Here is a 72,089-nt window from a genome sequence, read left to right on the forward strand (position 1 = left end):
CTTTCGTAGTTATATCCGTCAGAGGTTTGGCCACTACATTAAACTTTTTGATGAACTTAATGAAGTTGTTGGTGAAACCCAAAAACCTTTATAACGCCTTCAAATCCTCAGGATGATCCCAATACAGTACTGCCCGGATTTTAGCTGAATCCATGCGAAACCCGGTGGATTATAACACATATCCAAGAAAAGGGTTCTCCTCAACTGAGAACATGCATTTCTCTGGTTTGACAATTAATTTATTGTCTCTGAGTATCTGTAAGACCTGCCTGACATGTACCTGATGTGACTCAAGGTCAGGTCAATTAATTGATATGTCATCAAGATAGATTACAACAAATCTACCTAACAGGTGAAAAAAGAAGTCATATATAAAATGCTGAAAGATGTGAGGAGCATTCATCAAAACAAATGCCATCTGTTATGAAAGGTAATTCAGTACCACAATGGACATAGAGGTCAGCGCACATACAGTGACCTGGAAATAACCCAAAAAACAAGAACGAGCTCTGAGACGTGGGAACTCTGTTGACCGCAATCCCTAATCCTCTCAAACCACACTAAAGGCAGCCGTGGATTGCGCCTAACGCTCCCTATGCAACTCGGCACGGCCTGAGAAACTAGCTAGCCTTAAGATAGAAAAGAAGCCTACCTTGCCTCAGAGAAATACCCCCCAAAAAAAGGCAGCCCCCACATATAATGACTGTGAGTTAAGATGAAAAGACAAACGTAGAGATTAAATAGATTTAGCAAAGTGAGGCCCAACTTTCTGAACAGAGCGAGGATAGGAAAGGTAACTTTGCGGTCAACACAAAACCCTACAAAAACCACGCAAAGGGGGCAAAAAGACCCTCCGTACCGAACTAACGGCACGGAGGTACACCCTCTGCGTTCCAGAGCTTCCAGCAAGCAGTAAAAAACAAATTGACAAGCTGGACAGAAAAAAACAGCAAACAAATAGCAAAGAGGAACTTAGCTATGCAGAGCAGCAGGCCACAGGACCGATCCAGGAGGAAACAGGTCCAATACTAGAACATTGACTGGAAGCCAGGATCAAAGCACTAGGTGGAGTTAAATAAAGCAGCACCTAATGACTTCACCACATCACCTGAGGAAGGAAACTCAGAAGCCGCAGTACCACTTTCCTCCACCAACGGAAGCTCACAGAGAGAACCAGCCGAAGTACCACTTGTGACCACAGGAGGGAGCTCTGCCACAGAATTCACAACAGTACCCCCCCCTTGAGGAGGGGTCACCGAACCCTCACCAGATCTCCCAGGACGACCAGGATGAGCCATATGAAAGGCACGAACAAGATCGGGAGCATGGACATCAGAGGCAAAGACCCAGGAATTATCTTCCTGAGCATAACCCTTCCACTTAACCAGATACTGGAGTTTCCACCTTGAAACACGAGAATCCAAAATCTTCTCCACAATATACTCCAACTCCCCCTCCACCAAAACCGGGGCAGGAGGATCAACAGATGGAACCATAGGTGCCACGTATCTCCGCAACAATGACCTATGGAATACGTTATGTATGGAAAACGAATCTGGAAGGGTCAGACGAAAAGACACAGGATTAAGAACCTCAGAAATCCTATACGGACCAATAAAACGAGGTTTAAACTTAGGAGAGGAAACCTTCATAGGAATATGACGAGAAGATAACCAAACCAAGTCCCCAACCCGAAGTCGGGGACCCACACAGCGTCTGCGATTAGCGAAACGTTGAGCCTTCTCCTGGGACAAAGTCAAATTGTCCACTACATGAGTCCAAATCTGCTGCAACCTGTCCACCACAGTATCCACACCAGGACAGTCCGAAGACTCAACCTGCCCTGAAGAGAAACGAGGATGGAACCCAGAGTTGCAGAAAAACGGTGAAACCAAGGTAGCCGAGCTGGCCCGATTATTAAGGGTGAACTCAGCCAAAGGCAAAAAGGACACCCAGTCATCCTGATCAGCAGAAACAAAGCATCTCAGATATGTTTCCAAGGTCTGATTGGTTCGTTCGGTCTGGCCATTAGTCTGAGGATGGAAAGCCGAGGAAAAAGACAAGTCAATGCCCATCCTACCACAAAAGGCTCACAAAACCTCGAAACAAACTGGGAACCTCTGTCAGAAACGATATTCTCTGGAATGCCATGTAAACGAACCACATGCTGGAAAAACAATGGCACCAAATCAGAGGAGCAAGGCAATTTAGACAAGGGTACCAAATAGACCATCTTAGAGAAGCGATCACAGACCACCCAAATGACTGACATCTTTTGAGAGACGGGAAGATCTGAAATAAAATCCATAGAGATATGTGTCCAAGGCCTCTTCGGGACCGGCAAGGGCAAAAGCAACCCACTGGCACGAGAGCAGCAGGGCTTAGCCCGAGCACAAATCCCACAGGACTGCACAAAAGTATGCACATCCCGCGACAGAGATGGCCACCAAAAGGATCTAGCCACTAACTCTCTGGTACCAAAGATTCCAGGATGACCAGCCAACACCGAACAATGAACCTCAGAGATAACTTTATTCGTCCACCTATCAGGGACAAACAGTTTCTCCGCTGGGCAACGATCAGGTTTATTAGCCTGAAATTTTTGCAGCACCCGCCGCAAATCAGGGGAGATGGCAGACACAATTACTCCCTCTTTGAGGATACCCGCCGGCTCAGATACACCCAGGAAGTCGGGAACAAAACTCCTAGACAGAGCATCCGCCTTCACATTTTCAGAGCCCGGAAGGTATGAAATCACAAAGTCAAAACGGGCAAAAAACAACGACCAACGAGCTTGTCTAGGATTCAACCGCTTGGCGGACTCGAGATAAGTCAAGTTCTTATGATCAGTCAAGACCACCACGCGATGCTTAGCTCCTTCAAGCCAATGACGCCACTCCTCGAATGCCCACTTCATGGCCAGCAACTCTCGATTGCCCACATCATAATTTCGCTCAGCAGGCGAAAACTTCCTGGAAAAGAAGGCGCATGGTTTCATCACCGAGCAATCAAAACTTCTCTGCGACAAAACAGCCCCTGCTCCAATCTCACAAGCATCAACCTCGACCTGGAACGGAAGCGAAACATCTGGTTGACACAACACAGGGGCAGAAGAAAAACGACGCTTCAACTCTTGAAAAGCTTCCACCGCAGCAGAAGACCAATTGACCAAATCAGCACCTTTCTTGGTCAAATCGGTCAATGGTTTAGCAATACTAGAAAAATTGCAGATGAAGCAACGATAAAAATTAGCAAAGCCCAGGAACTTTTGCAGACTTTTCAGAGATGTCGGCTGAGTCCAATTATGGATGGCTTGGACCTTAACAGGGTCCATCTCGATAGTAGAAGGGGAAAAGATGAACCCCAAAAATGAAACCTTCTGAACACCAAAGAGACACTTTGATCCCTTCACAAACAAAGAATTAGCACGCAGGACCTGAAACACCGTTCTGACCTGCTTCACATGAGACTCCCAATCATCCGAGAAGATCAAAATGTCATCTAAGTACACAATCAGAAATTTATCCAGGTACTCTCGGAAGATGTCATGCATAAAGGACTGAAACACTGATGGAGCATTGGCAAGTCCGAATGGCATTACTAGATACTCAAAATGGCCCTCGGGCGTATTAAATGCAGTTTTCCACTCATCGCCTCGCTTCATACGCACAAGATTATACGCACCACGAAGATCAATCTTGGTGAACCAACTAGCCCCCTTAATCTGAGCAAACAAATCAGATAACAATTGCAAGGGGTACTGAAATGTAACCGTGATCTTATTTAGAAGGCGGTAATCTATACAAGGTCTCAGTGAACCATCCTTCTTGGCTACAAAAAAGAACCCTGCTCCTAATGGCGACGATGACGGGCGAATGTGCCCCTTCTCCAAAGACTCCTTCACATAACTCCGCATAGCGGCGTGCTCAGGCACAGATAAATTAAACAGTCGACCTTTTGGGAATTTACTACCAGGAATCAAATCGATAGCACAATCACAATCCCTATGCGGAGGTAGGGTATCGGACTTGGGCTCATCAAATAAATCCCGGTAATCAGACAAGAACTCAGGAACCTCAGAAGGGGTGGATGACGAAATAGTCAGAAATGGGACATCACCATGTACCCCCTGACAACCTCAGCTGGACACAGACATGGATTTCCAATCTAATACTGGATTATGGACTTGTAGCCATGGCAACCCCAACACGACCACATCATGCAGATTATGCAACACCAGAAAGCGAATAACCTCCTGATGTGCAGGAGCCATGCACATGGTCAGCTGGGTCCAGTACTGAGGCTTATTCATGGCCAAAGGCGTAGCATCAATTCCTCTCAATGGAATAGGACACTGCAAGGGCTCCAAGAAAAACCCACAACGCCTAGCATACTCCAAGTCCATCAAATTCAGAGCAGCACCTGAGTCCACAAATGCCATGACAGAATACGATGACAAAGAGCAGATCAAGGTAACAGACAGAAGAAATTTTGACTGTACCGTACCAATGGTGGCAGAACTAGCGAACCGCTTAGTGCGCTTAGGACAATCAGAGATAGCATGAGTGGAATCACCACAGTAGAAACACAGCCCATTCAGACGTCTATGTTCTTGCCGTTCAACTCTGGTCAAAGTCCTATCGCACTGCATAGGCTCAGGTTTAATCTCTGGTAATACCGCCAAATGGTGCACAGATTTACGCTCGCGCAAGCGTCGACCGATCTGAATGGCCAAAGACATAGACTCATTCAGACCAGCAGGCATAGGAAATCCCACCATGACATCCTTAAGGGCTTCAGAGACCTTTTCTGAAAATAGCTGCGAGCGCACCTTCATTCCACTGAGTGAGTACGGACCACTTTCTAAATTTCTGACAATATACCTCTATTTCATCCTGACCCTGACACAGAGCCAGCAAATTCCTCTCTGCCTGATCCACAGAATTAGGCTCATCGTACAGCAATTTGAGCGCCAGGAAAAATGCATCGATATTACTTAATGCAGGATCTCCTGACGCAAGAGAAAATGCCCAGTCCTGAGGGTCGCCACGCAAAAAAGAAATAACGATCCTAACTTGTTGAACTGGGTCACCAGAGGAGCGAGGTTTCAAAGCCAGAAATAGTTTACAATTATTTTTGAAACTCAGAAATTTAGTTCTATCTCCAAAAAACAAATCAGGAATAGGAATTCTCGGTTCTAACATAGAATTCTGAACCACAAAGTCTTGAATATTTTGTACTCTTGCCGTGAGCTGATCCACACATGAAGACAGACATTTAATGTCCATTGCTACACCTGTGTCCTGAACCACCCAAATGTCTAGGGGAAAAAAAAGGCAAAACACAGTGCAAAGAAAAAAAAATGGTCTCAGAACTTCTTTTTTCCCTCTATTGGGAATCATTAGTACTTTAGGCTTCCAGTACGGTTATGAAAGGTAATTCAGTACCACAATGGACATAGAGGTCAGCGCACATACAGTGACCTGGAAATAACCCAAAAAACAAGAACGAGCTCTGAGACGTGGGAACTCTGTTGACCGCAATCCCTAATCCTCTCAAACCACACTAAAGGCAGCCGTGGATGGCGCCTAACGCTCCCTATGCAACTCGGCACGGCCTGAGAAACTAGCTAGCCTTAAGATAGAAAATAAGCCTACCTTGCCTCAGAGAAATACCCCAAAGGAAAAGGCAGCCCCCACATATAATGACTGTGAGTTAAGATGAAAAGACAAACGTAGAGATGAAATAGATTTAGCAAAGTGAGGCCCAACTTTCTGAACAGAGCGAGGATAGGAAAGGTAACTTTGCGGTCAACACAAAACCCTACAAAAACCACGCAAAGGGGGCAAAAAGACCCTCCGTACCGAACTAACGGCACGGAGGTACACCCTCTGCGTCCCCGAGCTTCCAGCAAGCAGTAAAAAACAAATTGACAAGCTGGACAGAAAAAAACAGCAAACAAATAGCAAAGAGGAACTTAGCTATGCAGAGCAGCAGGCCACAGGAACGATCCAGGAGGAAACAGGTCCAATACTAGAACATTGACTGGAAGCCAGGATCAAAGCACTAGGTGGAGTTAAATAAAGCAGCACCTAACGACTTCACCACATCACCTGAGGAAGGAAACTCAGAAGCCGCAGTACCACTTTCCTCCACCAACGGAAGCTCACAGAGAGAACCAGCCGAAGTACCACTTGTGACCACAGGAGGGAGCTCTGCCACAGAATTCACAACAGCCATCACAAGGTTCTTATAGTGTCCCTCAGGCATATTAAAAGCTGCTTTCCACTCATTTCCCTTTTTAATACAAATGAGATTATACGCCCCCTGAGATACAGTTTAGAAAGTCATTTTCTCCTACAATCTGATTAAAGAGGTTCAGGAAGAGAGACAGCAGATATGGTCCTGGCCCGTGATGTGATTGAGTTAGAGGAAGTCTAGGCAGGGGTGAAACCCCCTGTCTTTCTTTTTTACAACCAGGCAACCCCCACATATATTTATGCTGGCTAACAGATGTAAATCATTCAGCTGCAGCAAGAAAAACTAAATCCCCGAGCATTAAAAAATACTTGGAGGACCCCCGAGCATGCTCGAGAAATCTCGAGTAGCGAGTATATTCGCTCATCACTAATGTCCACCCTTGCAAACCGGGTGCCCGAGCAGTGTCCTTGACAATATTTACCACAGGGTTGTGCAGGCAGAGCCAAGAAAATCCAAGAACCACAGGAGAGGGCAGACTTTATAGCACATATCAAGCAATACCTTCTGAGTGCATGGCCCCCTACCTGTAGATGTAACTCTTGGATGACTTGTGTAAAATACCCCTGAATCAAGGGTGCAGAGTCAATTGAGATTATGAGTATAGGTCTGGACATTGTATGAGGTTTGAGGCTCTGGACTTGGAAGAACCTAGCGTTGATCAAGTTTAACCCCGCCCCACTGTCCAGAAAGGCAGAAATAACAATCTTAATTTTGCCCAGATGGATTTCTGCAGGCAGAAAAAATTGTGTCCTACTCACAGAGGAGATACGTACACTCAGGTTGCTAAACTCACTGCAACACGGGCTCCTTAGTTTTCTTGCGCCTGTTTACAATAAGATAGGGAAATATATACGTGTCCACAAAATGGCGCTTTCTACCACAGTAAAAACATACTCCCTCTTTTCCCTGAACAACAGACTGCATCTCAGATCGGGTTGCCCCACCCAGCTGCATGGGTTCCTCAGAAGATTCAGACCAGGTTTCCCTTGCTCCGACCTCCTGCACTTTGGGATGTCTCTTTATGTCACTGGAGAAAATGGCAATCCACAAGGATAGCCACAGACATGGCCGTCTCAAGGGAAAATGGAGTCATCCTTCACGCTTACTGATAGCTATACATACAACTGATAATGTCATTCCACTTAGTGTCAGTGGGCCACCTCTGAAAATCAAAGCAATATTCCACTGGTCAGTCTCCCTGCTGATGCTGATGTAGTCTGGACACAGCCAGGGAGACATGGTCGGGGTTGTCATATATATGACCCAGCACCAGAAAAAATTCCTCCACCCTCTGGAGCGACTGTGAGTTAGACAGAAGAGAGAATGCCCATGCTTAGGGGTACCTGAAAGAGCGAGATTATTATCCCCACCTGTTGATCATTAGTTCCCAAGGAACAAGGTATAATTTACAGGCCTTCCTGAAAACAACAAACTTGTTATGCCCCTCAGAGAACCTGTCAAGCAACGTGATCTTGGCTCCACTAAGGGATGCCTGGGAGTCATAGTCCACAGACCTGATGTGTTAGGGTGCTGCAAAACATCAGTAAGTAGATCTGCCACCTCCAGGCTGAGCTGCTTCAGTTGACCTGTCAGAGCAGTCATAGGATTCCTTATGGATTGGGTCAGAGATAATTTCATGACTCTGTTGTTGGGTGTCCTGACACCAGGGGCTCCTTCATTGTCCCTAACGCAATGTGACGCCCTAGCTCACACTGCTCCCTGGATTACTTTTTAATGGTGGGGCCACAAACCTTGTCTAAGCTCCTGAATCTGCCCTCAGTCTGCACCCTTCTCCCACCCAAGGAAGGAGAGGAGTAGTAGTCTACCATAATACACCAACCAGACTAACAAGGTAATACAAACATGGGTAGTGAAAAATACCAAATATACAAATACACTCACACATACAACAGAGGAATGCACCGGGAAGTGGAGGATGGGGTTAAACCAAAGCAGCAGAAGAAAGGGATTTATCACAGACTCAAAACCTAGCAACAATCACAGATAAATCCACCAATCACCTTCTCCAATAATAACCAACAACAGCCTCCAGCCATGCAGCATAAGCTACCTCTGACAATGAGTGTTAGCCAGTGCCCAAACTATATAGTAGATGGGAATGGCTAACTCTCAAATGAGCAGAGTAACCCCTGCACTGCCAAAATAAATTTACACCATTAAATAAGAAGGTAATGTGCTTCTAATCCGTGCAGTGAGAAATCCTATGACAACTGTTGTATGGACTTTTGAATTATGTTTCACTTTGTGCTGGAAAAGGGCTGTATTTGAGTTTTCCTTTGATGTTGTTCATGCACTGAAATGAACCAGCCAGATTTCTAAATGGAAACAGTTCTTGTGATACCTCACTCGCTCCCAAGTGAGTACTATTGTTATAAAATATATTGGATATATTGTTGAGATTCACTCTCTCAAGTAGGCATTAGGTTGCATTTACAGATGCAATGTGGTTTGGTCCAACAAGTGCTGTTTTACTGTTTTCATAAAACTCCAAGGAATTGAAAACCAAAAACAGCTTCTTCTGTGCACAAAGGTATGAAAGCAAAAAAACAGTTCATTCAGCAGGCACAGATATAATATTTCAGTGTGTGCTCACCCAATCAGATTAGTCCTTTCAGTCAGGGCCGGCGTCAGCACCCAGCACACCCGAGCAAGTGCCGGGGCCCTGAGCAGGCAGGGGCCCACTCGCCGTCGGGGACACTGGTGCGCTCTAGTGCCGGCTCCCGTGAGTGGACCCCCGCCTGCTCCAGGCGCCGGCACTTGTGATACTTACCTCTCCCAGTTCCAGCGCTGCAGCGTCTTCCATCCTCTGACTGTGATGTTCAGGTCAGAGGGCGCAATGAGGTCACCAGTGCGCTCCCTCTGCTCGAGCTGTCGCAACACAGAGTGCAGGAAGACGCCGACGGTGAGGAGTCCAGAGCAGAGCAGCGTCAAGCAACGAGAGGGGAGTATTTCATTTTTTTATATATTTGGAGCAATATATGGGGACCATCAGAAGGGGCCCATATATAGAGGATTATGTAGGGCTAATTCTATATGGAGCATCTTATGGGGCCAATAATATAGGGAGCATCTTATGAAGCCAATTCTATAGGGAGCATTATATGGGGCCAACGTAATATGGAGCATCCTTTGAGGCCAATTCAATATGGAGCAGTGTATGGGGACAATAATATATGAAGCATCTTATGAGACTAATTATATATGGAGCATTTTATATGGCCAATTATATATGGAGCATTATATGGGGCCCATTATACATGGAGCATCTTATGGGGCCAATTATTTTTGGAGCATTATATGGTACCCATTCTGTACGGAGTATTGTATGGGCCCATTCTGTATGGAGCATCACATGGGGCCCATTCTGTATGGAGCAATATATGGGACTCAGTATACTGTTTGGGGCCAATCATATACTGTATTGAGCATTATATGAGGCCCATTATATCTGGAGCAATAGATGGGGCCCATCATATACTGTATGGAGAATTATATGTGGCTCACTATACTGTATGGAGCATTATATGAGGGCAATTCCGTATGGAGCAATATATGCAGCTCATTCTGTATGGAGCACTCTGTGGTGCCCATTATACTGTATGAAGTATTATATGAGGCTCATTATTCCGTTTGGAGCAATATATGAGGCTCATTATTCTGTATAGAGGACTATACTGTCCAGTTTCTGAGCTAATGTGGAATGTACAATAGATATCACTCATGTAATGTAAGAAGTAAGTGAAATCTTTTGGCATTGTACTATACCTTTATTTCTCAGCCGATTCGGTGCATTATAAATTGGGGTATGTGTTAAAGGGGCCCACTGGGATTCTTTCGCCCAAGGCCCATGAAAACCTGGAGCCAGCCCTGTTATTTCTTTTCTAGCAAACTTCATACACAGAACAGGCACAATTCCACCAGACTCAGCATCTCCTTCAGATCGAGCTTCAGATGCTTTCAGTGTCAAATATAAGTATTCAACTCCAGGCACAGTTCACACTGAACAAGCTGCAGCTTCCACACATTTCTCTGCAGCACTAACACTCAGACTGATCAGCTTTCCTAGCTGACCCATGTGGTCTTGACTCAGAGAGAGAGAGACCCCAGCATGTCTCTCTCATCTACAGCTCAAATCTGAGCTTGTTTGGTAAATGTTTAGAATTTTTTCTGGCTACTTTGTTTCCTTTTTTTATACCATTTACAGTAGAAAAAAATAACAGACACCTGTACTATAAAGTGTTATGATTATAATAATGATTATAATAATAATAATTTTATTTCTATAGAGCTAGAATATTCCACAGTACTTTACATTTTGGAGATTGTGTTTATTGAACTGTTACTAATAGCAAACAGCAAAAAGCACACAAGACTACAATATTGTGTTTTCATCTAGATTTATCAAAATTCCAAATCTAGGTGTAGCAGGCAGGTATGTGTAGAGCTAGAACTTGATACACTGGAGACTATAGGAAAACAATAGCAGCTGAAAGGAGACATGGCATGTACAAAGTCCAAAGCAAAAGCAAAACAGCACCAAAGAAACGGTGATAAACCACTGAAAAAGTGCACCAACAAATATACAAAATGAACAGAGTACAACCACGGAATATGGTGTACTGGAACAAAGAAGTAAATCCAGGATGGGTATTATTATACAAGGCTAACCAGCAAGGCAGATGGTATATAAAGTCACAAAGATAGATGCAAACTAGGAGCACCCTAAACTAGGAGTCTTAATACCAAGACACAGGCATGTGTCTTAGAAGGCCTTTAATAGGCCTAGGCAGATAATGCCATGGAGTGTTAAAGAAATGGTTAATCTTCATCTTTTTAATATCAGAAAAAAAACAGAAAAACAAGTATTGTGCAATGTTATCATCTGTCTCTCCTTGTGGACAATTTCCCGGGCATTCCACATAGTAGTGGTCAGAATATCTCAGAATCGCCGATTCTATGTCTTTTTTTGTCTTTATCCTCCCAAAAATCCTGAATGTTCAGCCAAAATCTCAGAACCAGAGCACGCTCACATTTTCTTATGTAATTTATCTTGTATACTAGGATGTGTCTGACAACCCATTGCCAATTTATTATGTAACTCTATATTTCCTTTTGATCTTGGGGCTTTAAAAGCTCAGCCCTGAAAATAAAGAGCAGGAGACTACTTGGACAGACGAGTGTGTGTCTCTCTGATTATTGCTTCATCGCTTAGGTACCTAAAAGACAAAACATCTGAGCAGGTCGGAAATCCTTTCTCTGACAGGAGGCATGCATGTCCACCTGTAAAACCCAACATGGAGCACAGCCATAGGTGAAGGTCGTAAAGGCCTGCCAAGCTGAGGCAGATAAGCCACACTGGTCATGAATATGTCCTGCTCATACAGATGCACAGTTTGCTGTAATGAGACAAAGATTTTGTAGGCACCATTATAGGTTGAACACCATCAGGTCCAAATTTCTCCCCCTGAAAGTAGATTGATCTCCTGTTCTGCTGACTGCACACAACATGCTGTAAACTACTCTGTCTTCAAAGTATTTTAAAAGTTATTGACCTTGTTTCTGATATCGCACACATGGAGAACCTGATAGCGGTAACTTATTAGATATCCTGTAGCAGCCGGCGAGTCTGGGGAGCTCAGAAAGCTCATACATCAGTCTTTCACTTTTCATGCCATTAATTCTATTGTTCTTTCTCTTTTGGGAGCGCTTTTGATTGCTATATGAATTTCAGATCTGTCAAAATTTGGAGGCTCTCTTACAACATTTCACCTAAATCTGCACTTCATGATTCCAAACTTATTAAATCACCTTAATCCTAGTGAATTATTCTCAGAGATGACCTGGATGTGATAGATTTTGTATTTTCCAAATCTACAGTGATTGAAGCAGAGGAAAACATTATAAGGACTGGAGCCAGGATTACCAGATGGCAACGGAGACAAGGATTGGTGCCTTAGCAAAAAATGAGTGATATAAAAGGGTCAAGATTTTTCTAGTCTAATATTTTATCTAATATTTTCTGATCACTTGTTCAATGTATGGGTTATACGATGTATGCTGTTAAAAGGATAAAAACTAGTTGTTATGGGAGCCAACTCCTGAAACGGAATATGGGGGAATGGGTTGAATCTCCCATGGAAACTTGGCATGGAGTGTCACTTTGTCTGTAAATGGTATAAGGCCCCTGCTCACTCTCTCAATAAAGAGCTGTATTGCCCACCAGCTGTGTGAATCTATGTTCTTCAAGCTAGTCTATAGCTATGCTTACCTTCCTGATTTAGACCTCCCTTGTAGTGATGAGCGAGTATACTCGTTGCTCGGGTTTTCCCGAACACTCTAGGGTGGTCTCCGAGTATTTGTTAGTGCTCGGACATTTAGTTTTCCTTGCCCACAGCTGCGTGATTTACGGCTGCTAGACAGGCTGAATACATTTGAGGAATGCCTGTTTGTTAGGGAATTCCCACATGTATTCAGGCTGTCCAGCAGCTATAAATCATGCAGCTGAGGTGATGAAAACTAAATTGAGCGCTAACAAATACTTGGAGATCACCCGAGCGTGCTCTGGAAAACCCGAGCAATGAGTATACTCGCTCATCACTACTTCCTTGTGATTCCATAGCCTGACATTTTTGTTCAGGACTAGTGTTGAGTGATACTTTTTGATATTGGGAAATATCGGGATGGGATTGGATCGGCCGATATCCAAAAAATATCGGATATCGCCGATACCGATACCAGAAACAAATGCAAGTCAATGGGACACAAATAACGGAATGAAAATAAACCCTTTCTGTCCTTGTACATTCTGTTCCGGAGGGGGAAGAGTGTGGGCGGTGCGTGGGCTGAGACTGCGTGTCTGTGTGAGACTGTGGGGGGTCTGTGTGGGCCTGCCAGGGGTCTGTACGGGCCTCTCAGGGGTCTGTGTGAGCCTGCCGGGGGTCTGTATGGGCCTCTCGGGGGTCTGTGTGGGCTGCCGGGGGTCTGTGCATTCACATGGACGTTTTTTCGTGCCGACGGTCCGCCAAAACATGACGGATCCGTTGCACGACGGACGCGACGTGTGGCCATCCGTCGCAATCCATCGCTAATACAAGTCTATGGGTAAAAAACGCATCCTGCGAGCACATTTGCAGGATCCGTTTTTTTCCCAAAGCGATGGACTGCGACGGATTGCGAAAAACGCAAGTGTGAAAGTAGCCTTAGAAATATCGGACTTTCTATTATATATCTATGGATATATCTATCTATAGATATATTTATAGATACATAGATGTACAGTATCTATCTATATATCTGGCTGCTTTCACACATCAGGTTTTTGCCATCAGGCACAATCCGGCGAGTTTTGAAAAAAAATGGAACCGTTTTTTTCCACCAGAACCGTTTGTTTCTCATAGAGTTGTATTAGCGCTGGATTGCGCCTGATGGCCACACGTTTCATCCGTTTTTTGCCGGATCCGTCAAAAAAGCTGTTTCCGCCAGGCAGAAAACACATACAGAGGAACGTTTTTTCTGTTCGACGAAAAAACTCACAGCGACGGATCTGGCAAAAAACGGATGAAATGTGTGGCCATCAGGCGCAATCTGGCGCTAATACAACTCTATGAGAAAAAAAACGGATCTGGTGGAAAAAACGGATCCTGCAAATGTGCTTGCAGGATGCGTTTTTTACCCATAGACTTGTATTAGCGATGGAAGGCCACACGTCGCATCCGTCATGCAATGGATTCGTCATGTTTTGGCAGACCGTCGGCACGAAAAAACATTCAAGTGAATGTTTTTTTGTCCGTCACTTTCACCATTTTCTACTGTGCATGCGCGGCCAAAGTCCCCTCCTCCCCGGACTTCAGAATGGGCAGCGGATGCGTTGAAAAACTGCATCCGCTGCCCGCATCGTGCACATATTTCACAACGTGCATCGGTACGTCGGCCCGACGCATAGCAACTGACCCATACCGACAGAAGTGTGAAAGAGGCCTTAATTTGCGTTTTATTTAAAAAAAAAAAAAAAAAACGGTGTGGGCTCCCGCACAATTTTCTGCACCAGAGGGGGAAAGCCGATGGCCGGGGGCCAATATTTGTAGCCTGCTATGAAGATTAGCCCGCAGCTATCTGCGTAGCCTTTACTGGCTATTAAAATAGGGGGACCCCCCAAAAAATGACTTGGGGTCCCCCTATATTTTATAGCCAGAAAGGCTACGCAGACAGCTGCGGGCTGATATTGATAGCCTAGAGAGTGGCCATGGATATTGGCCCCCCTGCTACAAATACCAGTCCGCAGCGGCCCCAGAAATGGTGCATCTGTAAGATGCGCCAATTCCGGCACTTAGCCCCTCTCTTCCCACTCCCGTGTAGTGGTGGGATATGGGGTAATAAGGGGTTAATGTCACCTTGCTATTGTAAGGTGACATTAAGCCAGGTTAATAATGGAGAGGCGTCAATAAGACGCCTATCCATTATTAATCCAATTCTAGTAAATGGTTCATAAAGCACACACATTAGGAAAAAAGTATTTTAATATTCTTCATTTAACCATACTTACCATACTTCAGCGCCTGCAAATAACGTAAAATCATAAACCGTATAATACCTGTCCGCCGTAGTCCAATTAATAACGAGTGTCTCACGACGATCTCCCCTATAGAACTGTGACATCGGGTGATGCCACTGCTCTATAGGACAATGGCTCCTGCAGTGCATCACTGAAAGGTTACTATAGTTCAGAGTCTCACTTTATGGCAATTGCTGCGTGGTAAAATTTCTCACACAGCAATGCCAAAAGTGAGACTAGGGACTATTTTTTACAGCGGCGGAGGAATACAGTGCGGAAAGATACCTTCCTCCCATCATTGTATTCCTGGAGCCCCTAGAGAGCGGTCGCATCAGCTGATGCTGCCGTTCTCCACCGGAGATCGTCGTGGGACACTCGTGGATTTCTGCGGATCAGGGAGTATATTGTTTGTTTGTTTGTTAATTTAATATTTTTTATAGGTGACACTGGCTTTGGGGAACAAAGTGACGGTGAGTATGTACTCTATGTTATATGCACTGTACGTCTGTATGTATTGTATGAAATGTATGAATATATTGTATGTAGCATAGTATGTATGTATGCAGTATGTTGTACTGTATGTATGTGGTATGTATGTAGTTTGTTGTATGTATGTAGTACGTGCGTTGTATGTATGCAGAATGTATGTATGTAGTATGTATGAATGTAGTATGTATGTAGTATGTATGTACTATGTATGTTGTATGTATGTAGTATAGTATGTATGTAGTATGTATGTAGTTTGCATGTATGTTAGGTCTCGAGTTCCCGCTTCTGCACAGGGGGAATCTCGAGCCATCTCCGCTGCGGTCTCCCATTCTCCTCCAGCCGCAGTGGAGTCTGCTCAGCAGGGACGTCGGTCCCAGCGTCTTGCTCAGTCTCACTCTGTACAGAGATTTACTGCTGCTTCTTCAGCTTCTGCCATTAAAGCCAGTGCTGGTCAGCAGCGAGCGGACTTCTCTGGGACTAAGTCCTTGTCTGCACACACTGAGCATGCCCAGGGCAAGATCTCCCATTGGAGATCGAGGGTCATGTGCACAGGCTCTGCAGCACATTCCATTGGTCCTCTTGGAAGGGCAAAGTTTCTGTGGCCATTTCCTGTGCTGCAACTATATAAACTGCGCATGACCGCACGGCCGTGTACAATTGTTAATGTGTGTATGTTGTGAGTGCAAGTCGTCCTTGGATACCCCTACCCTATTGAATGTCTGTTCGCGGAAGGTGTATGGTTGCTATCTAGCGCCCGACTTATCCTACAGCACGAATCACACATTACAGCGTCCAGTTGCTGTGACCGCCAGTACGGCGCCGTGCACTTCCTCTGTGCTTTCCTTACCCAAGCCTGGGTGGTTAGTGGCGTTCGTCAGTGCGGCACCGCATGCACTCTTGTGCCTTAATATTGTTATTTAGTTTCCTTACACACCCAGTTGCGGTGTTGTGCCAGCAAGGGTCTAATCGGACTTCAATCCTAGTTGGGGTTGAGTTCGCTGACTACTTGCTCACGCTCTATGTGCGGTACCGCGATCCTGTGACGCAACAGGATCGCTTCCTTCACGCTGGGTGAAGTTTAACCCACGTGTGTATACTTATGAGTACCGCCATATAGTCCGTCTTTACTTGGCAGCAGCTTCCATCTCTGCACGGTGGACCCCGGGCTGCGAACGCACAATACTCTATCTGTCTTATTATTTGGTGCGTTCCGCTAGCCCTAACATTGTATGTATGAACTATGTAGTATGTTGTATGTATGTAGTATGCATATTGTATGTATGTAGTATGTATGTAGTATGTATGTTGTATGTATGTAGTATGTATGTATTATGTATGTAGTATAACTGTAGCATGTATGTTGTATGTATTATGTATGTAGTATGTATGTAGCATGTATGTAGTATGTTGTATGCATGTATGTTGTATGTATGTAGTATTTATGCTGTATGTTATATGCATGTAGTATGTTTGTATGTAGTATATATGTAGTATGTATGTAGTATGTATGTATGTATGTAGTATGTATGTATGTAGTATGTATGCAGTATGTATGTATGTAGTATGTATGTATGTAGTATGTATGTATGTATGTATGTATGTAGTATGTTTATAGTATGTATGTAGCATGTATGTAGTATGTATGTAGTATGTTGTATGTATGTAGTATGTATGTTGTATGTATGTAGTATGTAGTATGTATGTAGTATGTATGTAGTATGTATGTTTGTGTTTTTTTTACAGTCAACACATTAGCCGGATGATGGGACTACTACTGTCCCATTATAGGCTAATGTGTCAATCACTGTCATTGTAGCAGGCATAGCCCGATGGGACTTGTAGTCCCAACGGATGATGCCTGCACACACACACAACCCCCAGCAGGCCTGTACAGACCCCCAGCAGGCCCACACAGACCCCTGGCAGCCCAAACAGACCCCCGTCAGGCCCGTTCAGACCCCCGGCAGGCCCGCACAGACCCCCGGCAGGCCGCACAGACCCCCAGCAGGCCCGCACAGACCCCCGGCAGGCCCGCACAGACCCATGGCTGGCCGCACAGACTCTCGGCAGGTCGCACAGACCCCCAGCAGGCCCGCACAGACCCCTGGCAGCCCGCACAGATCCACGACAGGCCCGCACAGACCCCAGGCAGGCCCGTACAGACCCCCAGCAGGCCCGTACAGACCGCCGGCAGGCTCACACAGACCCCCTACGGTCACGCACAGACCCTGCCCGCACACACAAACACGCAGTCTCTGCCCACGCACCGCCCACACTCCATTATAGTTCATCATTACACTATAAGAACATCCGATTCCAGTATCCAATATCTTAAAAGTATCAGAACTCAGTATTGGAAATCCGATACAGCGAATATCGGCTGATACCTGATATTTTCAGTATCGGAATGCTCAACACTATTCAGGACTCAAATGCTACAACATGGGTGACAGAAAATAGTATTCATCAGTTGGACTACCTGAACACACGCACAGAGTAAAGTAGGGATTCTATAGAAATTTGGGGAATTTTTTTAAAACCATTAAACACATTTTTTTTAAAGTTTCGTGTTGCCGTAATTGTACTTATTTGAAGAAGCATGAACCTTAAGATTGCCAGGAAAAAAGCCTCTAGAGTGAGGCTGAAGCATGTTCAAGAAGAAAGTTAACTTCAGAACTAGTTTGTACTGCCAATTAAGGCATGGTATCTGTAGGTCAAGGTATGGGTGAAATCGAGAGATGGCAGATGTAAGAATCTAGATGAAATACTTCAGGTATTAGCAAAGAAATCCTAGAGTGGGGCAATGAGAAACAGAAACAGAGTCCCGAAACAGAGCTAAGTCATACTCATGCAATCCGTTAGGATTATATCTGGATAAAGGCATAAACTGAACAGTCACTCAGGCACTTACAGAGTGGGATTGGTAAGTAATGTACCAAACGTTGATGACACAAACCCAAAAGAAGCCAATGGAAGGCATAGGTCTTCCCATAAGGAATGAATTACTTTGAAAGTAGAGATGCCTGAAATTTCAAAGGGTGTCCTATCAGCAGTGCCAGTTTTGCACAAAGTGGGGCCCTGGGCAAAAGTTTAAACTGGGGCCTCAAATGCCCACATATTGCACCATCACATAGAAACATTTTGGTTGCATTTACATGCGCTGAGTTCAGGCTATTAAACAACCGTGATCGACAATATAGAAGTCATTCAACACTTGTTTCCCGTACTCTTCACACTGGCTGAGTAAGAATGATGGGGACAGAACCATCACTAATAGATCAATCTGTCCTCATGCAGTATCATGTTAACAGCAGCATATCTGCAGTTTTTACCATGCTTTGTGCTGCTGAGAACAATGATTTTTGTTTCGGCATAAACAATCCAATCACTAGATGAATAGGCAGCATTTTGCTTTCTGAGTGTAAAGCACCCATTAGTCCTCCACATAGTAAAAAGCAGACCCCATAGTCCTCTATATAGTGTAATGCACTCCCCATAGTCCTCCATGTAGTATAATGCACTCCTCATAATACTCCATATAGTATAACACACTCTCCATAGTCTTCTATATCGTACAATGCACTCCCCATTCTATAATGCACACCATAGTCCTCCATATAGTATAATGTACACCCCAGAGTCATCCATGTAGTATAATGCACTCCCCATAATACTCCATATAGTAAAACACACTCCCCATAGTCTTCCATATAGTACAATGCACTCCCCAAACTATAATGCACCCCATAGTCCTCCATATACTATAATACATTCACATAGTCTTCCATTTAGTATAATGCATTCCACATAGTCGTCAATACAGTAAAAATACATTCACCATAATCCCCCAAAAAGTATAATGCAGCACCCAAATAGTACATGTACTATAATGCACTCCCCTATAGTCCTGGATAGAGTATAATGCAGCCCCAATATAGTACATATAGTGTAATACACTCTCCAAAGTCCTCAATAGAGTATAATGCAGACCCCATAAAGTAATTATAGTATAATGCACTCTCCATAGTCATCGATAGAGTACAATGCAGTCCCTATAGCATACAATGCAGCCCCCATAGAGAACATTGCCGCTCTCATATAATGAGAGTATAATGCAGCTCCATATCAAATACAATGCAGCCCCATATCGAGTATAATGCAGCCCCATAGAGTACAATACAGCCCTGATAGAGTACAATTCAGCCTCACTGAGTATAATGCAGCCCCATAGAGTATAATGCAGTCCCTAGAGTATAACACAGCTACATAGAGTATAATGCAGCCCCATATCAATTGTAATGCAGTCCCCATAGAGTACAATGCAGTCTCCTAGTCCTCTAATATTATGGCCACCACATGCTCACTGATTAAAAAAAAGTACAATACTCACCTCTCCCCATTCCGATGCTGATCTGATTTCTGCAGCACTTCTCCTCAGTAGCTCCACTGCCCGACACAGTGTGGAGAGCGATGCAGTGACGACATTGCGCCAGCCAGCTGTGTCAGACCCAGAGGGGAAATGATGGGAGAGAGAGAATCACCTGATTGGCATCTATGATGCTGATACAGTTGAATGTGCGATGTGGGGCCGGATGCAATGAATAAGGATTAAATTCCGAAACGTGTATGCTAGATTTGCACATTTTTTCTGCCCATGTACACTGGTGCAACTTTTTAATTCTTCAACAAAAACGTCTAAATTTTATTCAACACGCTTGATATTTTTCTTTTTCTCTATATAAATAGGGTTGCAAGACATATTAGTTAATAAATACCCATATACCACATAACTATTTTTAATAAATGTAAGCAAATTGCAATTACATCCTATCACTTTTTTTGACACTTTTGAACACACTTTACAGGAAGTACACATTATATTTGATAAAAACAAGCCTTGATACCTTGAATATAAAGTCCAAATAGAACTCAATGTTCTTTGGCAGTTTCCCCCACGGCATATTGCAACACCAGCTGCTTCATGTCAGTGGATGGGAAAGGATCAAAATGAGGATAATAGTGAAAAAGTAGCCAAGAGGTAATGGCAGCTTAGAATAGACTCGTCTCTTACAACCACTCCTAAATCAGTGTCAATTATCAGACCACAAATTCTGCAGAATTCCTACAATTCTTCAGACAGGTAGGGTTACCAGGCGCTGCACATGAAAGGTCTGAGTGCTGCAATTATTCCGAAATTTAAACTAAAATCTTTAAATCCATTAGTCCTGAGCCATCAGGATTCTGTTGGATTTATTTAAACTTTTTAAGACTTTCAGTTTTGCATTTATGTCGAAATTTTAATTACAGCAGTCGTGCCTCTTTGTTAACTCCTTAACTGCTTAAATTTCATCAGGCTCTACCAGATATGTAATTTTCGTGTTCATTTTTAAGTCACTGCCTTATTCTCTATTTCTTGTGGACATCTGGCGATATTAGTAAGAAAATAAGAAGAAATTATCCGTTTTTCCCATTTTTTATGACCCCAAAGTACCACTAAAATAAATTTAGAGAATTTGCTCCTTAGTCTGTAAAAAATATTTTTATATATATTCAGAATATGTTTTTCTTAGAGGGGCAGGGATAGTAACTGTGATTTAGATTGCTGGTGGCATTTTTATTTTCATAATTACATTTATTTTTATCTGCTATATTTATTTATTAATTTTATTTTTCATTTATTTTACAAACGGTGACTCCAATATTGTCATAAAGTAGCTTTGGGGGTATTTCAGTATTTACATTTTTTTTCATCATTCACTGCTCAAAAAAATAAAAGGAGCACTAAAATAAAACATCCTAGATATCACTAAATTAAATATTCCAGTTGCAAATCTTTATTTATTACATATTGGAATGTGTTGAGAACAATAACATATAAAAATGCTCAATGTAAACCAAAATGAATATCCCGTGGAGGTCTGGATTGGGAATGATACTCAAAATCAAAGTTGAAAATCAAATTACTGGCTGATCCAACTTCAGTGGAAATGCCTCAAGACAAGGAAATGAAGATCAGTAGTGTGTGCGGCCTCCACCTGTTTTTATGACCTCACTACAATGCCTCGGCATGTTCCTTATGAGTCAGTGAATGTTCTCCTGTGGGATCTCCTTCCACACCTGGATTAAAGCATCAGTCAACTCCTGAACAGTCTGTGGTTCAATGTGGCGTTAGTGGATGGAATGAGACATGATGTTCCAGATGTGCTCGATTGGATTCATGTCTGGGGAAAAGACAGGCCAGTCCATAACATCAATGCCTTCAACATGCAGGAACTGCTGGCACACTTCAGCCACATGAGGCCTAGCATTGTCACGCATCAGAAGGAACCCAGGGCCCTCTGCATCTCTATATGGTCTCACAATGGGTCTAAGCAGAAGATTGATGCAATCATAGAAAGCTTTGGCCCACAACCCCTAATGCCCTCTTAGCTGCTCAGCAGTGTTCCTCCAAAACCAGCTTCTCCACCATGACAGAAGATCAGCTCTCCAACCTCCTGTCAAGATCACATCTCACCACTTGCACGCTTGACCTACTCCAGGCCCACTTCATCCCTAACCTCGCCACAGTCTTCATCCCAACTCCAACACACCTCTTCAACCTCTCACTTACAAATGGTGTCTTCCCCTTGTGGCACCCCTAGGGGTATTTGCCACAAAAACAGTTACTGACACTGAATACAAATACTAAAATAGCAAGACTGCACTACCACCTCCGGCCAGAAGGGGGAGCTCCAGAGACTCCCCTTGATCCATTCTGGTCTGAGCGAAGAACTGGCAGTTGGGCTAAGGAGCTGAAAGTGAGAGGTCATACAACTGAATTTCTAACAGTCCTATGACGGTTTCTAGGCCCAAATCACCGGCCTGAGGAGAAAAGGGACGGAGAAAAAGGACATTGTGAGAACCGGGTAGCATTAATCACTACCCAGAACAGGCGCAAAGACGGATACCGGATCCGTGGCTGTATTCATTATATATAATACAGCAACCGGAAAAACGTGAGGTGATATCAGCTTCACTAGGGCCGGACGCAGCAACAGACACAGAGTTCAGCGGTACTCCTGGAGGGGGTAAGCCGATAAAAGGACTCGGGTTGCCCGTCGAACCAGGACCCGGAGGGGACAGATTGGGCCGGCAGCCAGTTCACATACAGCAGCAGGGCCACACAAAAACTGCGTACAATAAGAGGCAGGGTCAAAGTAACTCAGAGTTCCCATACAGACTCCGGTGACAGGACTGGTTGTAAATCCCTTTATGTTTAAGTAAACTGGTTAAACGTTTCAGTGCCTCAGACTTTCATTTGGACAATAGCTATCTATCCAGGATCAGGATCATCACCGCTGGGAGAACCTGTTGCGGATCAAGAAAGTGCCTGTTCCCTCGCGATACCCCTTACACTGTGCATTGCCTGAGGCCACAGCATCAGGTCAAGCCAACCGTGACATCTCCCTCAAGAGACAGACCCCATTGGTCCGGTGCTGGGTACCCCGGTCTCCTGGGCGTCACACCCTCATCCTTCAATCATGCCTCGATCACACCAATCCTCAAAAAGCCCTCCCTCAACCCATCCTCTGGGTCTAGCTATCGCCCAATATCTCTTCTCCCTTATGCATCAAAACTACTAGAACAGCATGTCCATCTTGAACTGTCCTCCCACCTCTACTCCTTCTCCCTCTTTGATTGGTTACAATCTGGCTTCCGACCGCATCACTCAACTGAAACTGACCTAACTAAAGACAACAGCGACCTACTAACCGCCAAGAGCAAGCAACACTACTCTGTACTCCTTCTCCTTGACCTGTCTTCTGCCTTCAACACTGTCGATCATTCCCTCCTGCTACAGATTCTCTCATCTCTTGGCATCACAGACTTGGCCCTATCCTGGATCTCATTATATCTAACAGACAGAACATTCAATGTCTCCTTCTCCCACACCACCTCCTCACCTCGCCCCTTGTCTGTCGGTGTTCCCCAAGGCTCAGTCCTAGGGCCCCTGCTCTTCTCCATCTACACCTTTGGCCTGGGACAGCTCATAGAAACCCAAGGTTTGCAGTATCATCTCTACTCCGATGACACACAGATCTATCTCTCTGGACCTGACCTCACATCCTTACTGAACAAAATCCCACAATGTCTGTCTTCTATTTCAGCTTTCTTTCCTGCTTGAATTCTAAAACTGAACATGGACAAAACTGAATTCATCAGCTTTCCCCATCTCCCTCTACCCCTCCACGAGACCTATCCATCAATGTCAATGGCTGTTCACTTTCCCCAGTCCCACACGCTTGGTGCCTCGGGATGATCCTTGATTCGTCCCTCTCTTTGAAGCCACATATCCAACCCTTGCCTCCTCCTGCCGACTGAAACGCAAAAATATTTTCCTGGATCTGTGCATTCTTTGACCATGAAACCACAAAAATGCTACTGCACGCCCTTATCATTTCCCGCATCGACTACTGCAACCTCCTACTCTCTGGGATCCCCTCTAGCACTCTGGCACCACTCCAATCCATCCTACACTCTGCTGCCTGACTAATCCACCTGTCTCCCCATTATTCCCCAGCCTCTCCTCTCTGCCAAGCCCTTCACTGGCTTCCTATTGTCCAGAGGCTCCAGTTCAAAGCCCTAACTATGACATACAAAGCCATCCACAACCTGTCTCCTCCATACATCTGTGACATGGTCTCCTGGTACTTACCCACACGCAACCTTTGATCTTCTCAAGATCTTCTTCTCTTCTACCCTCTTATCTCTTCTTCCCACAACCGCATCCAAGACTTCTCCTGTGCTTCCCCCATTCTCTGGAGCTCTCTACCCCAATACACCAATACATAAGACTCACGCCTACCACAGAAACCTTCAAAAAGAACCTGGAGACCCACCTCTTCCAACAAGCCTACAACCTGCAGTGATCCTTAGTCTGCTGAAATGCCCCCACGACCAGCTCTACCCTCTCCTAGTGTATCCTCACACATCTCCTGTAGGCTGTGAGCCCTCGCGGGCAGGGCCATCTCTCCTTCTGTACTTGTGTGTGCCTTGTTTTGCACATATTTATTTTACTTGTTTATATTTGCCCCTTTCACATGTAAAGCACCAAGGAATAAATGTAGCTAGAAAAATGTATAATAATAATAATAATATGGTCTCACAATGGGTATGAGGATCTCATTTTGGTACCCAATGGCAGTCAGGATACCTCTGGTTATCATGTGGAGGGCTATGTGGCCCTCCAAAGTAATGCCTCTCCACACCATTACCGATCCACTACCAAACTGGTCATGCAGGAGGAACAACTCTGTCACATTTGACACATGTGGTCAGTGTGAACCTGCTGTCATCCATGAAGAGCTCAGGGTGCCAATGTCAAATCTGCTAACCTTGGTGTTCTCTGAAAATACCAATTGCCCTGCACGTTGTTAGGCCATAAGCGTAGGGGTAAATTGACACCGCCCCCATCACCACTCTGTGTAGAGGAAACAGTGGCTGTAACCACTCCCTGGCACAGACTGACAGCTGATCAGCAACTTCTGCCACCAAGTAGCTATGCTACTGGTGCCCCTATAAACAATATGCTTCTTATGTGCCAACTTAACATTTAATAATGTCTCATGAGTTCCTCTTGTACAGTAATTACGGCTCCTGCATCTCTGATGTGGGCAGGCGGTCATGTGTTGACTAGACTCTTTCGGCTTCACTCAATTGTCTTCTATTAAAATAAATCAAACTTATCTAGTCAGGCATATGCCAATACATACATGGCGTCTCATGACCAGGAGCACCCAGTCAGGACTTGTTAGTCTGCAGCTACACAGAAAGACTGCAGACATTTATCCCAAGTCTTTAATGATTATCAAATAAAAATAATAATAATATAGTGGGTATTATGAAATTATTAAATACAACACAGCTCATGCCATGGTTACTGTTTGGAAGCTTGCTATACTAATGCTTATAAAAGACCCAGACCAAGAAAAGCCTCCTACATACCCATTTCTAGCCTCCTCACACGGCAAATAATACATGTGACGGAGAGCATATAGCCTCATAACATTTAACAGTGTAATCAGACCCCCAGTGCCCTGCCTTCCCCTCAGCAACCCACACTTCAGCTCCCACAATACCCCTATCCTCTCACATTCACTCCACAGTGACAATGACATTCCTAAATTTAAATTAAGAAATTCCATTCCCCCTTACAGATGAAGTTTGCAGGCAGTGAATCAGGACCAAGAAGTGCCTGAGTTAAATCCAAGATGGGGGCCACTGTGCTAGCCTGTGTGGAGGGTCTCAGTCAGATAGGAGTGCAGGCATTTTGCTGCCCTCTCTCTGACACCTCAGAGTGCCACCTTTTGCCTCATGACAGAAGTGGCCGTGGCTTCTGGTGGGCCATGCGCCCCTTCATGTGATGGGGTCCGTGACAAAGACCGCCTCTGCTCTATCGGTATCTATACTACTGGCTCTTGGCTATCAGTCCCTGCTGGGTACGCTATGAAATAAGTAGTAAATATCCAGAAGCATTTTTAGAAATGATCCAAATAATACACAGCTCTCATGTTCAGTTATTCCAGATTTACTGGTTTGAGAAAAAGCATTTTCCCCTGGATTACTATTCAATATTTGTCCCTATTAAAGGTTTGTGTTCTAACTAAAATTCTGCGATTTATAAGTTAACCAAAGACCAAGGCCTTCTACTGACTGACATCTAATAAATGCACCAATGTAATTTATATCTGCCTTTCCTTTATAGTGCTTTAACTATTTGAAGTAGAACCTACTGTAAGTGGCATTGTATTATATGTTTTAGATCACACATTCCAAGGCTGCAGTCACTGATTTTAAAGCCTTACTCCATATTGATATCTTTCAGAATTATCCCATTCATGATCGGAGGTATTTTCGGGTTGAGTTTTCATTTTTTCGCTCCCCTTCTTCCCAGAGCAATAACTTTTTTTATTTTTCGGTCAATATGGCCATGTGAGGGCTTGTTTTTTGAAGGACGAGTTTTACTTTTGAACAACACCATTGGTTTTAACATATGGTATACTGGAAATGAGGAAAAAAATTCCAAGTGCTGTGAAACTGAAAAAAAAAAAGCGCAATCTCACAGTTGTTTTTTTGTTTTGCTTTTTTACTAGGTTCAATAAATGCTAAAACTGACCTGCGATTATGATTCTCCAGGTCATTATGAGTTCATAGACACCAACCATGTCTAGATTCATTTTTACCTCAGTGGTGAAAAAAAATTCCAACCTTTGTAAAAAAACAAAAATTGCGCCATTTTCCGATACCCGTAGATCCTCCATTTTTTGTGATCTCAGGTTGAGTGACAACTTATTTTTTGAGTGCTGAGCTGATGTTTTTAATGATACAATTTTGGTGTGTATACAATCTTTTGATCTCCCGTTACTACATTTTAACCCCTTACCGGCATCGGACGTACTATACCGTCCGATGCCGGCTCCCCTGCTTTGATGCAGGGCTCCGCGGTGAGCCCGCACCAAAGCCGGGACATGTCAGCTGTTTTGAACAGCTGACATGTGCCCGTAATAGGCGCAGGCAGAATCGCGATCTGCCCGCACCTATTAACTAGTTAAATGCCGCTGTCAAACGCAGACAGCGGCATTTAACTACCGCTTCCGGCCGGGCGGCCGGAAATGACGTCATCGCCGACCCCCGTCACATGTCCGGGGGTCGGCGATGCGTCTCCATTGTAGCCATAGAGGTCCTTGAGACCTCTATGGTTACTGATTGCCCGTCGCTGTGAGCGCCACCATGTGGTCGGCGCTCACAGCACACGTGCAATTCTGCTACATAGCTGCGATCAGCAGATCGCTGCTATGTAGCAGAGCCGATCGTGCTGTCCCTGCTTCTAGCCTCCCATGGAGGCTATTGAAGCATGGCAAAAGTTAAAAAAAAAAGTTTAAAAAAATGTGAAAAAAATAAAAAAAACATAAAAGTTTAAATCACCCCCCTTTCGCCCCAATCAAAATAAATCAATAAAAAAAATATCAAATCTACGCATATTTGGTATCGCCGCGCTCAGAATTGCCCGATCTATCAAATAAAAAAAAGTATTAACCTGATCGCTAAACAGCGTAGCGGGAAAAAAACTCGAAACGCCAGAATTACGTTTTTTTGGTCGCCGCGACATTGCATTAAAATGCAATAACGGGCGATCAAAAGAACGTATCTGCACCGAAATGCTATCATTAAAAACGTCATCTCGGCATGCAAAAAATAAGCCCTCAACCGACCCCAGATCACGAAAAATGGAGACGCTACGAGTATCGGAAAATGGCGCAATTTTTTTTTTTTTTTTTTAGCAAAGTTTGGAATTTTTTTTCACCACTTAGATAAAAAATAACCTAGTCATGTTTGGTGTCTATGAACTCGTAATGACCTGGAGAATCATAATGGCAGGTCATTTTTAGCATTTAGTGAACCTAGCAAAAAAGCCAAACAAAAAACCAATGTGGGATTGCACTTTTTTTGCAATTTCACCGCACTTGGAATTTTTTTCCCGTTTTCTAGTACACGACATGCTAAAACCAATGATGTCGTTCAAAAGTACAACTCGTCCCGCAAAAAATAAGCCCTCACATGGCCAAATTGACGGAAAAATAAAAAAGTTATGGCTCTGGGAAGGAGGGGAGCGAAAAACGAACACGGAAAAACGAAAAATCCCCTGGTCATGAAGGGGTTAATGCATTGTCGGGAGACCAAAAAAAACATAATTCTGGCGTTTTGACTTATTTTCTCTCTACGTCGTTTAGCAATCAGGTTAATCCTTTTTTTATTGATAGATCGGGCGATTCTGAATGTGAGGATACCAAGTATGTGTATGATTTTTTTTATTGCTTTATAATGCGGCGAAAGCGGAGTGATTTGAACTTTTATATTTTTTCATTTTTAATATTTTTTTTATTTTTTTTTTCACTTTTGGCATGCTTCAATAGCCTATATGGGAGACAAGAAGCTGCCATAACCCAATCGGCTCTGCTACATACAGGTGATGATCAGATTGCCTGTATGTAACAGAATACCTCACTTGCTATGAGCGCTGACCACCGCTTTTTAATATTTGCAGCAGATATCACTAGATATCATGGCACAAATTGCATATAATATTAAATAGACCTTTTAGACCAGTCAGGCTAGATGTGTGGGGAGACTGAGCTTTTTACTTTAAAGGGAATCTGTCAGCAGGTTTTTGCTATGTAATCTCCAGACAGCATGCTGTGTGGATTAAAACTCAGATTTAAGCGATATCTCTTGAGGTTTTGTTTATTTGCGCTGCACCTAATACTCCAAGTGATACATCGCTGAAATCAGGGTCTCTGTTCTGACATCGTTCTGCTCTCAGATGAAGCAGAAAAAACCTGCTCATAGATTCCCTTTGAATGGGTTGTCTGTTTTTCTCCAAGGGTGACCTCAATATAGTAAAACCGCAATAGCTCCTTTCTCAGCTCATTCCTCCAGCTCCAAACCAGGTAGTTGCAAGCTATAACTGGCAACAACTGAAGCTTAGACAAGAGTATTTAAACCAGAATGAAAAAAGGAGTCAGCCCTCTTGTCTGCAGGTGATGCCAAATGATATTGCAGTTTTGCTATATTGAGGTCACCCATGCAGATAATGGTTAATGTACAGTCATTACCGAAAGTGTTGGCACCTTTGAAATTGTTCCAGAACATGAAGAATTTCTCCCAGAAAAATTATTGCAATTATGCATGTTTTGTTATACACATGTTTATTTCCTTTGTGTGTGTTGGGACAAGACAAAAAATAGAGAAATAAGGCAAATTGGAAAAAAATTCACACAAAACCCCCAAAATAGTAACAGGTGTGGCCAATATGAAAACCACACAAGAAACAAGTTAAAAATGGGAGAAGCTGACTCAATCTTTGCATTGTGTGCCTTTGTTTACCACACTAAACATGGAGAGCAGAAAGAGGAAAAGAGAACTGTAAGGACTCGAGAAACAATATTGCTGAAAATTATCAACAATCTCAAGGTTAGAAATCCATCTATAGAGATCTTGATATTCCTTTGTCCACGGTGCACAACATAATCATGAAGTTTACAAACCATGGCACTGTAGAGAATCTCCCTGGATCTGAACAGCAGAGAAAAATAGTTGAAAGGGTGCAACACAGGAGAGTCTGGATGGTAAATAAGCTGCCCCAATCAAGTTCCAAAGAAATTCAAGCTGTCCTACAGGCACAGGGTGCGTAAGTGTCAGTGCAAACTGTCCGTCAACATTTGAATGAAATGAAACGCTATGGTAAAAAGGCTATACTGCAGTTTTTACATGACTCATTACAAGTACATGAGTAAACAAAAATCTTTCTGGGAAAACGTAATGTGGATAGATGAGACCAAAATTAGAGCTTTTTGGTAAAGCAAATAATTCTAACGTTTACCGAAAACAGAAAACAGAATGAGGCCTACAAAGAAAAGTACACTACCAACACTTACATATGGTGGAAGTTCAAAGATGTTTTGTTTCTGCTGCTTCTGTCACTGGATGCCTTGACTGTGTGCAAATCTGAAGATAACCATAGGATTTTGGTCTCATTGTAGTGCCCAGTGTCAAAAAGCTGAGTTTATGTCCTAGGTCATGGGTCTTTCAGCAGGACAATGACCCCAAACATACTTCAAGAAGCACCCAGTAATGGATAGAAACAAAGCCCTGGAGAGTCTGAAGTGGTCAGCAATGAGCCAGGATCTGAATCTCATTAAACACCTGTAGAGAAACCTTGAAATTGCTGTTGGGAGAAGGCACCTTCAAATATGAGAGACCTGGAGCTGTTTGCCAAAGGAGAGGGATCCAAGATTGCAGTTAAGAGGTGTAAGAAGCTTGCTGATGGTTATGGGAAGCAATTGATTTCCATTATTTATTCCAAAGGGTGGGCAACCAAATTTTAAGTTGAGGGTGCCAACAATTTTGTCCTGACCATTTTGGGGGTTTTGAGTGAATTTATGTCCAAGTGGCCTTTTTTCAGGGTTTTTTTTTGTGTTGTTCAAATGCGCACAAAGGAAATAAACATTTATATAACAAAACATGTGTAATTGCAATAATTTTCTGGGAGAAATACTTTATTTTCTGGAACAATTGCAAGGGTGCTAATACTTTCGACAATGACTGCATACCATATTTTGTGGATTATAAGACGCACAGGTTTATAAGACGCACCCAAAATTTTGGGGAGCAAAATAGGAAAACATTTTTTTTTAAATAAAAAGGTGTGTGTTATAATCCGGTTATATGGTAGCTCAACTGGGGTGATGGAGGGAGGTCCCGGGTGGCAAGGTCACTTACACAGGAAGCTGGCAGAGAGAGGAGATGCTGCGGGCCCTTGGCTGGTAGAATGGGGTGTTCAGCGGTGGAGGGACTGGAGGTGACTGATATCTTAGGAGCCAAGATTTCAAACTGCGCATGCACCACCAGCCATTTTCCCGAAGTCCACAGCATTGAAGAGTATAGAAAGTGCAGGGCTCCAAACTTTCACAAAATGTCGGTGGAGCCCCTGCACCGTCGAACATCTTGTCCTACCAGCCAGGGGCTTGTGGCATAGCGTCACTCCTTCCTCGAATGTTGACAGAAGATTCCAGCAGCAGCGATCTTGGGGCCCCGCTCCACCGGCGCTACAATTCGGATTATAAAACGCAACCCTATTTCAACTAAAAATTTGTGGGAAAAAAGCGTGTCTTATATTCCGAAAAATATGACATACACATGTTTTTACCAAACATATACTGTAAGTAAGTACTTACTTTGCTATGAGACAAAGGGAAAAAAAGTGTGATAAATTCAAGTTTCCTTGTATCTAATCAGGTAGGATTTCAGAATATGATTAGGCTGCTTTAAAAGTAAAATGTCTATCATCAGTGTGTTATAGAGCAAGAGAACATGAGCAGATTAATGTATAGTTCAATGGGTAAAGATTCAGCATAATGTGACATGTTTTGGTCTAAATCTTTAAAATTTCTATGGATAGGAGTCCAGTACATTGTGATTGACAGCATGGGTGTGCATACAGAAATTGCTATCAGTCATTTATTGAGTTTGTTCTCTGCACTAGAAAACTAAGCCTTAACAGAGTTTAACCCCATTTTATAGGGTTAGGTGCATTTTGATGTATATCATCAAGGTTGATATGTTTTTGTGTATTTTAATACTTTAATTATTTGTACTATGCTCCGGAATCTACCATGTTATTTGGAATTACTGTAGCTGCTGAAATGAGAGTGATGCATGATGTACATCTGATAAAAGCAAAAACCCACTTCTTTTAGAAAACCAATGAATTCATATGGTAATATTACAGGTGCAATGAAAATTATTCAACCCCTATTACTAAATAGGATTATTAGCAACATTTACAAGCTTTCTGATGTTTGCAATAAACTAATCAAACAAGAACGTTGTAAAAAAGCTCAACATAAGTAATATAGCAAGTTGTTTCTCCAAATTGTATATTTTTACTCAGTACTACAGTTTTGAAATTATTTAACCCCCTGAATATAATCACTCATCGGTGTAATCTCATTGACAGAGCAGCTTCTTCTCTACTGCTCTGCTCTGTCAACAAGGCGTCACTGCCGATGTCATGCTGTTTGACAAATGCCCGGTCTTTGTCTAACTGCAGGACGTCGTCAATAAAGCCCTGTCGAACAGTCCAGAAGAGAAAGAGCTTGAAGGACGCAAGAAATTTGCCACCTGAGTTGGAACAGATTGTGTATTGCAGAACAGGCAGGTAAATATCAACTACTTGACGGTAAGTCCTTAGCCCCATAGCAAAAAAAAACCTCTCAGATATCCTCTATAACAAAAGTGATCACTGCCTAGCAAAAACATGGAAAAGAATGCAAAATATATCAAAGGCACTGAATGTTTCTAAATATACAGAACTTTGGGGATTCTTCTCTGTGTTGTGATGAATTGAAACTGGATTAGCGTTACGTCTGGAAGAGAAAGAATAACATGTAGAAAAGAACACATACTTGGCAGTGGATTTGTGATGTTTTGTGTTTTCTTTTTTTCCTTGGCAAGGGATACCCCGCAGCAGATAGCTTAAGTCAAGTATGACGAAATTTCAGAAGAAAACTAGTGTTGAGCGATACCTTCCGATATCGGAAAGTATCGGTATCGGATAGGATCGGCCGATATTCAAAAAATATCGGATATCGCCGATACCAATACCCGATCCCAATGCAAGTCAATGGGACCAAAATATCGGAATTAAAATAAACCCTTTCTTTCCTTGTAGGTTCATTCTACTTGAAGGAAAACAACTAAGAATAATGCAGGATGTATTTGGGGAGGTGGCGGAGACATTAAAGTCATAGAGGTTTAGCCCAATCAAATAGAATAGCATGTTTTTTTTTTTTTTTAAAGACGTTCGGAGTGACAAAGATATTGACTATGTAAATTTTTTTTTTATTTTGTCAGATATTGATGTTTCACTATTCCACGCCCTTCCCCTTCTTTTTTTTTTAACTTTTCCCACACTTTCATCTTCATCATCATCAGCATCTTTGACATCAACTTCTTCTTCATCTTATTCATCTTCTTCTTCATCCTTTACCGTTTTTTTTTTTATTACATTCTTCATATTGATTTTATTCAACTATTATTATTCTTCCTATTCTACATATTCATTTTATTCAACTGTTATTATTCTTCCTATTCAACTTCTTTATCATATTCTCATTTGTGACAGGCATTCCCGTGGTTGTTATCTATAAAAGTTGGAAGATTACACCTTCCGTTCTGCCAGTCACAAAAGTTACATTTGTCCGCGTTCAGTTTGGCCTGCAGCATCAGGCTTTATCCAGGGGCACCACGAGGAGGAACGGACTCACCCCCATACACTGCTTAGTCTTCTTCTGCATATAATTTAGATAATATCTTTTGCTCTGATATTAAGTGCTATGCTTAATGTTCTTCTGCTCTTTGTTCTGCAGCCTCTTGTTCTTCTGCTTCTCGGTCTTCCATGTCGTCGTCTCCAGGGTCGTCGTCTCCAGTGTCGTCGTCTCCGCCGTCGTCGTCGTCGTCATCGGGGTGGTCTTTCTGGTCGTCGACGTTAGGGTCTTCAACTTGGAAATGTAGCAGAAGGTACAAGAAGGCTGAGAAAATGCCAAGAACCAGCTGATGGAACTGGAACTCGGATGGCTACCCGAAGGTTCAAGAGCCTATGGAACTACCGAGGACCAGCTGACGTTACTGGAACCCGGTTACTAAGCAGGAGGTACCCGTGCTAAAAAGCACTACCAAGGACCGCCTGACGTTGGCGGAACTCGGATACCCAGAAGGAGGCACCTAAGCCAAAGGCTCTGCCCGGAACCAGCTGACGGTACTGGAACCAGGATGGGGAGCAGAAGGTACAAGAGCAAAAGACACTGCCGAGAACCAGCTGACGGCACTGGAACCCGGATGGGTAGCCGAAGGTCCAAGAGCCAATGGAACTACCGAGGACCAGCTGACGTTACTGGAACCCGGTTACTAAGCAGGAGGTACCCGTGCCTGAAAGCACTACCAAGGACCACCTGACGTTGGTGGAACTTGGATACCCAGAAGGAGGCACCTAAGCCAAAGGCTCTGCCCGGAACCAGCTGACGGTACTGGAACCAGGATGGGGAGCAGAAGGTACAAGAGCAAAAGACACTGCCGAGAACCAGCTGACGGTGCTGTAACCAGGTGGTGGACCCGAAGGCCCACAGGAGAGGAGAGAACAGCTAGGCCGCGAGGCAGCCGCAGTTACCGAACCCCAACAGTCCTACAGGGGGAGCTGGGCCTACTGGCACTACAGAACCAGCCTTGACTACCAATTCATGCAGCCCACATAGGAAGCTCCTAAACTGGAGGCACCCTGGAGTTGGCTAACCCGACCGCAACACGACGGGGCAAGCATAGGTGTATCAGCGAGTTTGACACAACCCGGAAACAGCTGACGGTGCTGAAACCAGGTTTGGCACGAGGGAGTGCCTGTGACAAAAACACTGCCGAGAACCAGCTGGCGGTGCTGGAACCCGGATGCGTTGCCTCAGTGTGCAAGAGCCAATGGCACGACCGAGGACCAGCTGACGGTGCTGGAACCCGGTTACTAAGCTGTAGGTGCCCGCGCTTAAAAGCACTACCGAGGATCGCCAGGCGTTGGCGGAACTCGGATACCCAGGAGGAGGCACCTAAGCCAAAGGCTCGGCCCGGAACCAGCTGACGGTGCTGGAACCAGGTGGTGGACCCGAAGGCCCACAGGAGAGGAGAGAACAGCTAGGCCGCGAGGCAGCCGCAGTTACCGAACCCCAACAGTCCTACAGGGGGAGCTGGGCCTACTGGCACTACAGAACCAGCCTTTACTACCATTTCATGCAGCCCACATAGGAAGCTCCTAAACTGGAGGCACCCTGGAGTTGGCTAACCCGACCGCAACACGACGGGGCAAGCATAGGCGTCTCAGCGAGTTTGACACAACCCGGAAACAGCTGACGGTGCTGAAACCAGGTTTGGCACGAGGGAGTACCTGTGACAAAAACACTGCCGAGAACCAGCTGGCGGTGCTGGAACCCGGATGCGTTGCCCCAGTGTGCAAGAGCCAATGGCACGACCGAGGACCAGCTGACGGTGCTGGAACCCGGTTACTAAGCTGTAGGTGCCCGCGCTTAAAAGCACTACCGAGGACCGCCAGGCGTTGGCGGAACTCGGAAACCCAGGAGGAGGCACCTAAGCCAAAGGCTCGGCCCGGAACCAGCTGACGGTGCTGGAACCAGGTGGTGGACCCGAAGGCCCACAGGAGAGGAGAGAACAGCTAGGCCGCGAGGCAGCCGCAGTTACCGAACCCCAACAGTCCTACAGGGGGAGCTGGGCCTACTGGCACTACAGAACCAGCCTTTACTACCAATTCATGCAGCCCATATAGGAAGCTCCTAAACTGGAGGCACCCTGGAGTTGGCTAACCCGACCGCAACACGACCGGGCAAGCATAGGCGTCTCAGCGAGTTTGACACAACCCGGAAACAGCTGACGGTGCTGGAACCAGGCTGGGCACGAGGGAGTATCCGTGACAAAAACACTGCCGAGAACCAGCTGGCGGTGCTGGAACCCAGATGCGTTGCCTATTAAAGATTGTCTTCCTAGAGCCCCAACTAGCGGTGCTGGAGCAAAGGGTAAGCAGGGGGAGCAGAGTGTAGGCCGAAGCCTGCACTGGAGGCAGCTTTGTGTCTGCGTTGCGTTTGCAGGACACTTTGCCGGCTACACAGTGGGGGAACAGCTGGCGTTGCTGAACCCCACTAACACAATGGCGGGTGTTTTTCTCTGTGCAGCTAGCACTTGCGGGCAAAAACTAGCGATGTTAGAGCCCGTGGTGAAGCAGGAGGAGGAGGAGAGGAGCAGAGTGTAGGCCGAAGCCTAGTTGAACCAATTTCAAAGGAAACCTTTAACCCCCCCTCAGGTGTTACAAAGTACAAGAGACACACCTTGTGCAGTATTAATGCTGCACAAGTGAAAGGTTGCCCTATTAATTTGTCTACTTGCACACGCTGAATGAAAGACGTACACAATTTAGCCCATTCTACAGTCAAACTGTAGTGGATGCGTGACTTGGCTTTTTAAGGAGACGCAGCACAGGTGTCCCAAATAACGCCTTGGTGCTTGGCGCAGCTTCCTGAGCGTTGTTATTTGCTGTACAGGAGTCTGCGCTCTTGTGTTATCCCTTGGCAATGCCCTGTTAGCGCTGCCCGTCTTATGACCTCATTTCATGTTGGCCGATGCGGTTAACGATGGCCATAAATCCCAGACCCACAGTGCCTTTTCATAAAGTCACACTGCGGTGCTGGGATTCGTGGCCTTGAGCAGTAAATATTTTGGCCGCTCACACACGTCCTTACACCTGCTTCAGACTGGGCGGCCTCTGCTGATCCCTTCTCACATGCCGCGGCCATGAGGCTGCACAGTCTGAAGAAGGCGGAAGGAGATGAGTGACGACAGGCGAACATATGCACTGCTCGTGCCCATAAACCACACCCTCGCTGACAAAATAAATAAGAAACCGAGGGGCGTTGTTTGGAGCAGGGCAGACGCACAGGCGCAGCCAGCTAACCAATGATGTCAAAAGACGGGAAGCGCTACCAAGGGTGGTGCTGCGTATCATTAGAAAGGAAAGTCACACCTCAGGGACAGTGGAATGGTCTCAATGAGACACATTTTGTACGTGTTGAGTTCCACGTGGGCAAGTAGAAAAAGTCAGCCACCTTGTACAAATGCAGCAGTACTGCTGTACAAGGTGGCTGTTATACATAGAAACACCTGGGGGTGGGGGGCAGGCTCCCTTCAATTTCAGTTCATGTGCCTGTGTGGCGTTTGCAGGTCACGTTGCCGGCTACACAGCAGGGGAACAGCTGGCGGTGCTGAACCCCACTAACACATTGGCTGGTGTTTTTCTCTGTGCAGCTAGCACTTCCGGGCAAAAACTAGAGGTGTTTGAGCCCAGGGGCAGCAGGAGGAGGAGAGGAGCAGAGTGTAGGCCGAAGCCTGCACTGGTGTCAGCTTTTGGTCAGTTGTGCCAGCATGGCTTGTGCTGGACACGATGCCGGCTACACAGCAGGGGAACAGCTGGCGGTGCTGAACCCAACTAACACATTGGCGGGTGTTTTTCTCTGTGCAGCTAGCACTTCCAGGCTACAATTGGCGGTGTTATAGCCCAGGGTCAGCAGGAGGAGGAGAGGAGCAGAGTGTAGGCCGAAGCCTAGTTGAACCAATTTCAAAGGTAACCTTTAACCCCCCCCTCAGGTGTTGCAAGGTACAAGAGCCACACCTTGTGCAGCATATATGCTGCACAAGTCAAAGGTTGCTCTCTTAATTTTGCTCATTGCACACGCTGAATAAAACACGTACACTATTTAGCCCATTATACTGTCAAACAGTAGTGGAGGCGTGACTTGTCTTTTTAAGGAGACGCAGCACAGGTGTCAAAATTTACAACTAGGTGCTGGGCACAGATTCCTGAGCGTTGTTATTTGCTGTACAGGAGTCTGCGCTATTGTGATCCCTTGGCCATGCGCTGTGAGTGCTCCCTGTCTTCTCACCTCATTTCATGTTGGCCGATGCGGTTAGCAATGGATATGAATCCCAGGCCCGCAGTGTGCTTTCAAAAAATCACACTGCATGGCTGGGATTCGTGGCCTTGTGCAGTAAATATGTTTGCCGCTCACACATGTCCTTACACCTGCTTCAGACTGGGCGGCCTCAGCTGATCCCTTATCGCCTACCACGGCCATGAGGCCGCACAGTCTGAAGAAGGCAGAAGGAGATGAGTTAAGACAGGCGAACATATGCACTGCACATGCCCAACAATCACACCCTCGCAGCCAAAATATATGAGACAACGAGGGGGGTTGTGTCGGGCAGGGCGGACGCACAGGCACAGGCAGCCAACCAATGATGTCAGAAGACGGGCAGCGCTACCAAGGGGGGTGGTGCGTGTCATTAAAAAGGAAAGTCACACCTCAAGGACATTGTAATGGTCTGTAATGAGACACATATTTTACGTGTTTAATTCAACGTGGGCAAGGAGAAAAAATCAGCCACCTTGTACAAATGCAGCAGTACTGCTGTACTAGGTGGCTGTTATACATAGAAACACCTGGGGGGGGTGGGGCCAGGTTCCCTTTAATTTCAGTTCATGTGCCTGCGTGGCGTTTGCAGGTCACGTTGCCGGCTAAACAGCAGGGGAACAGCTGGCGGTGCTGAACCCCACTAACACATTGGCTGGTGTTTTTTTCTGTGCAGCTAGCACTTCCGGGCAAAAACTAGCGGTGTTTGAGCCCAGGGTCAGCAGGAGGAGAGGAGCAGAGTGTTGGCCGAAGCCTCCACTGGTGGCAGCTTTTGGTCGGTTGTGCCAGCGTGGCTTGTGCTGGACACGATGCCGGCTACACAGCAGGGGAACAGCTGGCGGTGCTGAACCCCACTAACACATTGGCGGGTGTTTTTCTCTGTGCAGCTAGCACTTCCAGGCTACAACTGGCGGTGTTATAGCCCAGGGTCAGCAGGAGGAGGAGAGGAGCAGAGTGTAGGCCGAAGCCTGCACTGGTGGCAGCTTTTGGTCTGTTGTGCCAGCATGGCTTGTGCTGGACACGATGCCGGCTACACAGCAGGGGAACAGCTGGCGGTGCTGAACCCCACTGACACAATGGTGGGTGTTTTTCTCTGTGCAGCCAGCACTTCCGGGCCCCAACTGGCGTAGTTAGAGCCCAGGATCTGCAGGAGGAGCAGAGTGTAGGCCGAAGCCTAATTGAACCAATTTCAAAGGTAACCTTTAACCCACCCTCAGGTGTTACAATGTTGAAGAGCCACACCTTGTGCAGCAGTAAAACTACACAAGTTAAAGGTTGCTCTTTAAGTTTTGCTCATTGCACACGCAGAATGAAAGACGTACACAATTTAGCCCATTGAACAGTAGAACTGTATTGGAGGCGTGACTTGTATTTTTAAGGAGACGCAGCAAAGGTGCACATAAATAACGCCTTGGTGCTGGGCGCAGCCTCCTGAGCGTTGTTATTTGCTGTACAGGAGTCTGCGCTATTGTGATCCCTTGGCCATGCGCTGTGAGCGCTGCCTATCTTCTCACCTCATTTCATGTTGGCCGGTGCGGTTAGCAATGGCCATGAATCCCAGACCCGCAGTGTGTTTTCAAAAAACCACACTGCGTGGCTGAGATTTGTGCCCTTGTGCAGTAAATATGTTTGCCACTCACACATGTCCTTACACCTGCTTCAGACTGGGCGGCCTCAGCTGACCCTTATCGCCTACCACGGCCATGAGGCCGCACAGTCTGAAGAAGGCGGAAGGAGATGAGTTAAGACAGGCGAACATATGCACTGCACATGCCCATCAATCACACCCTCGCAGCCAAAATATATGAGACAACGAGGGGGGTTGTGTCGGGCAGGGCGGACGCACAGGCACAGGCAGCCAACCAATGATGTCAGAAGACGGGCAGCGCTACCAAGGGTGGTGCTGCGTACCATTAGAAAGGAAAGTCACACCTCAGGGACAGTAAAATGGTCTCAATGAGACACATTTTGTACGTGTTAAGTTCCACGTTGGCAATGAGAAAAAGTCAGCCACCTTGTACAAATACAGCATTACTGCTTTACAAGGTAGCTGTTATACATAGAAACACCTTGGGGTGGGTGGCAGGGTCCCTTTAATTTCAGTTCATGTGCCTGCGTGGCGTTTGCAGGTCACGTTGCCGGCTACACAGCAGGGGAACAGCTGGCAGTGCTGAACCCCACTAACACATTGGCTGGTGTTTTTCTCTGTGCAGCTAGCACTTCCGGTTTTGTGAATTCTGTGGCTGAATTCACTCCTGTGGTCACAAGTGGTACTGCAGCTTCTGAGCTTCCTCCCTCAGGTGTTCTGGTGAGCTCGTTGGCTGCTTTGTTATTTAACTCCACCTGATTCTGTCTTCCTTGCTCCTTGTCAATGTTCCAGTGTTGGACCTGAGCTTCTGGATCTTTCCTGTGGCCTGCTGCTCTGCTTAGATAAGTGCTTTTTGCTTTTGTTGCTACTTTTTCTGTCCAGCTAGTCTATTCGTTTTTGCTGGAAGCTCTGAGACGCAAAGGGTGCACCGCCGTGCCGTTAGTTCGGCACGGTGGGTCTTTTTGCCCCCTTTGCGTGGTTTTTTGCTTTAGGGTTTTTTGTAGACTGCAAAGTTCTCTTTGCTATCCTCGCTCTATCTAGAATATCGGGCCTCACTTTGCTGAATCTATTTCATCCCTACGTTTGTCTTTTCATCTTGCTAACAGTCATTATATGTGGGGGGCTGCCTTTTCTTTTGGGGTATTTCTCTGAGGCAAGTCAGGCTTGTTTTTCTATCTTCAGGCTAGTCAGCTCCTCAGGCTGTGCCGAGTTGCATAGGTAGTGACAGGCGCAATCCACAGCTGCCTTTAGTTGTGTTTAGGATAGGTTCAGGTATTGCGGTCTACAGAGATTCCACGTCTCAAAGCTCGTTATATTGTTTTTGGGTTATTGTCAGATCACTGTATGTGCTCTGATTGCTGGCACACTGTGTCACTGGATTGCCTACATAACAGTACAAGGAGCCAAAACCTAATGATTCTCAATAGAGGGAAAAAAGAAGTTCTGACATCATTTTTTTTTCTCAGCTCTGTGTTCAGTCTTTTTTTTCCCCTAGACATTTGGGTGTTTCAGGACACAGGTGTGGACATGGATATTCAGGGTCTGTGCTCTTCAATGGATAATCTCGTTACAAATGTACAAAGGATTCAAGATACTATTGATCAGAAATCTATGATAGAACCAAGAATTCCTATTCCTGATTTGTTTTTTGGTGATAGAACTAAGTTTCTTAATTTCAAAAATAATTGTAAGCTATTTCTGGCCTTGAAACCTCATTCTTCTGGTAATCCTATTCAACAGGTTTTGATTATTATTTCTTTTTTGCGCGGCGACCCTCAGGACTGGGCATTTTCTCTTGCGCCAGGAGACCCTGCATTGAGTAATGTCAATGCGTTTTTCCTGGCGCTCGGATTGCTTTACGATGAGCCTAATTCAGTGGATCAGGCTGAGAAAAATTTGCTGGCTTTGTGCCAGGGTCAGGATGATATAGAAGTATATTGTCAGAAATTTAGGAAGTGGTCAGTACTCACTCTGTGGAATAAATCTGCGCTGGCAGCTTTGTTCAGAAAGGGTCTCTCTGAGGCTCTTAAGGATGTCATGGTGGGTTTTCCTATGCCTGCTGGTTTGAATGAGTCTATGTCTTTGGCCATTCAGATCGGTCGACGCTTGCGCGAGCGTAAATCTGTGCACCATTTGGCGGTATTGTCTAAGATTAAACCTGAGCCTATGCAGTGCGATAGGACTATGACCAGAGTTGAACGGCAAGAACACAGACGTCTGAATGACTTGTGTTTCTACTGTGGTGATTCCACTCATGCTATTTCTGATTGTCCTAAGCGCACTAAGCGGTTCGATAGGTCTGCCGTCATTGGTACTGTACAATCCAAATTCCTTCTGTCCATTACCTTGATATGCTCTTTGTCATCGTATTCTGTCATGGCGTTTGTGGATTCAGGCGCTGCCCTGAATCTGATGGATTTGGATTATGCTAAACGTTGTGGATTTTTCTTGGAGCCTTTGCGGTGTCCTATTCCGTTGAGAGGAATTGATGCTACACCTTTGGCCAAGAATAAACCTCAGTACTGGACCCAGCTGACCATGTGCATGGCACCTGCACATCAGGAAGTTATTCGCTTTCTGGTGCTACATAATCTGCATGATGTGGTTGTGTTGGGGTTGCCATGGCTGCAAACCCATAATCCAGTATTGGATTGGAACTCTATGTCGGTATCCAGCTGGGGTTGTCAGGGGGTACATGGTGATGTTCCATTTTTGTCTATTTCGTCATCCACTCCTTCTGAGGTCCCAGAGTTCTTGTCTGATTATCAGGATGTATTTGAAGAGCCCAAGTCCGATGCCCTACCTCCGCATAGGGATTGTGATTGTGCTATCAATTTGATTCCTGGTAGTAAATTCCCTAAAGGTCGATTATTTAATTTATCCGTGCCTGAACACGCCGCTATGCGCAGTTATGTGAAGGAATCCCTGGAGAAGGGACATATTCGCCCATCGTCATCACCACTGGGAGCAGGGTTCTTTTTTGTAGCCAAGAAGGATGGTTCGCTGAGACCATGTATTGATTACCGCCTTCTTAATAAGATCACTGTTAAATTTCAGTATCCCTTGCCATTGTTATCTGACTTGTTTGCTCGGATTAAGGGGGCTAGTTGGTTCACTAAGATAGATCTTCGAGGTGCGTATAATCTGGTGAGAATCAGGCAAGGAGATGAATGGAAAACTGCATTTAATACGCCCGAGGGTCATTTTGAGTATCTAGTGATGCCGTTCGGACTTGCCAATGCTCCATCTGTGTTTCAGTCTTTTATGCATGACATCTTCCGTGAGTATCTGGATAAATTCCTGATTGTTTACTTGGATGATATTTTGATCTTCTCAGATGATTGGGACTCTCATGTGAAGCAGGTCAGAATGGTTTTCCAGGTCCTGAGTGCTAATTCTTTGTTTGTGAAGGGATCAAAGTGTCTCTTCGGTGTGCAGAAAGTTTCATTTTTGGGGTTCATCTTTTCCCCTTCTACTATCGAGATGGATCCGGTTAAGGTCCAAGCCATCCAGGATTGGACTCAGCCGACATCTCTGAAAAGTCTGCAAAAATTCCTGGGCTTTGCTAATTTTTATCGTCGCTTCATCTATAATTTTTCTAGCATTGCCAAACCATTGACCGATTTGACCAAGAAGGGTGCTGATTTGGTTAATTGGTCTTCTGCTGCTGTGGAAGCTTTTCAGGAGTTGAAGTATCGTTTTTGTTCTGCCCCTGTGTTGTGTCAACCAGATGTTTCTCTTCCGTTCCAGGTCGAGGTTGATGCTTCTGAGATTGGAGCAGGGGCGGTTTTGTCACAGAGAGGTTCTGGTTGCTCAGTGTTGAAACCATGTGCTTTCTTTTCCAGGAAGTTTTCGGCTGCTGAGCGTAATTATGATGTGGGCAACCGAGAGTTGCTGGCCATGAAGTGGGCATTCGAGGAATGGCGTCATTGGCTTGAAGGAGCTAAGCATCGCGTGGTGGTATTGACTGATCATAAGAACCTTACTTATCTCGAGTCTGCCAAGCGCTTGAATCCTAGACAGGCCCGTTGGTCGTTATTTTTTGCCCGCTTCGATTTTGTGATTTCGTACCCTCCGGGCTCTAAAAATGTTAAGGCGGATGCTCTGTCTAGGAGTTTTGTGCCCGACTCTCCGGGTTCATCTGAGCCGGCGAGTATCCTCAAGGAAGGAGTCATTGTGTCTGCCATCTCCCCTGATTTGCGGCGAGTGTTGCAAAAATTTCAGGCGAATAAACCTGATCGTTGTCCGGCGGAGAAACTGTTCATCCCTGATAGGTGGACTACTAAAGTTATCTCTGAACTTCATTGTTCGTTGTTGGCTGGTCATCCTGGAATATTTGGTACCAGAGAGTTGGTGGCTAGATCCTTCTGGTGGCCATCTCTGTCACGGGATGTACGTACTTTTGTGCAGTCCTGTGGGATTTGTGCTAGGGCTAAGCCCTGCTGTTCACGTGCCAGTGGGTTGCTTTTGCCCTTGCTGGTCCCAAAAAGGCCTTGGACACATATTTCGATGGATTTCATTTCTGACCTTCCCGTTTCTCAAAAGATGTCAGTCATTTGGGTGGTCTGTGATCGCTTTTCTAAAATGGTCCATCTGGTGCCCTTGGTTAAATTGCCTTCCTCCTCTGATTTGGTGCCTTTGTTCTTCCAGCATGTGGTTCGTTTGCATGGCATTCCTGAGAATATTGTTTCTGACAGAGGTTCCCAGTTTGTTTCGAGGTTTTGGCGAGCCTTTTGTGGTAGGATGGGCATTGACCTGTCTTTTTCCTCGGCTTTCCATCCTCAGACTAATGGCCAGACCGAACGAACCAATCAGACCTTGGAGACATATCTGAGATGTTTTGTTTCTGCAGACCAGGATGATTGGGTGTCCTTTTTGCCGTTGGCTGAGTTCGCCCTTAATAATCGGGCCAGCTCGGCTACCTTGGTCTCTCCATTTTTCTGCAATTCTGGGTTCCATCCTCGTTTCTCTTCAGGACAGGTTGAGTCTTCGGACTGTCCTGGTGTGGATTCTGTGGTGGACAGGTTGCAGCAGATCTGGACTCAGGTAGTGGACAATTTGACCTTGTCCCAGGAGAAGGCTCAACTTTTCGCTAATCGCAGACGCCGTGTGGGTCCCCGACTTCGTGTTGGGGATCTGGTTTGGTTATCTTCTCGTCATATTCCTATGAAGGTTTCCTCTCCTAAATTTAAACCTCATTTTATTGGTCCGTATAGGATTTCTGAGATTCTCAATCCTGTGTCTTTTCGTCTGACCCTCCCAGACTCCTTTTCCATACATAATGTATTCCATAGGTCGTTGTTGCGGAGATACGTGGCACCTATGGTTCCATCTGTTGAGCCTCCTGCCCCGGTTTTGGTGGAGGGGGAATTGGAGTATATTGTGGAGAAAATTTTGGATTCTCGTGTTTCTAGACGGAAACTCCAGTATCTGGTTAAATGGAAGGGTTAAGCTCAGGAAGATAATTCCTGGGTTTTTGCCTCTGATGTCCATGCTCCAGATCTTGTTCGTGCCTTTCATGTGGCTCATCCTGGTCGGCCTGGGGGCTCTGGTGAGGGTTCGGTGACCCCTCCTCAAGGGGGGGGTACTGTTGTGAATTCTGTGGCTGAATTCACTCCTGTGGTCACAAGTGGTAGTGCAGCTTCTGAGCTTCCTCCCTCAGGTGTTCTGGTGAGCTCGTTGGCTGCTTTGTTATTTAACTCCACCTGATTCTGTCTTCCTTGCTCCTTGTCAATGTTCCAGTGTTGGACCTGAGCTTCTGGATCTTTCCTGTGGCCTGCTGCTCTGCTTAGATAAGTGCTTTTTGCTTTTGTTGCTACTTTTTCTGTCCAGATTGTCTATTCGTTTTTGCTGTAAGCTCTGAGACGCAAAGGGTGCACCGCCGTGCCGTTAGTTCGGCACGGTGGGTCTTTTTGCCCCCTTTGCGTGTTTTTTTGCGTTAGGGTTTTTTGTAGTCTGCAAAGTTCTCTTTGCTATCCTCGCTCTATCTAGAATATCGGGCCTCACTTTGCTGAATCTATTTCATCCCTACGTTTGTCTTTTCATCTTGCTAACAGTCATTATATGTGGGGGGCTGCCTTTTCCTTTGGGGTATTTCTCTGAGGCAAGTCAGGCTTGTTTTTCTATCTTCAGGCTAGTCAGCTCCTCAGGCTGTGCCGAGTTGCATAGGTAGTGACAGGCGCAATCCACAGCTGCCTTTAGTTGTGTTTAGGATAGGTTCAGGTATTGCGGTCTACAGAGATTCCACGTCTCAGAGCTCGTTCTATTGTTTTTGGGTTATTGTCAGATCACTGTATGTGCTCTGATTGCTGGCACATTGTGTCACTGGATTGCCTACATAACATTCCGGGCAAAAACTAGCGGTGTTTGAGCCCAGGGGCAGCAGGAGGAGGAGAGGAGCAGAGTTTAGGCCAAAGCCTGCACTGGTGGCAGCTTTTGTTCTGTTGTGTCAGCGTGGCTTGTGCTGGACACGTTGCCGACTACACAGCAGGGGAACAGCTGGCGGTGCTGAACCCCACTGACACATCAGCTAGTGTTTTTTCTGTGTAGACAACACTTCCAGGTGGCAACTGACAGTGTTGAAACCCAGGGAATCAAAGAGGAGCAGAGTGTAGGCCGAAGCCTGCAGTGGAGCAAGTTGAAAGGGAACCTTTAAACCCCCCCCCCCCAGGCATTTGTTGCTGAAAGAGCCATCTTGTACAGCAGTAATACTGCACATGGAAAATGGTGGCTCCGAAAATTATGCTCCTTGCAAACGCTGAAGTACACACTCATATAATGTGTCCCCTCACACCGTCAAACCGTCCCGGAAGTGGGACTTTCCTTTGTAATGTGACACAGCACAGCCGTCATTCCAACCCCCTTGGTGCCGTGCACCACCTCCTCAACGTTGTTTGGTTCTGTCACGGAGCCCGCGCTGTAATGTTATCCCTTGGCCATGCACAGTTAGCGGTGCCCGTCTTCTGACATCATTTAGGTGTCAGGCTGGCAGTGCCTGTGCGTCCAAGCTGCCCAAGATCCAACCTCGCAGTGTCATCTAATGTAATCCCACTGCGGGCCAGGGATCCTTGGGCATGCACAGTGCATATCATCGCCTCTCACTCACCTCCTTCCTGCTTCTTCAGACTGTGCGGCGTCACGGCCGTGGCATGCTATTAGGGATCAGCTGACGCCGCCTAGTCTGAAGAAGCGTGAAGAAGGGGAGTGAGAGGCTAGTATATGCACTGCGCATGGCCATGGATACCAGGCCCACTGTGGGATCACATTAGACGACACTGCGACGTGGGATTTCGGGCAGCGTGGACGCACAGGTGCAGCCAGGACGACAGCAAATGATGTCAGAGGACGGGCAGCGCAAACTGTGCATGGCCATGGGATAACATAACAGCGCAGGGTCCAGGACGGAATCAAACAACGCTAAGGAGGCAGCGCACGGTGCCAAGGGGGTAGCAATGACGGCTGTGCTGCGTCACATTACAAAGGAAAGTCCCTTCTCCGGGACGGTTGGACGGTGTGAGGAGACACATTACATGAGTGTGTAGTTCAGCGTTTGCACGGAGCATAATTTCAAGAGCGACCTTTTCCTTGTGCAGTATTAGTGCTGCACAAGGTGGCTCTTTCAGTAACAAACGCCTAGGGGGGGGGGACAGGTCCTCTTACATTTTAGTTGTGCCAGCGTGGCGGTCGCATGACACGTTGCCGGATACACAGCTGGGGATCAGCTGACGTTACTGAACCCCAATAACAGAGGAGCGACTGTTGACAGTGCAGACAGCACTTCCAGGCACCAACTGGCGGTGTTAGAGCCCAGGGACAGCAGGAGGAGCAGATTGGAGGTATTGCCGCACACACAGCTGGGGATCAGCTGACGTTACTGAACCCCAATAACAGAGGAGCGACTGTTGACTGTGCAGACAGCACTTCCAGGCACCAACTGGCGGTGTTAGAGCCCAGGGACAGCAGGAGGAGCAGATTGGAGGTATTGCCGCACACACAGCTGGGGATCAGCTGACGTTACTGAACCCCAATAACAGAGGAGCGACTGTTGACTGTGCAGACAGCACTTCCAGGCACCAACTGGCGGTGTTAGAGCCCAGGGACAGCAGGAGGAGCAGAGGAACAGAGTGTAGGCCGAAGCCTGATTGGAGCAAGTTGAAAGGGAACCTTTAACCCCCCCCCCAAGACGTTTGTAGCTGAAAGAGCCATCTTGTGCAGCACTAAGGATGCAAAAGGAAAAGGTTGCTCTTTTAATTATGCTCCTTGCAAACACAGAAGTAAACACTAAAAATGTGTCCCCTTATACCGTAAAACCGTCACGGAGGTGCAAATTTCCTTCGTAATGGGACGCAGCACAGCTGTCATTCCTATCCCCTTGGTGCCGTGCGCTGCCTCCTCAGCGTTGTTTTAAGCTGTCACGGAGCCTGCGCTGTTCTGTTATCCCTTGGCCATGCCCAATTAGCGCTGCCTGTCTTCTGACATAATTTGGTGTCAGGCTGTCAGTGCCTGTGCATCCACACTGCTCCAGATCCCACCTCGCAGTGTCGTCTAACGTAATCCCACTGCGGGCCTTGGATCCATGGGCATGGACAGTGCATATCCTCGACTCTCACTCCCCTCCTTCCCTCTTCTTCAGACTGTGCGGTGTCACGGCCGTGGCATGCTATTAGGAATCAGCTGACGGCGCACAGTCTAAAGAAGGCGGAGGGAGATGAGCGAGAGCCCGAGGGGAAGATATGCACTGCGCATGCCCATGGATCCAAGGCCCGCAGTGTGATTCAATCAGAAGACACTGCGAGGCGGGATCTCGGGCAGCGCGGCCGCACAGGCGCAGCCAGCCTGACACCAAATTATGTCAGAAGACAGGCAGCGCAAATAGGGCATGGCCAAGGGATAACAGAACAGCGCAGGCTCCATGACAGCTTAAAACAACGTTGAGGAGGCAGCGCATGGCACCAAGGGGGTAGGAATGACGGCTGTGCTGCGTCACATTACGAATGAAAGTCCCAGCTCCGGGACGTTATAACGGTATCAGTGAACACATTTTATAAGTGTTAAGTTCTGCGTGTGCAAGGAGCTAAACTAAAAGAGCTACCTTTTCCTTGTGCAGCATTACTGCTGCACAAGATGGCTCTTTCAGTAACAAACGCCGGGGGGGGGGGACAGGTTCCCTTACATTTAGGTTGTTGTGCCAGCGTGGCGGTCGCAGGACACATTGCCGGTCACACAGCTGGGGATCAGCAGACGTTACTGAAACCCAATAACACTGGGTCGTATGTTTTTACTGTGCAGCCTGCACTTCTGAGCCGCAACTGGCGGTGTTGGAGCCCAGGAATAGCAGTTCAGGTGGTAGAAAGATGAACACATCAGGAGACCTGGATGACACCCAATTACTTAATCAGGCAGAGGAGTGGCAAATTCCTGCGAGATCCAGGCCTGGTTCATTTTCAGGAAAGTAAGCCGGTCAACGTTATCGGAGGATAGTCGCATGCGACGGTCTGTTAGTACACCACCTGCGGCACTAAAGACACGTTCCGATAAGACACTAGCCGCTGTGCAAGCCAGCACCTCCAATGCATACTGGCTTAGCTCTGGCCATGTATCCAGCTTAGAGACCCAAAACTTGAACGGGGAAGAGCCGTCTGGGAGTACACTAAGAGGGCAAGCCATGTAGTCTGTCACCATCTGACGGAACCGTTGCCTCCTGCTGACTGGAGCCGCCGGTGATGGTGTAGACATTTGGGGCGGGCACACAAAAGTGTGCCAGAGTTGTGCCATACTGGGCTTGCCTTGGGCAGAGGCACTGCTTCTGCTCCCTCTTTGGGCAGAGCCTCCCCCACTGCCTCGACGCACTGAGCTGCTTTGTAAAGCACTAGCAGCACTCCTCTCAGTTGGACAGGAGAAGATGATGGAATTCACCAGTGTGTCGTGGTACTCCCGCAATTTACGCTCCCGGGTCAACGCTGCGATGAGGTTTTGGACGTTGTCCCGGTAGCGAGGATCGAGGAGGGTGAACACCCAATAATCAGGCATGTTGAGAAAGTGGTCGATGCGGCGGTCGTTTCTCAGGCACTGCAGCATGAAATCCACCATGTGCTGCAGACTGCCAACTGGACCAGAAACGCTGTCCCCTGCTTGAGACATGATCTCTGCCCGCTCGTCATCACCCCACCCTCACTGTACACACTGACCACTGGACAATTGTGTCGCTCCCTCCTCTGGACGGAGCTCTTCCTCCTCCATTGACTCCTCCTCATCCTCCTCACAAAGTGGCCCCTGCGTACCCCTTTGTGAGGAACCACGTGGCGCTGACTCTCCAGAAGCTGATGGAAAAGGTGACTCCTCATCCTCCACCTCTTCCACAACATCATCCCTTAACCCTTGCAAAGTTTACTGAAGCAGGCAGATAAGGGGGACAGTCATGCTGACTAGTGCATCATCTGCACTTGCCATCCGCGTGGAATAATCAAAAGGACGCAAAACCTGGCAGACGTCCTTCATAGTGGCCCACTCTGTGGTTGGGAAGTCTGATCGGCGCTGACTGCGACTTCTTTGCGCCTGATGCAGCTGGTACTCCATAACTGCTTGTTGCTGCTCACACAACCGCTCCAACATATGTAACGTGGAATTCCACCGGGTAGGTAGGTCACATATGATGCGGTGTTCCGGAAGGCGGAATCGGCGCTGCACAGCAGCAATGCGGGATCTTGCCAAGCTGGAACGCCGCAAGTGAGCACACTCTAGGCGGACCTTGTGCAGCAGGGCATCAAGATCCGGATAGTCCCTCAGAAAACGCTGCACAACCAAAGTGAGCACATGTGCCAGACATGGGATGTGAGTGAGGTTGCCAAGGGCCAAAGCTGCCACCAGATTTCGGCCATTGTCACACACTACCATGCCTGGCTGGAGATTCGCTGGCAGTAACCACACATCGCTCTCCTGCTTGATGGCATTCCAGAGCTGCTGCACTGTGTAGCTTCGATTCCCCAATGAAACTAGTTTCAAGACGGCCTGCTGACGTTTGGCCATGGCTGTGCTCATGTCGGTCATAGGTAAACGTTCACGGGTCCATGTGGAGGTGGACTGTGACGGATCCTGCAGAGATGATTCTGAGGAACTTGTGTAAGAGGAGGAGTCAATGCGTACAGACTGGATTCCTGCAATCCTTGGAGTGGGCAGGACACGTCCTGCGCCACTCGCACGATCTGTACCTGGCTCAACAACATTAACCCAATGGGCAGTGAGGGAAACGTATCGCCCCTGTCCATGCTGACTGGTCCACGCATCGGTGGTGAGGTGGACCTTGCTACTGACGGCGTTCAGTAGCGCATGTTTTATGTTTCCCTCAACATGCCTGTGCAGGGCAGGGACAGCTTGCCTGCTGAAGTAAAAGCGGCTGGGCACCTTGTACTGTGGGACTGCCAATGCCATCAAGTCACGGAAGCTGTCAGTCTCCACCAGCCTGAATGAGAGCATTTCCAGGGACAACAGTTTGGCAATGCCTGCATTCAGAGCCTGTGCTCGGGGGTGGTTGGCCGAGAATGCCCGCCTTTTCTCCCATGCCTGTACTACCGATGGCTGTAGAGTAGAATGGGAGTGTGAGGATGACTGGGAAGGTGGTGCTGTGGGTGGAATTACACAAGGTCTCTGGACAACAGTGCCAGAGGTTCTTCCATGGCGATCCTGGGAGGAAGCCAAACCAGCTGTGCGTGAGCTGGAGGAAGAGGCAACATGAGCTGAAGAGGTGGTAGCTGCCGCTGTTGGTTGGCCTACATCTTCAGTGTGTTTCTGTAACTCCACCGCGTGCCTGGTCCGCACATGTTTCCACATACTTGTGGTATTGAGGTTGCTGACATTTTTCCCTCTTTTTACTTTCTGATGACACAGCTTGCATTTGACAAAAAAATGTCATCTGCAACTGTGTCAAAAAAGGACCAGGCACTGCAAGTCTTGGGAGCGCCCTTTTTGGCTTTGGAAAGAGACAGGCTCCTAACGGGTGCCAAAGTGGAGGCTACAGGCTCCGCAGTCTTCCCCCTCCCTCTCCCTCTTTGGCCTGTAAGGGGAATCTCTTCCTCAGAGCTGCTCCCACCACCTTCCTGTTCCTCACGCCACGATGGGTCAACGACCTCATCATCTCCACTACCCTCTGCCACCAACTGCTCCTCCTGGGTAGTCTCGGCAGCACAGTACGCACCAGAAAGCGGCACCTGAGTTTCATCATCAGATGCGTACTGCGCTGTGGTCACCGGAGGCACTGGTCCACCCGCCTCTTCAGAGTCAGAGAGACAAAGCTGTTGGGCATCACTGCACACTGCCTCTTCTTCCATTTCTCCAATGCTGCTTGGCTGGCCCCCTGTTTCCAAGCCAAGAGATTCAGAGAACAGAAGTAGAGACGGCTCCTGTCCTGGGCTCTCTGACTGCCTGGCCAATTTGGCAGGTGGTGAAGAGACAGATGGCTGCTCTCCAGTGCTCTGTGCCTGAGAGGATGTGGCACTAACTGAAGTCGATGCCGAGGCGTTAGCTGCCATCCACCCGACAACAGCTTCAATTTGGTCTTCACGCAGCAGCGGTGCACGGCACTCTCCGACAAAGCTGCGCATGAAGGACTGTTCCCTGCTGAAACTGAGTGACGACGAGTCACCGGTGCCCGCAGCAGGCACAGAATCACCACGTCCTCTCCCTGCTCCTCTCCCTGCTCCGCGCCCACGCCCACGTGCCTGACTCCCTGCCCTCTTCATCTTGGTTGACAGATAAAGATAAGCAGAAAAGTACTAAGGCCTTAGTGTGCTTATTCCTGAAATGCTCCTCCTAACAGGTGTAAGAAACACTAATGTTGTAAAGTGTGGACTAAACTTTATTATTTTTCAAATGTGGCCTACACAAGTGTTAAGTTGTGTTTGGTGAACTTTCCTTTTTTTTTTTTCTGCAGATCGGACTACAGAGCAAGTTTAACTCACACGGGGACCGTGCAGACAGCCGTAAATGGCGCTGCAAGGCCCAAAAAAACCCCTCTTGGTTATCCTATGTAGTGTTTTTCCACAATTTAGCTGTAGACGGGTGGAAAAACACTAATAGGAATTTTTTTTTTTAAATTTTAAACAGGCTGCACTATTTGAAAAAAAGGGAAATTTTTTTCAAGGTATGAGGCAGTAACGAACCCTGAGCTGAATCCAACTGGCTATGGCTGCACACAGACTACAGGGCGAGCTGGGCTCACAGGGAGACCGTGCAGACAGCCGTAAACGGCGCTGCAAGGCCCAAAAACCCCCCTCTAGGTTATCCTATGTAGTGTTTTTCCACAATTTAGCTGGAGACGGGTGGAAAGACACTAATAGGAAATTTGAGAAAAAATGTGCAGCAGGCTGCACTATGAGCAAAAAAGGACAACTGTGTGAGGCAGTGTGAACCCCCCCTGAGCTGAATACAACCGGGTATATGGCTGCACACAGACTACAGAGTGAGCTGCACACACACACACAGACCTTGCAGAACGCTGTTAAAACAGCGCTGCAAGGCAAGAGCAAGGTGAACAGTGAAGAACACACAGCGTTTTGCTAAATTAGCCTTGGGAAAGGAAAATAAAGCAATTAGCTATCTCAACTGGCCCTCAGTTAGAACACAGCGTCCTGTCCCTAACTGAAATCACAGCAGAGTGAGAGCAAAATGGCGGCAGCGTTTTTTATAGTGCAGAGTGACATCATTTCAGCAGCCAATCACAGCCTTGCCAGTACTTACATGCCCACCATGCTAAACAGGATGTGCCCACACTTCCATTCATTCCTCATTGGCTGCTGCGTTCAGTTTGAATTCTGGGAACTTCCGATTCCGGTATCCGATACGCGGAAGTATCGGAATTCGGTATCGGAATTCCGATACCGCAAGTATCGGCCGATACCCGATACTTGCGGTATCGGAATGCTCAACACTAAAGAAAACATCATGTAATCTTTCAGGAGCTGAAGTTTAGGCGTCAATGGACCTTCCAACAGGACAATGATCCCAAGCAGAACTGAAAGACATTCATGGCTTGGTGTCAGGGGAATTCCTAGAATATTCTTGAGTGGCCATCACAGTTGCCTGACTTGAATCCCATGGAAAAATTTGGTGGGATTTGAAAGAGGCGGTTGCAGCATGCAAACACAAGAATATGCGAGAACTGGAGGCAAATGCTGATGAGGAGTGGGTTAAGGTTCATCAGGAACACTGCTAGAAGCTGTGGCTCCATTACATGTCCAACTTGATCATAACAGTCAAAAGTGCCCTACTAAATACTAATGATGCTGGTCATGAATGGGTTGAATATTTCTGAGACTGCAGTATTAATGATAAGCGTGATATTTTGTTATGAATTTGGAGAAATCACTTGTTATATTGGTTGTTTTGACCTGTTTAAATTGTTCTCGTTTGATTGGTTTATTGCAAACAGCAAAAAGTTTGAACATTTTGCTAATAAACAAGAATTTGTACTGGGGTTTGAATCATTTCGATTTCAACTTTAAGTAATGAGACATATGGTGGAATTTATTTCCCCAAACATCCTAATTAAGAAAAGGAAAACAGCTCAGATGGTGTAAATGATTAGGCTGTATGCAAGTTTTATATCATTCGCCTGTTCAAATGTGATACCAAATGTAGTGATATTACGCAGGAAATAGCAACATGCAGAAATATATTTACTATAAATAATATATTCCAGAGAATAGAAGAGACAGAAATGAGAAGAAGGAGCCGTTTCAAGAGAAGAGAACTGAGTTCTGCGTTGTTAAACATTGAGAATAAAATCACAATTCCATCTCTAGATAACAATATTTTCTGCATCATGTTTAAGTGCACAGCTAACCCTTTAACTCCCTAAAAAGGGTCATTGTACATATATGGAGGCCATGTTCTAATTACTATATAAATCGCATAATTTTAACCTCTGATATCACATTGTCAGGCGTGACAGTGAGGCTATGTGCACACGTCAGGATTTCTAGCAGAAATTTCCTGACAAAACCGGACATTTCTGCCAGAAATCCGCATGTGTTTTTTTGCAGTTTTTATGTGTTTTTGACACGTTTTTTGCGTTTTTTTTTTTAATTTTTTCCCAATGCATTATATAACGGGAAAAACGTGAAAAATCCGCAAAATTAATGAACCTGCTGCTTTTTTTACCGCGATGTGTTTTTTTCGGGGAAAAAATGCATCATGAGCACAACAATTGCAGAATGATAGGATGCATATGTATGCGTTTTTATGCATTTTTATAGAATTTTACCGTGAAAAAAAACACAAAAAAACCTGAACGTGTGCACATGCCCTGATATTCATATACAGCAAGAATAAAAATAGTAAGGCTACTTTCACACTAGTGTCGTGCACTGCACGTCGCAATGCGTCGTTTAGAAGAAAAAACGCATCCTGCAAAATTGCTTGCAGGATGCGTTTTTTCTCCATTGACTAACATTAGCGAAGCATTGCGACGCTTTGCCACACTGTCGTGCGATGGTTGCGTCATGTTGTGGCAGACCGTCGGCAGCAAAAAACGTTACATGTAACGTTTTTTGCTGCGTTGTGTCCGCAAGGTATCCACAACATGTACAATAGTGCAGCTAGGCTTAAAAAATCAAGATGCCTATTACAGCTGCAAGCCATCCATCACCACAGCAAGGATCAACACAGTAAGGCATTCCTTTGCAGTGAGGCCGGCTTCACACTTGCGAGTTTTACGGACGTAAGAGCGCAGAAACTACGTCCGTAAAACTCGCAAAAAATACGGCACAATTATTCTCTATGCCTCTGCTCCTATCTGCCGTATTTTACTGATCAGTATTATACGGCTTTCTACGGCCGTACAAAATCGCAGCATGCTGCGTTTGTCACCGTACTGCGCAAGAAATACGCCAATGAAAGTCTATGGAAGCGTGAAAAATACGGATTACACACGGACAAGCAGTGTGACTTGCGAGAAATACGCAGCGCTGTTAGAGAGAAAAGCCGGCAATTCAGTGCGGTGTACAGAAATATCACACTGACAGCTTACAGTAGAATAGGTAGAATAAATGTGTACACATAGAATAGGTATATATATATATATATATATATATATATATATATATATATATGTCATTAGACACATATATGTATATATATTAATATTTATTCCAGCGCTATACAGCTTGAAAGCCGGTAATTCAATTACCGGCTTTTTCTTTCTCCTTCCTAAAACCCGACATGATTTGAGACATGGTTTACATACACTAAACCATGTCTTCTCTCCATTTTTTTTGCAGATTCCACACTACTAATGTCAGTAGTGTGTATCTGCAAAATTTGGCCGTTCTAGCTCTTAAAATAAAGGGTTAAATGGCGGAAAAAATTGGCGTGGGCTCCCGCGCAATTTTCTCCGCCAGAGTAGTAAAGCCAGTGACTGAGGGCAGATATTAATAGCCTGGAGAGGGTCCATGGTTATTGGCCCCCCCCCGGCTAAAAATATCTGCCCCCAGCCACCCCAGAACAGGCACATCTGGAAGATGCGCCTATTCTGGCACTTGGCCACTCTCTTCCCATTCCCGTGTAGCGGTGGGATATGGGGTAATGAAGGGTTAATGCCACCTTGCTATTGTAAGGTGACATTAAGCCTAATTAATAATGGAGAGGCGTCAATTTTGACACCTATCCATTATTAATCCAATTGTAGTAAAGGGTTAAATAAAAGACAAACACAATATTTAAAATTATTTTAATGAAATAAAAACAATGGTTGTTGGAGTATTTTATTCTACGCCCAATCCAGTCACTGAAGACCCTCGTTCTGTGAAAGAAAAAACATAATAAACCAACAATATACTTACCCTCCGCAGATCTGTAACGTCCAACGATGTAAATCCTTCTGAAGGGGTTAAAACAGTTTGCAGCAAGGAGCTTTGCTAATGCAATGCTACTCCTCGCTGCAAAACCCCGGAGAATGAGTCTAAATATAGATCAATGAGCTATATTTAGCTTCATTTGCGGTGAGGCGCCCTCTGCTGGCTGTTCATAGATCGTGGGAACTTACCTAGAAAGCTCCCAGGCTTTCTAGGTAATTTCCCACGATCTATGAACAGCCAGCAGAGGGCGCCTCACCGCAAATGAAGCTAAATATAGCTCATTGATCTATATTTAGACTCATTCTCCGGGGTTTTGCAGCGAGGAGTAGCATTGCATTAGCAAAGCTCCTTGCTGCAAACTGTTTTAACCCCTTCAGAAGGATTTACATCGTTGGACGTTACAGATCTGCGGAGGGTAAGTATATTGTTGGTTTATTATGTTTTTTCTTTCACAGAACGAGGGTCTTCAGTGACTGGATTGGGCGTAGAATAAAATACTCCAACAACCATTGTTTTTATTTCATTAAAATAATTTTAAATATTGTGTTTGTCTTTTATTTAACCCTTTACTACAATTGGATTAATAATGGATAGGTGTCAAAATTGACGCCTCTCCATTATTAATTAGGCTTAATGTCACCTTACAATAGCAAGGTGGCATTAACCCTTCATTACCCCATATCCCACCGCTACACGGGAATGGGAAGAGAGTGGCCAAGTGCCAGAATAGGCGCATCTTCCAGATGTGCCTGTTCTGGGGTGGCTGGGGGCAGATATTTTTAGCCGGGGGGGGGCCAATAACCATGGACCCTCTCCAGGCTATTAATATCTGCCCTCAGTCACTGGCTTTACTACTCTGGCGGAGAAAATTGCGCGGGAGCCCACGCCAATTTTTTCCGCCATTTAACCCTTTATTTTAAGAGCTAGAACGGCCAAATTTTGCAGATACACTCTACTGACATTAGTAGTGTGGAATCTGCAAAAAAAATGGAGAGAAGACATGGTTTACTGTATGTAAACCATGTCTCAAATCATGTCGGGTTTTAGGAAGGAGAAAGAAAAAGCCGGTAATTGAATTACCGGCTTTCAAGCTGTATAGCCCTGGAAAAAATATTAATATATATACATATATGTGTCTCACTGACATATATATATATATATATATATATATATATATATATATATATATATATATATATAGACAGTATATATATATATATTTTATTTTTATTTTTTTTTTCTTTTTGGGACACATGGATCATTTCTATAGCGGTATGTCGGTTTTGCAAGCCTGCGAGAAAACCACGCAGTACGGATGCCATACGGATTACATACGGAGGATGCCATGCGCAAAAAACGCTGACACACCCTGCCTACGGAGGAGCTACGGACCACTATTTTCGGGACATTTCAGCGTATAACGGCCGTAATATACGGACCGTATTTTCATACGCTGAGTGTGAAGCCGGCCTGAGATGTCCACTATTGCAGCCTAGGCTCAACACAGTAAGGTATATCCACCATAGTAACAACAGTCATCACAATAAGCCACCTATCACTGAACCTTAGTTCTACACACTCAGGTGTTCAAAGATGCAGCAAGGATAAACTCAATGAAGCATTCACCACTGCAGCAAAGATCAACATCGTAAGAAATCCACTACTGCCGGAGCAACACAGTAAGATCTCCACCACTGCCCCAAGAATTAACACAGTAAGATATCTACCACTGCTGCAAGGGTCAACACAGTAAGATATTAGCCATTGCAGCAAGAATTAACATAGTAAGATATCCACCATTGCAGCAAGGATTAACATAGTAAGATATCAGCCATTGCTGCATAGATCAACACAGTAAGATATCCACAACACAATATGATAACACTGGCGCTCGCCACAGGTGACACTAAGTGTGTGAGAAACCCTACAGAATCTCCTAGCTGCTGGTAACCTCAGAATGTGTGCCTATTCTGCGAAAATAACGTGAGTATACTAAAAGCACTAATTTAGTGCTTTTTTACTGCTATTGCTAGGGGGACAGTCTGCGGTATACCATACACACTGTTCATAGGGGATTACTCGGGTTGTTGAACTCTATTGCTGCACTTAGATTTACTGCACCCCTTCCAGTAGGGGTTAATCATCTGTATCTCCTTAGCGCGGTTCCTGCTTTTAGTATACTCACAGTAAGATATCCACCACTGCCACAAAAATCAACACAGTAAGATATCAACCACTGCAGCAAAGATCAACACAGTAAGATATCCACCACTGCAGCAAAGATCAACACAGTAAGATATCTGTGGCACCCCTAGGGGTATTTGCCACAAAAATAGTTACTGACAGTAAGTACAAATACTAAAATAGCAAGACTGCACTACCACCTCCGGCCAGAAGGGGGAGCTCCAGAGACTCCCCTTGATCCATTCTGGTCTGAGAGAAGAAATGGCAGTTGGGCCAAGGAGCTGATAGTGAGAGGTCATACAGTTGAATCTCTAACAGCCCTGTGACTGTTACCAGGCCTAAATCACCGGCCTGAGGAGAAGAGGGATAGAGAAAAAGGACATTGTGAGAGCCGGGTAGCATTAATCACTACCCAGAACAGGCGCAAAGACGGATACCGGATCCGTGGCTGTATTCATTATATATAATACAGCAACCGGAAAAACGTGAGGTGATATCAGCTTCACTAGGGTCGGATGCAGCAACAGACACAGAGTTCAGCGGTACTCCCAGAGGGGGTAAACCGATAAAAGGACTCGGGTTGCCCGTCGAACCAGGACCCGGAGGGGACAGATTGGGCCGGCAGCCAGTTCACATACAGCAGCAGGGCCACACAGAAATTGCGCACAATAAGAGGCGAAGACCCCGGCAGGGTCAAAGTAACTCAGAGTTCCCATACAGACTCCGGTGACAGGACTGGTTGTAAATCCTTTTATGTTAAAGTAAACTGGTTAAACGTTTCAGTGCCTCAGTCTTTCATTTGGACAATAGCCATCTATCCAGGATCGGGATCGTCACCGCTGGGAGAACCTGCTGCTGATCAAGTAAGTGCCTGTCCCCTCATGATACCCCTTACACTGTGCATTGCCTGAGGCCACAGCACCAGGTCAAGCCACCCGTGACATCCCCCTCAAGAGACAGACTCCATTGGTCCGGTGCTGGGTATCCCGGTCTCCTGGGCGTCACAATTGGCATCACGAACAGGATCTAGCCAGCCCGTATACCGGGTATTGTGTGCCGTGATTGGAGCCCAAAACTGTGAAAACTGGGATGAAAAATCTTGAAAATTGACTTTATTAAAGAAAAATCCATTCCCCATTGAAAACTATTGAAAGTGACTTTTCCCCATTGGTTATAATGGAATAAAGATGGCCGCCATCCCCTGAGGTAATCACTTCATAACCGTTAGGCAAGAGACTGTTAATTGAGCTACGCCATCACCTGAGCCCCAGTCTAACTGAAAAACTTCAGAATCCGCCATTACAGAGCGCGCGGCGGGCGGGAGCAGCAGGGGGCGTGTCATTGTGGGCGGCACCAAGCTGAGCGCTCTGACATCAGAGCAAGGGGAAAATCGATCCTGCTGCACAGCGGAACGAATCTACACTATCCCGACGGAAGCGGAGGACCGGAAGGGTCCGGATTAACTAAGGGGGCACAGTATGTCGCAGCACGGAGACGCCGCAGCACTCGGCAACGCTAATGCAGCTGAAAGACGGAGTGTCAATAGAGAGTCCGGCAGCGCAGCGGTGCAAGGAGTGGCGCCCATCATGCCGGTGCTGATGCCATATACCCCGGGTGGCCCATGGCTTCCAATGTATGAAGGTGAGCCTAATACCCTTGACGATTTCAGAGAAAAGATGCTGGCCCATTTTGACATGTTCCCTGTGGGTGAAGTTCAGCGTGTTAGTCTCCTGATGATGCAGTTAAGTGGCCATGCTAAGCGAGAAGTCACAGCATGGGCAGCTGATCTAAAAGGCACTGTTGAACGCATATTTGCTGGATTAAAAGCTACATTTGAAACCACGGCCAGCAGCAAAGCTAAAATACGATTCTTTAATTGCAAACAAAAAGCTAATGAGGGCGTGAGAGACTTTGCCTTAAACCTGCAGGAAGCCCTTAAATCACTTACACTGGCTGAACCCATTTTTAACACCGGAGCGGATAAACTGCTAAGAGATCAATTTATTGAGGGACTCTACACCCCTTCTCACCGGGGGCATGTGAGCATGCTTGTTTTTAAGAACCCTGAATTGACATTTGCCCAATTAAAGGAGAGCGCTATACGTCTCCAGCTGGCAGAGGCACCTCGGGATCAGGATCCTGCGCAACCCATGGCAGAGGCACCTCAACAACAGGGAGTGCCAGTGACATCAGCTATGTCTGGGGCCATTGCTAAGCCCCTGGGGCCCAGTACTAATGAGGCTCTTCAACAAAAGCTTGACTCTTTAGCTGATGTTGTTGCTTCAATGGCTAAAACCATGCAGGAGATGAGAGGACACAAGATGGAGTTGGCAAACTGTAGAGAGGATGTTCCATGGATGAGACCCCGGAGATACCCGACATGGAGAGGACGACCCTGCGACCGCTACCAACCGGATGGACAGCCCATTTGCCGCCGTTGCCAGCAGCCGGGCCACTTTGCACGAGATTGTGATTTAAACGGGAATCCCCTGGGAATGCGGGCCGCTTCGCAGGAATGAACTTTCAAGGCCCAACACCCTGGCACGACAGGTACATCGGAGGACGACCCATTATCCCTATCGTGCTGGACGGAATTCCCCTCAACGCTTTGCTGGACACAGGTTCCCAGATTTCATCTATACCGTATATCCTTTATAAGAGGTACTGGGCTGATGCAGATATTGATAAAGGGCCCTCTGATGTTGAACTAGATATATGGGCCAGTAATGGTAAGTTGGTACCGAAACTAGGATTCAGGGAGATGACCATAAAGATTGGTAAAGTAGAACTGAAGAAACAGGGTATAATTGTTGTTGATGTTGACCGGCGGAACTGTGAACCAACTGTATTGATAGGAATGAATGTGTTAGAGAACTGCTTTTCCGAAGTCATTTCTGTCTTACAGCAAATTGCTGAAACTGCCCAATCCTGCCAGCAGAGAGTTCTCCGGAGGGAAATAAAAGTATTGATGTTAAGGCAACAGGTGGAAGTTGCAGGTGGAGAAATCGGCAGTGTGAGGGTAAGTGATCCAACGTCTATTGTAATCCCACCAAAAACAGAAATGCTGGTATGGTGTAGAGCAGCCATTGGTACTAAGGGATGAGATTATCAAGCCTTAATAGAACCAGTGTACACCGACAGCAGGCCCACTATACTCACAGCACGAGGGATAGTCGAGGTACACCGGGGACGAGTGCCGGTACGACTTTTGAACTGTGGAGAGGAAGAGGTCACTTTGCCAAGGTATGCTACAATGGCAAAGCTATATACTGTTGACAACAATGCCATCACAACCATTGAGCCCTTAGAACCAACCTGTCAGGTGGAAGGCAATGGCTCAGATGGAGAAATGGAGGATTGGTGCCAACAGCTACACGTGGGCATAAATTCAACACCTACCCATCAAAAACAAGGGGTGTATAGGCTAGTGACGGAATATGAACAAGTCTTCAGTAAACACCCATTGGACTTCGGACGGATAGAAGGGGTAGAACACACAATCCCCACAGGTGACCATCCCCCAATAAAAGAAAGATATAGACCCATACCGCCCGCTCACTATCAATGTGCAAAAGATATGCTGAGGGAAATGAAACAGGCCGGGGTAATAAGAGACAGCTGTAGCCCCTGGGCGGCCCCTCTAGTGATTGTCAAAAAAAAGGACGGAACCATGAGAATGTGCGTAGACTACCGGAAGATTAATAACATCACCCATAAAGACGCCTACCCCTTGCCTAGGATAGAAGAGTCCTTAACTGCTTTGAAATCTGCTAATTATTTTTCCACCTTAGACTTAACAAGCGGGTATTGGCAAGTCCCTGTGGCTGAGAGAGATAAGGAAAAGACGGCATTCACCACACCAATGGGTCTATGTGCATTTAATCGCATGCCGTTCGGACTCTGCAACGCATCTGGTACCTTCCAGCGGCTGATGGAATGCTGCCTCGGACACAAGAACTTCGAGACCGTCCTCCTGTACCTAGATGATGTGATCGTCTACTCAAAGACTTCCGAACAACACTTAATAGACCTGGCAGAAGTGTTCGAAGCCTTATCCAGGTATGGCATGAAAGTCAAGCCATCCAAATGTCACCTTCTCAAGCCAAAGGTACAGTACCTGGGACACATCGTGAGTTCAGAGGGAGTAGCACCAGATCCCGAGAAAATAAGCGCCATAAGGGATTGGCCAAGACCTACCAGCGCAAAAGAAGTGAGACAATTCCTGGGATTGGTGGGTTACTATCGCAGATTTATAAAAGGGTTTACCAAGTTGGCAGCACCCTTGCAAGACACCTTGGTAGGGCAGACGAAGAAACCTTCAAACCGAAACCCTCCTTTTCAGTGGAACGACGAAAGGGAAGACTCCTTTGAACAACTAAAGAAGGCACTAACCGGAGAAGAGGTTCTGGCATACCCAGATTACCATAAACCTTTCATCCTCTACACCGATGCCAGTAATGTGGGACTAGGAGCGGTGCTGTCACAAAAGCAAGAAGGTCGGGAGAAAGTCATCGCCTTTGCAAGTAGAAAGCTCCGGCCTACTGAAAGAAATTCAGAAAATTACAGCTCCTTCAAATTGGAACTACTGGCAGTAGTTTGGGCTGTGACGGAGCGTTTCAAACACTATCTGGCCGCTGCAGAATTTATTGTCTATACTGACAACAATCCGTTGACCCACCTGGACGCAGCCAAATTAGGTGCGTTAGAACAGCGATGGATAGCCCGGTAATCTAATTACAACTTCATAATCAAGTATCGAGCAGGTCGCAAGAATGGAAATGCCGATGCCCTATCCCGGATGCCACACTTGAGAGATGTAGAAGAGGAAACGGGGGAGCTTGAAGAAATTGAACTACCAGCCTTCCATCGTCCCAAGGCAAAACATCATCAGTCAAGTACCTATCAGAAACAACAAGAGGTGAATTTTAATCCGTTAGCACACCATAGATGGGCTGACACCCAAGACAGCAATCCGGCTGTGAAGTTGGTGAAGGAACTGTTGACTGAGCAAAGTGCATATCCCTATGAGGATGCCCCAGAAGAGACGCATCAACTCTGGAAAGAGAGAGGCAAAATGTTCCTGTATCAAGGGAAGCTCTGTAGAAGATACACTAATCCGAAAACACATGAATTGGTTTGGCAGATTATTGTGCCTAAACAAGATGTGAAGATGGTCCTCGAAGCTTACCATAATGGTGCTGGTCACTTCGGTTGGAAAAAGTTAGAAGTACTTCTAAGAGAAAGATTTTATTGGGTCGGGATGAGAAAATCAATCGAACAGTGGTGCAGAAATTGTGGCCCGTGTAACCTCAGAAGAAACGATCAAAAGAACCAAAGAGCACCACTGCAGCCCATAATCACCAAACAACCACTTGAACTTGTAGCCATGGACCACGTGAAGTTGACACCAAGCCGGTCCGGCTATGTCTATGCCTTGACCATCGTGGACCATTATTCACGTTTCTTGGTAGTAGTACCCGTAAAAGATCTGACAGCAAAAACAGCAGCCAAAGCGTTCCAAACGTACTTTTGTAGACCCCATGGATATCCGGAACAGGTTCTCACCGACCAAGGTACAGCCTTTGAATCAGAGATCTTCAGAGAATTCTGTAATATGTATGGTTGCAAAAAGATCCGGACGACGGCCTATCATCCACAAACAAACGGCTTATGCGAGAAGATGAACCATATTATAATAGACCTACTAAAGACTTTACCTGAGACAGAAAGGAATCAATGGCCAGAGAAATTGCCTGACTTGGTGGATCTGTATAATCATGTCCCGGTGAGCTCCACCAACTGCACCCCAGCTTACCTTATGCGTGCAAGACCCGGCCAATTACCAATCGATCTAGAAATGGGAATTCTGAAACCAGACGCAGAAGTTCAAGACTCCAATTGGGATATCATACGGCAAAAGCAGTATCGCCAAGTGCAAGAGAGTGTGGAAAGAAGCCTTCAGCAAACTAGAGAAAGACAAGAGCGAACTTTCAACCAGAATGCTCTAGCGACCCCATTAAGACCGGGTGACCAAGTGCTCAAGAGAAATCGTCGAACCAATAAACTGGACAATCAGTGGGAAGCCGTACCCTACACAGTTTTACCAACAAGAGTGGATAATCCTAAAATGTGTCTCATTAGCAAAAACGGAGGCTTAACATCTGTACTAGTGTCAAGAGACAATATTAAATTATGTCCGGAAGCATTGAAAGAGCCAGACGTTGTCCAGCCAGAACCAGAAGTTATTCAACCCATACAGGTTCAACCAGTAAAGGAAAAAGAAGAGGAAGTGTATCACACCTGTATAGGAGACTTTCCCAAAACCCTACTAACATACCATGGTGCAGTAGTGGTTCCCATGGTGGCCTTTTACCCAACACCGAACCCAATACCAGAAGTCCCAAGACAGGAAGAGGCTGACCCCGTACTACAGGAGGTTCCAGGCCAGGAAGAACAGATTCCTGGTCAGAGTAATCCCATTCACGGTGGACTTGCCAACTCCATAGTCATGGAATTATCTTTAGCAGAGCGGGCAGATAATACATCCGCAGTAGACAGTAGTACACCACATGAAGAGACACCGCTATTACGTAGATCACAGCGTAGTACCCAGGGTCAATTACCGGCCAGGTATGCAGATTACCAACTATAAAGCTCATAATGTGAATTGTATATATGTTATGCCGTATATAGTTAAACAGAAAATGTAGTATAGTCATTGTTATCAGTCTGCAACGTTTAGGCCCAGTACCTACAGAGACTTGTCTGTATGAACTTCTTGCATATTCTTGAACTTGTTATCAGCCCGGAGGCACTAAATCAAAGCTCCGGAAAGACTGCTTTTTGAACTTTGCTTTTTGCTCTTTTTGAACTTTCTTTAGACTTTATATTGATAACTCCGTTGGAAAAATGGAACTAAATTCCTGGACACTAAGTACAGTGCCGTTCCTAATACCTTCAAGGATAGAACTGTATTAATGGACGCTATTTGAAGTGACTTTTTACAGAACTCTATTTTTGTTTCCTTGAGTGGTTTTTGTAACTTTTCATTTTTAAGACTCTGTACATATTAATTGTTATTTCAAAATGTTATTGTCCCACAGTCCCGGAGTACTGTTCTTAACTAAGGGGGAATGTGGCACCCCTAGGGGTATTTGCCACAAAAATAGTTACTGACAGTAAGTACAAATACTAAAATAGCAAGACTGCACTACCACCTCCGGCCAGAAGGGGGAGCTCCAGAGACTCCCCTTGATCCATTCTGGTCTGAGAGAAGAAATGGCAGTTGGGCTAAGGAGCTGATAGTGAGAGGTCATACAGTTGAATCTCTAACAGCCCTGTGACTGTTACCAGGCCTAAATCACCGGCCTGAGGAGAAGAGGGATAGAGAAAAAGGACATTGTGAGAGCCGGGTAGCATTAATCACTACCCAGAACAGGCGCAAAGATGGATACCGGATCCGTGGCTGTATTCATTATATATAATACAGCAACCGGAAAAACGTGAGGTGATATCAGCTTCACTAGGGTCGGATGCAGCAACAGACACAGAGTTCAGCGGTACTCCCAGAGGGGGTAAACCGATAAAAGGACTCGGGTTGCCCGTCGAACCAGGACCCGGAGGGGACAGATTGGGCCGGCAGCCAGTTCACATACAGCAGCAGGGCCACACAGAAATTGCGCACAATAAGAGGCGAAGACCCCGGCAGGGTCAAAGTAACTCAGAGTTCCCATACAGACTCCGGTGACAGGACTGGTTGTAAATCCTTTTATGTTAAAGTAAACTGGTTAAACGTTTCAGTGCCTCAGTCTTTCATTTGGACAATAGCCATCTATCCAGGATCGGGATCGTCACCGCTGGGAGAACCTGCTGCTGATCAAGTAAGTGCCTGTCCCCTCACGATACCCCTTACACTGTGCATTGCCTGAGGCTACAGCACCGGGTCAAGCCACCCGTGACATCCCCCTCAAGAGACAGACTCCATTGGTCCGGTGCTGGGTATCCCGGTCTCCTGGGCGTCACAATTCCACCACTGCAGCAAAGATCAACACAGTAAGATATCCACCACTGCCACAAGAATCAACACAGTAACATATCCATCACGGCAGCAAAGATCAACACAGTAAGATATCCACCATTGCAGCAAAGATCAACACAGTAAGATATCCACCACTTCAGCAAAGATCAACACAGTAAGATATCCACCACTGCAGCAAAGAACAACACAGTAAGATATCCACCACTGCCACAAGAATGAACACAGTAAGATATCAACCACTGCAGCAAAGAGCAACACAATATGATATTCACCACTGCTGCAAGGATCAACAAATTAAAATATCCATCACTGCTGCAAGTATCAACACAGTAAGATCTCCACCACTGCTGAAAGAATCAAAACAATAAGATGTCCACCACTGCAACAAAACTCAAAACAGCGATGCATCAAATATTACATCTAGATTCTACATAGCAGGAGGAGCAAGAGGTTCTCCAGTGCAACAACTACCAACTGAGGAAAGTGTTCAGCAAAGCTCAACATAGTGAGATTATTCATTAAAGAAAGCAAGTCTCAACACAGCTTAAAGGCAACCTGTCAGGAAGGTTGAGCATACAGCATACAGCATACAGTTGACACACAGTGTCAGGTCGGCGCTGTTATACTGAATAAAAAGATACCTTGGTTGATATAATCCGTCTTGTGGTTGTTTCTTAATCTTCATTTTTAGTTTTGTGTTTTTGCATAGTGAATATACTAATGTGTGTATTTGAAAAAAACATGTCACTTCATCAAAATGGCAGTGCATACGGTGCCTGTGCACTTGTCAGTTAGTGCCTATTATATTGGTGTGCTGAAAAGAAAAAAAACTCCATCAAAATGGTGCGGTCGGCTGCGTCTGCGCATTAGCATTTATTTCGTTCTGATAGATGCTACTGCGCAAGCACCGGTGTCGGCTCCTTGTTGCAGAGGTCCAGCATATCCTTAGGGGCAATGTTGAGCAACCTCCCCAAATTTACTGGCAGCAACACAATGTTGTGGGACTGGACTTATCAGGTCAGGGGTATGTTGAGAATGCACCACATGACCCCGGCGTTGGATGCAGAGGTTGCTGTGTTGGCTTTAGATGGGAAGGTGAGGAGTAGGGTTGAGCGACCTTGACTTTTTTAGAGTCGAGTCGGGTTTCGCAAAACCCGACTATCTCAAAAGTCGGGTCGAGTGAAATCGGCCGATTATGTCGTAAAGTCGGGATCGACCGAAACACGAAACCCAATGCAAGTCAATGGGGCAGCATAGTCGGCAGTGAGTGGGGGCCAGGAAAACACCTAGAGTGCCCATTTTAATGGCAAAAACATCCATTCTTCTTAATGAAGCTTGTCAATCTTAATTTCCCTTACAATAATAGTTAGGCATTGGAAATTGGGGGTCATTTGGCTAAAGTTGTTGGGGGTAGGGCTGGTTCAAGTATTTTGTGGGCCCAGGAAATCTGGACCACGTCACGGCAGTGGAGCAGGGCGAGGTAAGTATTTAAACTTTGCAAGTGCTGTGATCCTGAGCAAGCAGGGGGGGCCCACTCGTTGGCATTGGCACTGACACAGGGCCCCTCAAAGTACGGCAGTGTGTTTGCATGGGGGGGGCGCCTCCATCCGGCAGCGACACTTTTGCGTACTATGAGGGGCAATGTGCCAGTGACGTCGCCAACGAGTATGCCCCCCCACCTGATGATGGAACTTGCACTTTCATCTTCACCTTCCTCTTTGTCCCCTTGTAAGGTGGTATAGTATGTGAGAAGGGGAACCTGAATTTCAGCAGGGTCAGATTCTGGCTGTGTAGCGTGCAAGGGGAATGTAGTGGTCTGGGGCAATGTACCAGCAGACTTATCTATCACTGGCTGGGCAATGGGCAGGATGAGGAGGAAACACAGATATAGGCCCAAAGAATAAAGTGGGCTAAATGCAGTTCAAAATTGGTAACAGGACTAACCAGGGGGCATTGCTTTGTTCAGTGGAGGACAACTGTAATGAGAGGCTGACACAGTGAGTAGGCCCAAATCAGTAAGTAGGCTAAATGCAGTTCAAAATTGGAAACAGAAGTAAACAGGCGGCACTGGTTTGTTCAGTGGAGAACAGCAAGGAGCGGCAGACACCGTTAGTAGGGCCAACAAAACAAGTAGGCCAAATGCATTGTTATATTACAAAATTTAACGAGAGCCTCAAAATTTAAGCTAAGGAAAGACAACCTGGAGAACACCTTGGAGCGGCAGACACCGTTTCTAGAACCCAACCAAACAAGTAGGCCCACTGCAGTTTTTAAATTAAAAAACTCTTCAACGAGAGCCTGAAAATTGAAGCTCAGGAAATGCTACCAGGAGAACACCTTGGAGCGGCAGACACCGTTAGTAGGCCCTACCGAAATAGTAGCCCCAATGCAGTTTTCAAATTCCTATAGGCTGAAAACCAGACAATTGACGCTCAGCTTTTTTCAGAGGAGGACAGCTGTATTGAGTGGCTCAGACAGACACAGGTAGTAGGCCTTAAACAAAAAATTTGGCTCAATGCAGTTTAAAAAAGGTTACGGGGTACACAGGCAGCATTGGTGTGGTCAGCGGAGGACAATTTGAATTAGGGACTGCAGACAGACTTAGTAGGCTGTCCCCTGTGGACCATACATCTGCCACATTAACCCAGTGCGCCGTAATGGACACGTAACCTTCCGTGGACATGCCTACTGGTCCATGCGTCTGTTGTCAGGTGCACCTTTCTACTCTTAGATTGCCTGAGTGCATGGACAATGCGGACTTTTACATGCTGGTGGAAGGCTGGGATGGCTTTTCTCGCAAAAGAAGTGTCGACTGGGTAGCTCATACCGTGGTACAGCGTAGTTCATCTGGGCTTTATAAATATAAAATAAAGAAAAAAAGTAGGCTCTATGCACTTTCAATTAGGTTCCAGGGGTACACGGCCAGCATTGGTCTGGTCAGTGGAGGACAATTTCAATTATGGACCGCAGACAGACTTAGTACGCCTACAATTAAAAAAAGTATGCTCTATGCAATTTAAAATAGGTTCCAGGGGTACACGGCCAGCATTGGTTAGCTAAAGGAGAGGGGGAGTGTAAGGGACATGACCGAACCGTGGGCACCTGCATGCCGGAACTGATGAGGCTGCGTCCTCTGCTGTCAGGGGGAAAGTTTAGGGAAATGGAACAATCTTTGTAAGGGCCGACAGAGCGTGTAGCTAAGCGTTACCAGGGTGAGTGCAGCGCACGGGAACAGACAGAGTGGGTGGGAAGGTGCATCACGTGGCTGAGAGTGAGAGCTCCTGCTTTGGGGCAGTTAGCAGCTGAGGCATGCACCCAGCCGTGAGAGAGACAGACCGCAGAGACTCTGATGAGAAGCCCATCGTGTGCAGGTCGGCACCCGGACATCGAGGTGCCAATCGCTCTGTAACAGTCAGTGCTGCGCGTGTGCAGCCTGACAGAGACTGTGACCGGGTACTGCTGTTTCCTGAATCCCTGATGCATATTCGTCGAGCCTCACCAAATTCTGACAGGATTGTGGCATATACCTTGCTGGCCACCGGAGTCTCTTTATTGCGGACTCCACGAGATGTTTCAAAGACTTAAAGTTGCCTGCTGGGAGCCGATCATCGCCTTCTTGAGTACCACACCGGATCCACGTTGTGTCGACGGCTGTTGGTGCCATTATCTACTCTGGAACCATTCCTGTCAGGAAGACACCTGATGGATAAGTGACTTTACTGAGAACGACTTTCTTTGTTTTACCTGCGTTGATTTTTCCCCAACCAAACCCCTGTATTCTCTATTCTGCCTACATTTTACCTCACGTTTTCCTTATTCTGCCTACATTTTACCTCACGTGGAGTAAGCCCATGTTTATTAAAACCTGTTAGCCCTTGATCTACCTCCTGTCCGTCACTGCATCCAGCAGCCTGCTTACAGGTCAGTGAGGGCTCAGTGACCTGTCAGCAGGCTGCATTATGAATATCTAATCTGAGCACCACATACACCAACCCCACCTTAGTGCACAAGAATCTCATTAACACAAAACTGAAAATAATGATTAAGAAACAAACCACATGACGGATTTAGTCAACCAAGGTATAATTTTATTCGGTATAACGGTGCCGACCTGACACTGGGGGTAGATGACTATGCACGATCCTGCTGACAGGTTCCCTTTAATGTCCACCATTGCAGCATGGATCATCCCAGCAAGACATCACCACTGCAGCAAAGCTATTTAAAGGGAGTCAGTTAGCACAGAATGTCTGTTCAAGCCAAGTATAGGTGCTCGATACACTCTTGACATGGCCATTTAGCTATGAAGAGTCCATCTCAACATTAATGCATGAATTCTATCCTGACCGGAGCACGGATAGTACTACTGTCACTACACTAAAAACTGGAACTGTTTATTGGAATTTTAACATTTATTAATAAAGAAGAATTTTTAGATTTGTGAAGCTGGATCTCTTCCAAATATTTAACTACACCTTCCCTCCTGTTTGTTTTCCTTCTTTCTCTTCTCTACTCTGGCTCTATAATGGCAGACCTGTCAGTCAAAGAAGAGGGAGGTGGAGTAAAAGGGGAAACAAGCAGGTAGGAAGTTTTAAGTACCGTAATTGCTTGGCCCTGCCATAATGCACCGAGTGCCTATTCTTAATTTGAAGAGTCATTCAAAGCTGACAGAGTTCCTTTAAGAGGCAACCATCACTACAGCAATGATCAAGAGAACCAGTGGCCCACTACTTTCTGGTGTTATGCTATGCATGCATATTGACAGGAATTTAATGTTGTCGATCTTATATTTATGGTTTAATTTTATTCAATCAAATAAAGCTGCAATAGCCATTATATCCAACATCACACAGTGAGATGTTTAAGGTCGTGGAGAGAATTGGGTCCTTAGATTTACTTAAGTATGGGCCTATATAGTCACACATTCTGAAGTCATGCAAATGTTCGTACTTTTCGAGCATTCAATTAGCGTTTTTCAGTTGGATTACGGAGAATATCAACCTGAAAAAGAAGTTAAATGTAAATAGCATTGGCTCCCTAAAGAGACTTGGTTTTATGTATTGATTGATGTGGTTTGTGAAATTCTTCCTTTTCTGAAAAATCTTATACAAATTATCTCAACTGTGGAAACAAAATCTAAAGAAAACTAGTCGATTAGAGACAATGCAGAATTCTAATCAATACGACGCGCCATAATTCACAGTTAATGCTTAAACATAACCACATCATAAAGCTAATCAGGAAATCTATAAAGCATCATTTCTCTTCTGCTCTTCTTACCACAGGAGATGCAGAACATTGCATTTTTTACAGCTCAATGATAGCGCTAGCAATGATGCCAGCTGACGAGTATAATGATTACCACAAAACATAGACTACTTTTATTTATTTTACTCACTTATATAGCGCCATTAATTCTTCAGTGCTTTACAGCCACCATCATCATCATCATCATCACTGTCCCCATTGGACTTACAATCTAAATCCTAAAATACTTCTATGAGAGAATTTTCTTTGAATACCAATTGCCTTTAGTATAGGTCATTAATATCAGATCAGTGAAGTTTTGTCACCCAGTACTCCTACCAAACATAATTAATAAGCTGATCAAAGGCGGTAAAGCTGATCTGCAGGTCTTCATTCATTGTTCGACAGCTGCCATGGCTGGCAACAGCTGATCAGTGGGGTACTGATATTTCACTCCCGCTGATTTGATCTTGATGACCTTTCAGAGTTGTAAAAACCAATTGAAGGTACCATTAGCTGCTTTAATGAGTTGTGAAAGATAATATGCCTTATCTACATGACATGCTACAGGTGTTGAAAGGTCTGGGTAATTTTCATCAAGATTGTTGTAAAGTTGAATATGTGCTGTGGGCATTACTTCTTTTTCGGGTACTTACTGTGTGTTAGGCTCACCTGTTGAGATGGATCCATGAAGCCACAGGTCAGGATGGACTCACGGGCCTCACCTATTGAGATGGATCCATGAAGCCACAGG

This window comes from Ranitomeya imitator, chromosome 1, assembly GCF_032444005.1.
Source record: "Ranitomeya imitator isolate aRanImi1 chromosome 1, aRanImi1.pri, whole genome shotgun sequence".
Lineage (NCBI taxonomy): Eukaryota > Metazoa > Chordata > Amphibia > Anura > Dendrobatidae > Ranitomeya > Ranitomeya imitator.